General features: G+C 47.4%; 2 protein-coding genes and 1 long non-coding RNA gene across 3 annotated transcripts; all 3 read right to left on the bottom strand.

The window, feature by feature from the left end:
• Window positions 1–6,024: 6,024 nt before the first annotated feature.
• LOC106541035 (capping protein, Arp2/3 and myosin-I linker protein 3) lies at window positions 6,025–38,640 on the bottom strand. Its single transcript, XM_087715023.1, has 14 exons — window positions 38,515–38,640; window positions 36,873–36,986; window positions 36,519–36,694; window positions 32,563–32,582; window positions 32,207–32,334; window positions 30,517–30,580; window positions 29,659–29,864; window positions 29,157–29,231; window positions 28,852–28,964; window positions 25,426–25,595; window positions 12,127–12,284; window positions 10,622–10,811; window positions 7,548–7,658; window positions 6,025–6,050 (listed from the first exon to the last, which is right to left on the bottom strand). Exons 1-14 carry the CDS (start codon window positions 38,638–38,640, stop codon window positions 6,025–6,027), a joined length of 1,677 nt encoding a protein of 558 aa, XP_087571149.1.
• Window positions 38,641–41,900: 3,260 nt separating this feature from the next.
• On the bottom strand, window positions 41,901–45,906 carry LOC148046884 (uncharacterized). The gene is made up of 4 exons (XR_015696284.1): window positions 45,851–45,906; window positions 43,716–43,886; window positions 43,510–43,578; window positions 41,901–41,994 (listed from the first exon to the last, which is right to left on the bottom strand). It is a non-coding gene; the product is annotated as an uncharacterized LOC148046884 (long non-coding RNA).
• A 2,975-nt stretch (window positions 45,907–48,881) lies between these two features.
• Window positions 48,882–56,631, bottom strand: LOC148046883 (capping protein, Arp2/3 and myosin-I linker protein 3-like). The gene is made up of 4 exons (XM_087712199.1): window positions 56,515–56,631; window positions 54,448–54,517; window positions 51,505–51,586; window positions 48,882–48,982 (listed from the first exon to the last, which is right to left on the bottom strand). Exons 2-4 carry the CDS (start codon window positions 54,508–54,510, stop codon window positions 48,882–48,884), a joined length of 246 nt encoding a protein of 81 aa, XP_087568325.1. The 5' UTR covers window positions 54,511–54,517; window positions 56,515–56,631.
• Between the last annotated feature and the right edge of the window lie 5,216 nt (window positions 56,632–61,847).

Here is a 61,847-nt window from a genome sequence, read left to right as displayed (position 1 = left end):
ATTCTATGGTTCTGTAAGATATTACCAGATCTGGCTGGGCAAATTCCGAGGTGGCACAGTGGTTAGAGTGCAGCACTGCAGGCTACTTCAGCTGACTGCTGTTCTGCAGTTTGGCTGTTCAAATCTCACCGGCTCAAAGGTTGACTCAGCCTTCCATCCTTCCGAGGTGGGTGAAATGAGGACCCGGATTGTTGTCGGGGGCGATATGCTGACTCTGTAAACGCTTAGAGAGGGCTGAAAGCCCCATGAAGCGGTATATAAGTCTAACTGCTATTGCTATTGCTAAATTCCAGGCAATTATACTGATTTTATTTTGTCTCCACAACTCATTGGAATCGGTTGAATCCCACCACTGGCCACCACTGACACAAAGCTGTAACTTGTCGTCTTTTAATTTCCACAGTGCCATTCTGCAAACACACACACACACATACACACCTGCAGCAACGAGGTAGAGAAAATGAGAGGGACTTTGGCATCCTAGTGGCTGATCCTTAAACACGAGCCAGCCGTGTGGGGCAGTATCCCCCCAAAAAAAGCTAATACAATCATGGGTTGTATAAAGAGAGGCATAGGATCGAGGCATAGGATTAGTACTGCTTTGCAAAACCTTAGTAAGGCCACACCTGGAATCCTGCATCCGGTTTTGGTCCCCACGTTACAAAAAAGATGTGGAGACTTTGGAAAAAAGTGGAGAGAAGAGCAACTGAGATGATCAAAGGCCTGGAGGCTGAAACATACGAAGGACCCTTGCAGGATTTGAGTTTGGCTAATCTAGAGAAAAGAAGGGATTAAGGGGGACATGATAGCAGCATTTCAATATTTGAGGGGCTGCCCCAAAGAAGAGGGGGGTCAAATTATTCTTCAAAGCACCTGAAGGAGAAGCAACCTGGAATTAAGGAGAAACTTCCTAACAGTGAGGACTATTAACTAGGCCCACCAGAAGTTGTGGATGCTCCAACACTGGAGGTTTTTAATAAGAGATTAAAGGTTAGACTAGAAGACCTCCAAGGTCCTTTCCATCTCTTCTCTTCTCTTCTCTTCTCTTCTCTTCTCCTCCCTTCCCTTCTCTTCCCGTCCATTCCATTCCATTCTATTCTGCATTATATTCCTATTCCTATTCTATTCTATTCTATTCTATTCTATTCTTTTCTATTTTCTCTTCTCCTCTTCTCTTCCCTTCCCTTCCCTTCCCTTCCATTCTCTCTTCTCTTCTCCTTCCTTCCCTTCCCGTCCATTCCATTCCATTCTATTCTGCATTATATTCCTACTCCTATTCTATTCTATTCTATTCTATTCTATTTTCTCTTCTCTTCTGTTCTTCCCTTCCCTTCCCTTCCATTCTCTCTTCTCTTCTTCCTTCCTTCCCTTCCCGTCCATTCCATTCTATTCTATTCTGCATTATATTCCTATTCCTATTCTATTCTATTTTCTCTTCCCTTCCCTTCCATTCCATTTCATCCCATTCTGTCTTCTCTTCCTTCCCCTTCCCCTTTTCTCCCCTCCTCCTCCTCCTCCTCCTTCACCACCACCTCCTCTTCCTCCTCCATCCTCCTCCTGTTCTTCTTCTCCCTTCTCCCCCTTTTCGACATGCAGCCTTGAGACAACTCTGGCATGCAATTTAATATCGCCGGAGTCTTGTGCGGTGATTCATCGCCCCTTTTCTCTCTGTCCCGTCGGTGAACCCCTTCGAGATTAATTTGGGCGAAAGAACAAACAAACAAGCAACCCCCCCCCAAAAAAAACCCACCCACTCGGCGGTGCTCAAAAAGGAAGGAAACTGTTAAAAACCCTGACATACTTGAGAATGGAACGAAATCTCTCTTTTTTTTCTCCTCTTTTTTGGAACGAACATCGCTTACCAGCTATATTAAACCTGTTTTGAAGGAAAGATAAAGGGTAACTCTAGTTATATTTATTCCTGGGTGTTGGGGCTTAATTAACGGTGCAGCAGCCTTTCTAGCTTTTAGAAAAAATAAAAAAATATAAATTCGTTTGCCTTGAAAACTCAGAAAGATATCGAGTTTGCTTTTCAGTTTCTGTAATTGTCAGACCGTCTCCTCTCCAGGTTGGATGGTTGGGAAAAAAATAAAGGTGACTATTTGTGGATAAAGGTGGTCTTCGACACTCAACAGTTCACTCAGTGACCGTCCCAAGTTATGACGACACTGAAAAAAGCGACTTCGCACCGTCTTTCATACTTACGACCGTATTCCAATTGGCACATGTCAAAATTCAGAGGCTTGGCAACTGGCATGTACTTAGGCCGGTTGTGGTGTCCCCTGATCCCAGGTTCGCTTAACAACCGTGTTATTAACTTAACAACCTCAGTGATTCACTTAGCAACGGTGGCCAGAAAGTTCATAAAATTCAGCAAAGCTCACTTCGCAACGATCTCGCTTAGCAACAAAAAAAATTGGGCTGAATGGCGGTCCTAAGTAGAGGACTACCTAGTATCTGTGGGATCTAAGAAGAATATAGAGTTGATAATAAAGTCGGAAGGGACCTTGGAGGTCTTCTAGTCCAGCCCCCTGTTCAGGCAGGAGACCCTATAGCAGGAGGGATGTATATTAGGCTTGACGAGGGGTGTTAGATTTTAAAGTAATATGATTGCACCTATATACTGTCTTCTCTTATTTTTTCTTTAAAACCAAGATAGGTTAAGTATATTGATATGGAAGCATAAATACCATCAACATAGAAGGGAGTTTGCTCAGAAGCTGAAATACACCAATGGGAGGAAGAGTGGGAAACAGAGGAGAGAAGAAAGATGGAAGAGAGGGATAGGAGAGAGGGTAAGGGGGGAAGATGAGGAGGATAAGGAGGAGTGGAATGAAGAGAGAGGAGAAGGAGAAGGAAAGGGGAAGAAAATGGGAGGGAAGGAGGGAGGGAAGGAAAGAAGGGAGAGAGGGAGGGAGGGAAGAAAGAAGGAAAAGGAAAGGGAGGGAGGGAAGGGAGGGAGGGAGGAAAGTAGGAAAAGGAAAGAAAATTAGAGGGAAGGCAGGAAGGAAGGAAGAAAAGAAGGAAGGGAAGGAGGGAGGAAAGAAGGACGGAAAGAAAAAAGAAAAGGGAAGGGAGGAGAGAAAGAAGGAAAAGGGAAGAAAATGAGAGGAAAGGAGGGAGGAAAGGAAGGAAAGAAGGGAGGGAGGAAAGGAAAGAATATTAGAGGGAAGGCAGGAGGGAAGGAAGAAAAGAAGGAAGGGAAGGAGGGAGGGAAAGAAGGGAGGAAAGAAAAAAGAAAAGGGGAGGGAGGGAGGAGAGAAAGAAGGAAAAGGGAAGAAAATGAGAGGAAAGGAGAGGGAAAGGAGGGGGGAAGGAAGCAAGGAAGGAAGGAAGTAAAGTTGCTGGAAAGCAGAGATTTTTAAAGAAAAGAAAACAAGAATGGAAAAAAGGCAGAATCAATTCTTCACTTGAGGTTCTCAGCCAGATCTTTCTGCAGCACCACTGCTGCCATCTGCTGGCTGATTCAGAATATCACAGATCCACCTCTCCCTTGCCTTCCGATCACAGAGTCGGGAGTTTTGTCCAGAGGTTGAGATCCAGACGGTTTGGATCGGTTCGCCCGGATCGGTGGCAGAAATCACGGGTGGGCCTGCCCACCTGCCCCGGCTCTATGCCGTCCTATTTAGACATGTTTTTTGAGGCCAGGCGCATGTGCGGAAGTCCCCTGCGCAAGCAAAGCGCATGCCCGGAAGCCGGGCACATGCGCAGAAAGGGAAGTGAGCGGGGCGCGTGCGGGCAACCTGATGGTAACAAAATCTGAAATCCACTTTTGCCCCATTTTATGACTTTTCTTGCCAGAGTTCCTTCCTTCCTTCCCTCCATTTTCTTCCCTCTCTTTTTCCTCTTTCTCTTCCTTCCTTCCCTCCATTTTCTTCCCTTTCTTTTTCCTCTTTCTCTTCCTTCCTTCCCTCCATTTTCTTCCCTCTCTTTTTCCTCTTTCTCTTCCTTCCTTCCCTCCATTTTCTTCACTTTCTTTTTCCTCTTTCTCTTCCTTCCCTCCATTTTCTTCCCTTTTTCCTTCTTTCCTCCTTCTCTTCCTCACTCCATTTTCTTGCGTTTTTCTTCTTTCCGTTCCTTACTTCCTTCCCTTTCTTTTCCTTCTTTCCCTCCTTTCTTCCTCCCCTCCCTCTCCCCATTTTCTTCCCTTTCTTTTTCCTTTCCCTTCCTTCCTTCTCTCCATTTTCTTCCCTTTCTTTTTCTTCTTTCCCTTCCTTCCTTTCCTCCCTTTTTCCCCCTTTCTTTTTCCTCTTTCTCTTCCTTCATTCCCTCCATTTTCTTCCCTTTCTTTTCCTTCTTTCCCTCCTTTCTTCCTTCCCTCCCTCTCTCCATTTTCTTCCCTTTCTTTTTCTTCTTTCCCTTCCCTCCATTTTCTTCCCTTTTGCCTTCTTTCCCTCCTTCCCTTCCTCACTCCATTTTCTTGCCTTTTTCTTCTTTCCGTTCCTTACTTCCTTCCCTTCCTTTTCTTCCCTTTCTTTTCCTTCTTTCCCTCCTTTCGTCCTCCCCTCCCTCTCCCCATTTTCTTTCCTTTCTTTCCCTTCCTTCCCTCCATTTTCTTCCCTTTTGCCTTCTTTCCCTCCTTCCTTCCCTACCTCTCTATTTTCTCCCATTTTTCTTCTTTCCGTTCCTTCCCTCCTTTTTTCCTTTCTTTTCCTTCTTTCCCTCCTTTCTTCCTCCCCTCACTTGCTCCATTTTCTTCCCTTTCCCTTCCTTCCTTCTTTCATTCCCTCCCCATCTTTTCTTCCTTTGTCCCTTCCATTTCTCTCTCTCCCCCCACTTCCCTCTTTCAACCTTTTCTGGCCACAGCGGTTAAGTGAATCACCACCGTGGTTAAGTCAGGCACACGGTTTTTAAGTGAATCTGGCTTCCCTTAGAAGGTCCCAAAAAAGGGGAATCCCGTGACCCAGGAACACTGAAACCGTCATAAATATGAGTCAGTTGCTGGCTGGATTTTGATCACGTGACTAAAGGGATTTTACAATGGTCATTAAGCGCGAAAAACAGAGTGTTTCAGTGGCATAAAGGTGGAGTTCTCACCTCACAATCGAGGCTGTGAGTTCGATCCTAGGAGGCAGAGACAGATATTTCTCTCTCCAGGCACAATGAGAATATATATCTGCTGAACAAAACTCCACATTGGCAACAGGGAAAGGCATCCGGCCACTAAATACTCTGCTAGCTCCATTCAGTCGCCCAGACTCCACCTCACAAGGGATTATCGGGTCGTTAAAAGACGTTGGTTAAGTGCGAAAAACGGTCATAAGTCACATTTTTCAGAGCTGTTGGAACTTCGAACAGTCCCTTAAAGAAATGGTCGTAAGTTGAGGCCTATCTGTATCGTTCAACAACCCCTGAGATAGGTGGGAATCGCCCCAGAGGGGGGAAGGTAGAATTTTCCTAGGAGAAAACAGCCCGAGACTCAATATATATATTTTTAAACGTCCATATATAATTTATTACGGTTCTCTTTTCTTTTATACAAGCTGAAAATAAACGGCGGAGGGAAGAAGAAGGATGGCGGGCAGGCGGGGATGAGGGGGGGAGGCAGGTTTGAAACCCAGGACCACCAGGATGGGGGAGGGGGGACACAGGATGGGGAGGGGAAGGGAATCGGGGTCCAGAGGAAAGGAAGAGATTCGGGGAAGGGAAGGACTAAGAGAAGGGGGGCTCCTCCCCTTACGGGGACAGGTGGAAAGGAGACTATTTTGTGGCTTTGTTATTTTTCTCACCACCCTGGTTAAAAACAAATCTGGGGGGGGTGGGGGGGGACGAGAATCCCCACCCCACCCCAGGCATGAGAGGGGTGGGCTTTTGACCAAAAGTCAGAGAAGAGGCACAAATGGAAGGAAGGAACGAATGAAAGAATTCCACTAGGAACTTTTTGGAACCTCTTTTTGGGGTAGGGGGAGCAGCTTGGAGGAGACCCTCCCCATGGTTTGCCCCTCCCCCTCGATCTTCCGGCCAGACGGTGGGAAGTTTTCAGAGATTCGACTCGATATCCCCTCCAGGAAGGGGGTCTCTCCGTCACTCTGCCCCAGTTCGGGGACTTCCTGCGGGAAAGAAAAGACGATCAAAGGAGAGAAATATTGGAGCGATGCCCCCCTCCCAACCCTGGGGGGTGGTTCTCCCCGAAGGTCATCCATACATACCTCCATGCCGGTCTGCTGAAAAGAGATGAGAAGGAGGAGGAGGAGGAAGAGCGGGGCGAGATTTCCAGCCGGGCGGGTCGAGTAGAGGGGGAGGAGGAGGTGGGTCAGGCAGAGGGAAGTCACTGGCACCTGGGTGGGAAATTGAGGTGGGGGAGACAGGGGGAGAGAGATGGAGTTAGCCAGGGGGAGGGGAACCGGGGTTCGAAGGGGAGGGTCACGACACCGAAAGCTCGCCTCTTCAATCGCTGTGGGATTCCCCGCGTGAGCCGGTGGCTTCCCTGGTGAGCCTCGTCTTTCCGACTTCCCGAGGAATAAGTTACACAAAGTTTTTACGAAATTTCGCAAAGATTCACAAATATTCGCAGTATACATACAGCAGGCGCACAGGCAGTCCTCGACATACGACCACAACGGAGCTCCAAATTTCTCGTCGCGAAGCGAGACCGTGAAGTGAATTTTGCTCCGGGAGTGAATCAACTGCAGTTCAGTTAGCAACTTGATTATTCAGCGAATCTGGCTTCCCCACCGAATTTTTTTTGTCAGAAAGTCACAAAAGGGGATCAGATGACCGCCGGGGCACACCAACCGTTGTAAATATAGGCCAGTGGCCGAGTGGCTGGATTTTGATCATGGGACCTTGGGGATGCTGCAACCGTCATAAGTGTGAACAGAAGTCATCAGTCCCTTTTTTTCCAGGGCTGTTCAGTGGTGGGTTCCAGCTGGTACGGACCGGTACGGCCGTACCAGTAGTAGCCGGGAGCAGCAGCCAATGTACCGGTACGGTGGCTTGTTTGGATCACCAGTCCATCCATGTTCCATACCTGTGGCCAATTGCTCACGCGCACACAGCATGCGGCGCCTTCACCGAGCAGCTGGGTGTCGCAGGGGTGGTGGCGTGTGTATGCCTGCACAGCGTGTGTGCACAACTGGGACGCCCAGCCCTGTGCGCGGCGTACCAATAGCGACGGGGAGCGGAACCCACCACTGACACTGTTGTAACATCGAACGGTCACTAAATGAATGGTTGTGAGTCGAGGACTACCTGTACAAACAAGAGCATGCGCCGAGGGCTTTTCCCTTCACCAGCAAATCTGTACCGCCTATCCCAGTTCAACCCAGTTTGTTTGTTTCCTGAAAAAACATTTTGTCACATACGAGGGTTCAATTTAACTGCTCTATTGCTGAAAGCCTATGCGCAGGAATCTTCCCAACTAACCACGAAAATTTAAAGAAGTTCGACTTAGTTCATTTGCGGCTACGTAGAGATTCTAGGCTGATTCCTCTTCTGACTCCACCCCCAGTTTTCTGTCACTCCTTCCCTACAGCTTCGCTGCTCCTCGCTCCAACCTCCCCCCACTTCTGGATCCCACGAGCGTGGGAATACCAGCTCTGTCTTACCTCCAGATCCCGCGTTCCGTCCCCGATCGGATTCCAGCTTGTCGCAGGACTGTGCCCGCCGTGTTCTCTTTGGTTTGAGAGGCGCCGTCTTCCGTCCTGGCTCGGGTTCCCCTGGAATGGAAAGAGGAGCATCAGAGAGTCCTGAGCCCCAGAGAGAACTTGTTGGTTAAGGTGACCCTCTCCGGGATGTTACAAAAAGGAAAATAATAATTCTGGGGGCCACTAGAGGGCAGCAGAGCATTCATAATTTTTCCCGGGTTGCTCTTTGCTGTCTCCTGCTGGAAAGGTTTAAGTAAGTGTTTAATAAATAATACAGGTAATCCTCGACTTATAACAGTTTGTTTAGTAACCATTCGAAGTTACAATGGCCCTGAAAAATGTGACTTATTACTATTTTTCGTGATCCGACAAATGCGCGCCGAAAAAACGGCGACATTGAAAGCACGTCCACTAAAGCGCGTCGACAACACCACGCCCACAAAAGCGTGATTAGGGTTTTTAGGTTAGGATTAGGGTTAGGGTTAGGGTTAAGGTTAGGGTTAGGTTTAGGGTTAGGGTTGTTACCGTTGTTACCGTTGTTTTCACATTGTTTTCGATGGTGTGCTTTTGTCAGCGCGCATTTGTCGACACGCTTTAGTGGGCGCGCTTTCCACATTGCCGTTTTGTCACGGCGGTTTTGTCGGCACGCATTTGTCGGGCGCGCATTTGTCGGTGAACCCTATTTTTCACAGTTATGTTCTTTGCAGCATTCCCATGATCATGTGATCAAAATTAAGTTGCTCGGCAACTGACTCCTATTTATGACGGTTGCAGTGTCCTGGAGTCATGTGATCCTCTTATGGGACCTTCTCGCAAGCAAAGTCCATGGGGAAGCCAGATTCACTTAAGAACCAGGTTACTAACTTATCAATTGCAGTGATTCACTTAACGAGCGTAGCAAGACAGGTCGTAAAATGGGGCAAAATCCACTTAACAAATGTTTCACTTCATGTTCTGACCCAGGCTTCCTTAGAAATCAAAAAAGCAAAGTCTTGGTCCCGACAAAACCTCTTTTATTGACACGATTGCGAATTCCTTTCATTCCCAGTCCCCATCGCTGAGCAAAAAGTCTTTCAAAGGAATGTTTATCCACACGCACCTTATCTCGTTTGGAGCGCTGCCAGACAATTCGTTTCCAAACACAGGGCGACGCAAATGTGGCACAGAGTCTCTTATAGTCATAAACAGAACTTCCTACTTTTGACACAACTGAATCAGTGGTGGGTTTCAATTTATTTCATTACTGGTTCGCTCGTTTCGCAGAAGCGTCCGGGCGGGTGGGCAGAGCCTCTCGCCGCCGCCACAACCGGTTCGCCTAATTTGGGGTGAACCGGCAGAAATCCACCTCTGGACTGAATGAACGAATTGTTTCCTGCAAAAGCCCATTTCCCGTTGGTTCCTTTTTTGTTTCTTATGGGAGGGGCCAATCACCTCCAAGGTGTGGCTTTACTCCAGCGGTGGGTTCCAGATCCCGTTGCAACCGGTACGGTGCAATGGGGCCCGGCGTCCACATGAACATGCGCAGTACGTGAGCGCACGTACTCATTGTACGTGACGCTCCGCAACACGTCCGCGATGCTCCAGTTGCTCGGTGGAGCGTCGCGCAGGCGCCGTACACTCCGTGCATGAGTGTGGAAGCCCCAAAGAGCTCAAATACAGGTAAGGATGGCCGGCGGGCGGGCGGGCCCTCTGGAGCACCGTACCGGAACGGTACCCAGTGCTCCCGGCAGACACTGGTACGTACCGGTCGCAACCCACCACTGCTTTACTCTTAAGTCGATCCTGCTTTCTTAGTTGTTCTTGACTTCTGGCAACTCTGCGCATGCGCACACTGGGAACAGGCTCCAGCTGTTCTTCTGCCTCACTGCTGTCTAACTCCCTCTCTGCCTCCGATGCAGAGCCCTCGTCTGAGCTTTCCTCAACCCCCCAGGACTGGCCCATGTTCCTCCCCAACCTCCTCACTGTCCGACGCTGCTGCCAGCTCTGCTGGATGCCAGCGGGCCACAACACTTCACAACAGAAATTTGGGGCTCAATTGTAGTCATAAGTTGAGGACTGCGAGTATTGTATCTCTCCATCTCTTTTTCTCCTATACCGGTAGCCTCGATTTACAACAATTTGTCTAGTGACCGTTACAACAGCATTGAAAAAAAGTCCTTATGACAATTCTTCACACTTTCAATCACTGTAGTGTCCCTGGGTTCATGAGGACAAAATTTGAATGCTTGGCAATTGGCCTGTCTGAAGAGCCGAGGTGGCGCAGTGGTTAAATGCAGCACTGCAGGCTACTGCTAGATCAGCAGTTCAGCGGTTCAAATCTCACCGGCTCAGGGTTGACTCAGCCTTCCATCCTTCCGAGGTGGGTAAAATGAGGACCCGGATTGTTGGGGGTGATATGCTGACTCTCTGTAAACCGCTTAGAGAGGGCTGAAAGCCCTATGAAGCGGTATATAAGTCTACTGCTATTGCTATTTATGACGGATTCCGTATCTCTGGGTCACATGATTGTCTTTTGCGACCTTATGGCAAGAAAAATCAATGGCGGAAGCCCAATTCACTTAACAACCGTGTTACTAACCTAACAAGCACAGTGATTCGCTTAACAACTGTGGCGACAACGGTTGTAAAAGTGTCACACAGCTCACTTAACAACGGTCTCGCTTAGCAGTGGAAATTTCGGGCTCAACTGTGGTCATAAGTCGGGGACTAACTGTACCACAGAGAAAATCCTATTACTAATCCAGGATCTGAGTCATAGCAATAGCAGTTAGACTTATATACCGCTTCATAGGGCTTTCAGCCTTCTCTAAGCGGTTTACAGAGTCAGCATATTGCCCCCACAGTCTGGGTCCTCATTTCACCCACCTCGGAAGGATAGAAGGCTGAGTCAACCTTGAGCCGGTGAGATTAGAACCGCTGAACTGCAGATAACAGTCAGCTGAAGTGGCCTGCAGTACTGCACACCCTAACCACTGCGCCACCTCGGCTCTTCATATCAATCGAGATTTTGTCTTAAGACCTCGGTGTCTCTTCACCTTCGTTTTCCTGCTCCTTGGGTCTACGCCGGGGTTGAGCGACGGGAGGAAAGGTGCAGGAATCTTCTAGAACGGCTCCACTGCCTTCTTCATTGCTGCGACTTCTCTCGGGTTGGCTGGGGGTCTTCCGGCCCCTGGGGAGGGCAACCGGCTTGGGAGGACGTGGCGTGGAAGAGAGATCCCTGAATTGCTGAGAAGTGAAAGTGGAAGATATGGACATATGAAAGGACGGGGAAAAAATAATAGAAATTTCTCAGCCATTTGGCAGAAAAGGCTTCCGGTTACTACTGGACTACAATTCCCAGAAAACCCAGCCAGCTTGGAATGCTGGGAATAGTAGTTTTCAACCTCCAGAGCAAGGTCTCCTAACCTTGGCTACTTGTGAGGACTTCAATTCCCAGAATTCCCCAGCCCGCCATAAACCATTCATTTAGTGATGACAGCACTGAAAAAAGCAACTTATGACCTGTTCCTCACACTTACAACCATCATCCCCGTGGTCACATGTTCAAAATTTGGGTGTTTGGTAAAGGAGCTTGTATTTATGACCGTCGTAGCACCTGGGGATCACGTAATTGCCATTTGTGACCTCCCCAGGTGGCAAAGACAATAAGGGAAGCTGGATTCGCTTAACGACTGGACGAGTCACTTACCGGGATGATTCATTGAACAACCGTGGCGAAAAACTACGGGCAGTCCTTGACCTACGACCACAACTGAGCCCCAAATTTTTGTTGTTAAGCAAAAACATTTGTTGAGTGGGTTTCGACCCATTTTACGACCTTCCTCGCCACAGTTGTTAAGTCAATCACCGCAGTTGATAATTTGGTAACCCAGTTGTTAAGTCAACCTGACTTTCCTTGTTGATTTTGCTTGTCGGAGGTTCGCCCAAAGGGATCACGTGACACACACCCTCGGGACACTGCGACCGTCATAAATACGAGTCAGTTGCCAAGCGTTCTGAATTTTGATCCCAAATTTGGAACTCTGGATTGAATTGAGATGTGAATTTTGAATGGTCGTTAAAGGCACTGTTGTACGGCGAGGATTACGGTACCTGTAGTAAAATTGGGCATGCCTGGCTTAAAAACCGACTTGCTTAGCGACAGATGTTCCAGTCTCAATTGTGGTCCTTCACGCCCCCCCCCGGAACCCCAAGATAATTACCTCCCGACCACTGGTGGGTTCCGGATCCCGTTCCAACCGGTATGGAACGGGTCTGGCAGCGTCCACATGGACGCGCGCAGTGTACATGTGCACAGTGCACGCATGCGTCTTAGCGCCTCCGTGAGTGTCGCGCGACGCTGTAGGCGCCATGCGCATGCACGGAAGCACGGAAACACGGAAGCCTTAAAAGACAGGTAAGGAGTTCAGCCGGGCGGGTGGACCCTCCGGAGCACCGTACCAGAACAGTATCCGGTGCTCCGGCTAGGCTCCAGTACACCCGTACCGGGACGTACCGGCTGCAACCCATTACTGCTCCCGACCCTTGAATTCAAAAATACCTGTTGCTTTACACCGGCTGGTGTCGTCAGACGGTCCTTCTCGGAATTTGGTGTGCCCCCCATCACGCCTCTCTCGTCGGCCCCCATTTGCTTTTCGTCGAGGGTGGGTTCTCGCAGGGGGTCTTTGCCCCCACATTCCCGCGAGGTGCTCTCTTCAGCTGCAGAGTTGGGAGAAGACGAACACAGAATCCATCGACCACCAAGAATTCATTCAACGAATTCGAACTACAGAGAGTCTTCGATTTACGACCATTCATTGAATGAGCATTTGAGGTTACGACGATACTGGAAAAAGCGGATTGTGACCGTGTTCCACACTTACGTCCGTTGCGGCACCCGCAGGGTCAGGCGATTTACGTTCGGAATGCTTGACCACCGACTCGTCTTTACGACGGTGGCAGAGGTCAGGCGTCCTTTGGCAACCTTCCGGCAAGCAAAGTCAACGGAGAAGCCGGATTCACTTAGCAACCGTGTTACTCATTTAATAACGGCAGTGATTCACTTAAGAAACGTGGCGGCGAGAAAAGTGTAAAACAGCACAGATTGGTGTCACCATTTTCCCCCCACTTTGCAACATCATTTTTGGGCTCAGTTGCGGTCGTTAAGTAGAGGACTACCTGTAATTCAAACTGCAGATAGTCCTTGATTTACAACCGTTGGTTTAATGACTGTTCAAAGATACAACGGCATTGAAAAAAGGATTTAGGATCATTTTGGCACTCAAGACATTTGTAGCATTCCCCTGGTCACAAAATCACAATTCAGATGCTTGGCCACTGACTCATATTTACGACGGTTTCAGGCTCCCGGGGTTATGCGATCTCCTTTGGCCAGCCCCAAATCTTCTGTTGTAAAGCAAGACAGGTGTTAAGTGCCTCTTGCCTCATTTTACAACCTTTCTTGCTGCGGTTGTTAAGTGAATCACTGCAGTGGTTAAGTCAGTAACGTGGTTATTAAGTGAATCGGGCTTCCCTGTTGACTTGGCTGGTCAGCAGGGAGCCCGGGACACTACAACCGTCATAATTACGTGTCAGTTGCCAAATGTCCAAATTTTAATCCCACGACCACGGAGATTGCTCCAACGGTCGTAAGTGTGAAACATGGTCATAGGCCGCTTTTTCCAGTACATCCCTTTTTTCAGTGCCACTATAACTTCAGACAGTTACTAAATGACAAATAGCTGCATCGTTTACCAGGTTCAAAAGGTATTTTTTCCTACTATAACTGATAACTCAGCGTAGCCCCGGTACATATTTATCCCAATCCTGTATTAGAGGGAGCCCTGCGAAGCCGTTACTATGACAACTCCACTGTGCTGTACAGTAGAAGCCATTTTAAGGCACAACAGTAAGTTAATCCAAAATCCTATCACTGTCAAAAGTCCTGTGACACTATAGATATAATTCAGCAGCCCAGGCATTCTGGAGTTATGCTGGAACACACACACATGGACACGCACACCCCGAGGGGTGTTAGGGGCGTCTTACCCCCACAATATTTGTTTCCAGAGAGTAAGTCATCTGTGTATCAAGTTAGGTTGAAGTTGCTCAAGGCGTTCCAGAGTTATGCTGGAATATACATACATACATACATGTATAAGAAGAGGAGGAGGAGGAGGAGGAGGAGGAGAGGAAGGAGAGAAGAAGAAGAGGAAGAGAAGAAGAAGAATTACAGGAGGAGAAGGGAGGAGGAGTAGAAAAAGAAGAGGAGGAGGAGGAGAAGAGAAGGAGGAGGAGAAGAAGAGAAGAGGAAGTGAAGAAGAAGAGGAGGAGGAGAAGAAGAGAAGGAGGAGGAGAAGAAGAGAAGAAGAGGAGGAGGAGGAAAGAGGAGGAGGAGGAGAAGAGGAGGAGGAGGAGGAAGAGAAAAAGAAGAGGAGAAGGAGGAAGAGAAGAAGAGGAGGAGGAGGAAGGAGGAGGAGGACAAGAGAAGGAAGACAAGAAGAGGAGGAGGAGGAAAGAGGAGGAGAAGGAGGAGGAGGAGGAAGAGAAAAAGAAGAGGGGGAGGAGAAGAGAAGAAGGAGGAGAAGAAGAGGAGGAGGAGGAAGTGAAGAAGAAGAGAGGGAGGAGGGAGGAATAGAAGAAAAAGAAGAGGAGGAGGAGGACAAGAGAAGGAAGAGAAGAAGAGGAGGAGGAGGAAGAGGAAAGAGGAGGAGAAGGAGGAGGAGGAAGAGAAAAAGAAGAGGAGGAGGAGGAGAAGGGGAGGAGGAGAAGAAGAGGAGGAGGAAGTGAAGAAGAAGAGGAGGAGGAGGAAGGAAGAGAAGAAGAGGAGGAGGAGAAGAAGAGGAGGAGGAAGTGAAGAAGAAGAGGAGGAGGAAGGAGGAAGAGAAGAAAAAGAAGAGGAGGAGGAGGAGAGGAGGAGGAGGAAGAGAAAAAGGAGGAAGGAGGAGAAGAGAAGGAAGAGGAGGAGGAGAAAGAGAAGAAGAAGAGGAGGAGGAGGAGGAGGAGGAGGAGGAGGAAGAAGGAGGAGGAGGAGGAGGAGGAGGAGGAGGAGGAGGAGGAGGAGGAGGAAGAAGAAAGAAGAAGAACTTATCCTAATTCTAGTACAAGGGTTTTCCAACTGGGGCCATTTTAAGGCCAATGGACTTCAACTCCCAGCGTTGCTGCCTGGGGAATTCTGGGAGTCCAATGCTCTTAAAAAGGCTAGCTGGGCCTCCAGATGTTATTTCTGGCCCAGACTTGCTCAAACGTCGGCCCAAAATTGGGCAGTTCTAGGAATGTCCGTCTACCCACCGATATCCCAGCTGGCTTCGGCCCGGCGGATGGTGGCAAAGGTTGGCTTGGAGCTCTGCAGGGGAGGGTGAGGCCTCCATCCTCTTTGCCCTGTGTGGATTTAAGAAAAATAAATAAACATCGATCAATATCACATGCTGCCCTAGAAACCAGGAGATGAGAAATTCTAGTCCTACCTTAGGCATGAAAGCCGGCCGGGTGACTTTGGGCCAATCAACCTGGAGACAGGGAGTTCTAATCCCAATGTAGGCATGAAGTCAAGTGGATAATTTGGGGCCAATTATCAGGAGACTGTGAGTTCTAGTCTAGTCCTGTTTTAGGCATAAAAGCCCACTGCGGGGACTTTGCACCAATCACCAGGTGACAGTGAGATCTAGTTCCATCTTAGGCATGAAGCCAACTGGGTGATTTGGAGCCAATTATCAGGAGAAAGTGAGTTCTAATCTAGACCTGTTTTAGGTATAAAAGTCCGCTGGGTGACTTTAGGCCAATCACCAGGTGACAGTGAGTTCTAGTCCCACCTTAGCCATGAAAATCACCTGGGTGACTTTAGGCCAATCACCGGGCGACAGTGAGTTCGACTCCCACCTTAGCTGTGAAAATCAGCTGGGTGACTTTAAGCCAATCAACCAGGCAACAGTGAGTTCTAGTTCTACCTTAGGCATGAAGCCGACTGGGTGATTTGGAGCCAATTGTCAGGAGAAAGTGAGTTCTAATCTAGTCCTGATTAAGGTACAAAATCCGCTGGCTGATTTTGGGCCAATCACCAGGTGACAGTGAGTTCTAGTCCCACCTTAGCCGTGAAAATCAGCTGGGTGACTTTAGGCCAATCACCAGGTGACAGTGAGTTCGACTCCCACCTTAGCTGTGAAAATCAGCTGGGTGACTTTAAGCCAATCAACCAGGCAACAGTGAGTTCTAGTCCCACCTTAGCCATGAAAATCAGCTGGGTGACTTTAGTCCAATCACCAGGTGACAGTGAGTTCTAGTCCTGCCTTAGGCACAAAAGCCAACTGAGTGGTCCAGTCCCTCTCTCTCTAAGTCAACCCACCTCGCAGAGTTGTTGTTGTGGGGAAAACAGGCGCGGGAAAGAGTATTAGGTACATCCCCCACTTGAATTAGAGTCGAAAAGGCAGGACAAATAAATAGAACATTAATTTTAGGAAAGAACCCCTTCAGGAGAGCACTTCCTTCTTTGACTTTAAACCGATTTTTAACCGATTTTAAGCCGCAGACCCCTTGAAGTCACCCGTACGTTGAAAAGAGCTTCCTTTGGCCACATGATGCCCCCAGATTCAAATTCGTAAGGGGAGGGGGACCCGAGCTGAGAAAGTTGGAGATGATGCTTCCTACCGGTGTCATCCGAAGACCGTCTCCTGTGCTGCTCCCTTAGACTTCCCGTCCTTTGCTCCATTTCAACGCTCTACCCAAGGAAGAAAGCCGAGGAGTTACGTCCCACAGGCCAGAATAACAGAATAACCAAAGGGACCTTGGAGGTCTTCTAGTCCAACCCCCTGCTCATGCAGGAGACCCTAGACCCAGGACGGCGAACCTATGGCGCGCGTGCTGCAGGTGGCACGCAGAGCCCTCTCTGCGGGCACGCGAGCCATCGCCCCAGCCCAGCTCCGTTGTGCGTGCGTTCCTCCCACTGGCCAGCTGATTTTCGAGTCTCTGTGTGCATGCGTAGGGCACATGCGAGAGATGCGTGTGCATGCATGAGTGGAGGTGCGAGTCATGTGTGCATGCACGGGGGGCAGGGGGAGCTCAGGGTGTGTGGTGTCCACCCCTGTGGCCCACCCCCCTAGCGGGCCGCTTTTGGTCTCAGGAGGCTATAGGGAGCCTTACTAGGCCCAAAATGGGGCATGGGACAGGAGGGGTGCAACACCGCTGCCCCCCTGGCCCATTTTTGGTCCCAGGAGGCTTCAGGGAGGCCTACTAGGCCCAAAATGGTCTCCCCCCTCCCTCCCTCCCTCCCTCTCTTCTCTCTCTTTCGGCACAAAAAGCCAAGGCATTATAAAGCGATATTAACACTTCATGTGATCTTGATTCTATCTGTTCTGACTGAGGCTTCCCAAGAGCAGGAAGCAAACTCCTTGTCCCGACAAAAAACCCTTTTATTAATTGACCGTGAATTCTGCTCCTTCCCATCCAGCGAAGTCTTTCGAGGGAGGATTTACGGTCACAGACCTTATCTGGCTTGGAGAGCTGCCAGGCCGAGATCCTCAAAACTCAGCAAGGAGTCTCGGAGAGTCCCGAACCAATTAAGGGAACTAATTGTCTCCTGCAAACTCCACTCCCCTGGCGCTCCTCTTTTATTTCCTCTGGGAGGGGCCATTCATCGTCCACCTGTGGCCTTATTCCCAAGTCGACCCCTGTTCTTTAGTTCTTCCCTTCCTCCGGCAACTCTGCACACACTAGGAACAGGCTCCAGCTGTTCTTCTGCCTCACTGATGTCTGACTCTGAGGGCAGCTGATAACCGGCATATGGCTCTGGCCCCCTCTCTGCCTCCGACACAGAGCCCTCATCAGAGCCTTCCCCAGACTCCAGGACTGGTCCATCTTCCTCCCCAACCTCCTCACTGTCCGAATCGGCTGCCCCAATCTACTGGTTGCTGTCAGGCCACAACACGATCGCTCTGTTAGCGCAGCCTAGCCATTGGCCTTTCTGGCAGCTGCGGCCTCACCATTACGTGATTTTTTTCCGCTTAAACCAATGACCCTGCGTGTTCCCCCTTTCCCACAATCAGCCCTTGTTCCCGTGACGGACAGTTACCTCGAGTTTAGCATCCAAACTCCAACCTTTAGCCCGTTCCATGCCTGGCAGCGCTACTCCTTGAACGCGCGACGGCTGTAGCAACTCGGTCCTCCGCCCGTCCGTCGGTGCCCTCTCTGAATCAGGAGTGGAAATCTTTTTTTCGGAAGGAAAGGAAATTGCCTTAGTGTATAATAAATCAGAATAGAGCTGGAAGGGACCTTGGAGGTCTTCTAGCCCAACCCTCTGCTCTAGCAGGCAACCCTATACTAATTCAGACCGATGGCTGTCCAGTCTTTTTCTTAAAAACCTCCAGGGATGGAGCCCCTACAACTTCTAGTGGCAAGCTGTTCCACGGGTTAATTGTCCTCACTGTTAGGAAGTTGCCCCTTAATTCCAAAGTGGCTTTTTCTCCTTGATTAGTTTCCATCCATTGCTTCTTGTCCTGACTTCTGGTGCTTTGGAAAATAAATTGACCCCCTCCTCTTTGTGGCAGGCCCTCAAATACTGGAAGACTGCTATCATTTCACCCATAATAATTCTTCTTTTATCTAGACTGGCTAAAACCAAATCCCACAACCGTTTTTCACATGTTTTAGTCTCCAGGCCTTTAATGATCTTAATTGCTCTTCTTTGCACTTTTCCCAAAATCCCAAGATCTTTTTTTTAGTGTGGTGGCTGCAACGGGATCCACTAGGACACCAAGGTCTTTCTCTCGCAATTCCTGTTTGGGAGCCAGGTTTCACCAACTCTGGATTTATCATTACCTATCTGTACCTTTGGTATAGAATAGAATAGAATGCAATGGAATGGAAAAGAATTCAGAATAGAATAGAATAGAATGGAATGGAAAAGAATTCAGAGTAGAATAGAATAGAATAGAATGCAATGGAATGGAATAGAATTCAGAATAGAATAGAATGCAATGGAATGGAATAGAATAGAATAGAATGCAATGGAATGGAATATAATTCAGAATAGAATAGAATAGAATGCAATGCAATGGAATGGAATAGAATTCAGAATAGAATAGAATAGAATAGAATGCAATGCAATGGAATAGAATAGAATGCAATGGAATGGAATAGAATAGAATGCAATGGAATGGAATAGAATTCAGAATAGGATAGAATAGAATAGAATGCAATGGAATGGAATGGAAAAGAATTCAGAGTAGAATAGAATAGAATAGAATAGAATGCAATGGAATGGAATAGAATTCAGAATAGAATAGAATACAATGGAATGGAATGGAATAGAATTCAGAATAGAATAGAATGCAATGGAATGGAATAGAATAGAATGCAATGGAATGGAATAGAATTCAGAATAGGATAGAATAGAATAGAATGCAATGGAATGGAATGGAAAAGAATTCAGAGTAGAATAGAATAGAATAGAATAGAATGCAATGGAATGGAATAGAATTCAGAATAGAATAGAATACAATGGAATGGAATGGAATGGAATAGAATTCAGAATAGAATAGAATGCAATGGAATGGAATAGAATAGAATGCAATGGAATGGAATAGAATTCAGAATAGAATAGAATAGAATAGAATAGAATAGAATGCAATGGAATGGAATGGAATAGAATTCAGAATAGAATAGAATAGAATAGAATAGAATGCAATGGAATGGAATAGAATAGAATGCAATGCAATGGAATAGAATAGAATGCAATGGAATGGAATAGAATAGAATGCAATGGAATGGAAAAGAATTCAGAATAGAATAGAATGGAATGGAAAAGAATTCAGAGTAGAATAGAATAGAATAGAATGCAATGGAATGGAATAGAATTCAGAATAGAATAGAATGCAATGGAATGGAATAGAATAGAATAGAATGCAATGGAATGGAATATAATTCAGAATAGAATAGAATAGAATGCAATGCAATGGAATGGAATAGAATTCAGAATAGAATAGAATAGAATAGAATGCAATGCAATGGAATAGAATAGAATGCAATGGAATGGAATAGAATAGAATGCAATGGAATGGAATAGAATTCAGAATAGGATAGAATAGAATAGAATGCAATGGAATGGAATGGAAAAGAATTCAGAGTAGAATAGAATAGAATAGAATAGAATGCAATGGAATGGAATAGAATAGAATGCAATGCAATGGAATAGAATAGAATGCAATGGAATGGAATAGAATAGAATGCAATGGAATGGAAAAGAATTCAGAATAGAATAGAATGGAATGGAAAAGAATTCAGAGTAGAATAGAATAGAATAGAATGCAATGGAATGGAATAGAATTCAGAATAGAATAGAATGCAATGGAATGGAATAGAATAGAATAGAATGCAATGGAATGGAATATAATTCAGAATAGAATAGAATAGAATGCAATGCAATGGAATGGAATAGAATTCAGAATAGAATAGAATAGAATAGAATGCAATGCAATGGAATAGAATAGAATGCAATGGAATGGAATAGAATAGAATGCAATGGAATGGAATAGAATTCAGAATAGGATAGAATAGAATAGAATGCAATGGAATGGAATGGAAAAGAATTCAGAATAGAATAGAATAGAATAGAATAGAATAGAATGCAATGGAATGGAATAGAATAGAATGCAATGCAATGGAATAGAATAGAATGCAATGGAATGGAATAGAATAGAATGCAATGGAATGGAAAAGAATTCAGAATAGAATAGAATGGAATGGAAAAGAATTCAGAGTAGAATAGAATAGAATAGAATGCAATGGAATGGAATAGAATTCAGAATAGAATAGAATGCAATGGAATGGAATAGAATAGAATAGAATGCAATGGAATGGAATATAATTCAGAATAGAATAGAATAGAATGCAATGCAATGGAATGGAATAGAATTCAGAATAGAATAGAATAGAATAGAATGCAATGCAATGGAATAGAATAGAATGCAATGGAATGGAATAGAATAGAATGCAATGGAATGGAATAGAATTCAGAATAGGATAGAATAGAATAGAATGCAATGGAATGGAATGGAAAAGAATTCAGAGTAGAATAGAATAGAATAGAATAGAATGCAATGGAATGGAATAGAATTCAGAATAGAATAGAATACAATGGAATGGAATGGAATAGAATTCAGAATAGAATAGAATGCAATGGAATGGAATAGAATAGAATGCAATGCAATGGAATAGAATAGAATGCAATGGAATGGAATAGAATAGAATGCAATGGAATGGAAAAGAATTCAGAATAGAATAGAATGGAATGGAAAAGAATTCAGAGTAGAATAGAATAGAATAGAATGCAATGGAATGGAATAGAATTCAGAATAGAATAGAATGCAATGGAATGGAATAGAATAGAATAGAATGCAATGGAATGGAATATAATTCAGAATAGAATAGAATAGAATGCAATGCAATGGAATGGAATAGAATTCAGAATAGAATAGAATAGAATAGAATGCAATGCAATGGAATAGAATAGAATGCAATGGAATGGAATAGAATAGAATGCAATGGAATGGAATAGAATTCAGAATAGGATAGAATAGAATAGAATGCAATGGAATGGAATGGAAAAGAATTCAGAGTAGAATAGAATAGAATAGAATAGAATGCAATGGAATGGAATAGAATTCAGAATAGAATAGAATAGAATAGAATACAATGGAATGGAATGGAATAGAATTCAGAATAGAATAGAATGCAATGGAATGGAATAGAATAGAATGCAATGGAATGGAATAGAATTCAGAATAGAATAGAATAGAATAGAATAGAATGCAATGGAATGGAATGGAATAGAATTCAGAATAGAATAGAATAGAATAGAATAGAATGCAATGGAATGGAATAGAATAGAATGCAATGCAATGGAATAGAATAGAATGCAATGGAATGGAATAGAATAGAATGCAATGGAATGGAATAGAATTCAGAATAGGATAGAATAGAATAGAATGCAATGGAATGGAATGGAAAAGAATTCAGAGTAGAATAGAATAGAATAGAATAGAATAGAATGCAATGGAATGGAATAGAATTCAGAATAGAATAGAATAGAATAGAATAGAATACAATGGAATGGAATGGAATAGAATTCAGAATAGAATAGAATGCAATGGAATGGAATAGAATAGAATGCAATGGAATGGAATAGAATTCAGAATAGAATAGAATAGAATAGAATAGAATGCAATGGAATGGAATAGAATTCAGAATAGAATAGAATAGAATAGAATAGAATGCAATGCAATGGAATAGAATAGAATAGAATGCAATGGAATGGAATAGAATAGAATGCAATGGAATGGAATAGAATTCAGAATAGGATAGAATAGAATAGAATGCAATGGAATGGAATGGAAAAGAATTCAGAGTAGAATAGAATAGAATAGAATAGAATGCAATGGAATAGAATTCAGAATAGAATAGAATAGAATAGAATAGAATGGAATGGAATAGAATTCAGAATAGAATAGAATAGAATAGAATGCAATGGAAAGGAATAGAAATCAGAATAGAATGCAATGGAATGAAATAGAATTCAGAATAGAATAGAATAGAATAGAATAGAATAGAATAGAATAGAATAGAATACAAGAGCAGAGTTGGAAGGGACCTTGGAGGTCTTCTAGTCCAAACTTCTGCCTAGGCAGGAAACCCTACACTGTTCCAGACAAATGGCTCTCCAATATCTTCTTAAAGACTTCCAGTGTTGGGGCATTCACAACTTCTGGAGGCAATTTCTGTTCCACCGGTTAATTGTTCTAACTGTCAGGAAATTTCTCCTTACTTCTAAGTTGCTTCTCACCTTGATTAGTTTCCACCCATTGCTTCTTGTTCTGCCTTCGGGTGCCTTGGAGAATAGTTTGACTCCCTCTTCTTTGGGGCAACCCCTGAGATATTGCAAGACTGCTATCATGTCTCCCCTGGTCCTTCTTTTCATTAAACTAGACATCCCCAGTTCCTGCAACCGTTCTTCGTATGTTTTAGCCACCAGTCCCCTAATCCTCTTGGTTGCTCTTCTCTGCACTCTTTCCAGAGTCTCTACATCTTTTCTACATCGTGGCGACCAAAACTGAATGCCGTATTCCAAGTGTGGAATTGGAATTGGAATTGATTTTATTTGTAGGCCGCCCTTTTCCCTGAGGGGACTCAGGGCGGCTCACAGAAACCAGGGAGAGGGGAATACAATACAATACAGTACTAAGACGACAACACATAATAAAATAATACGCAACATGCATACAACATTCGGGCGGGGTAATGGTCCTTATCCCCAGGCCTGACGGGCGAGCCAGTTCTTCAAGGCTGTGCGGAAGGCCTGGACGGTGGTGAGGGTACGGATCTCTACGGGGAGTTCGTTCCAAAGGGTCGGGGCCGCTACTGAGAAGGCCCTCCTCCTTGTGGTTGCCAGCCGACATTGGCTGGCCGATGGGATGCGGAGGAGGCCCAACCTATGAGATCTTATAGGCCGTAGGGAGGTAATTGGCAGAAGGCGGTCTCTCAAGTATCCAGATCCACTGCCATGTAGGGCTTTATGGGTGGTCAATAGCACCTTGAAGCGCATCCGGAGATCGACAGGTAGCCAGCGCAGCTCGCGGAGGATAGGTGTAATGCGGGTGAATCGGGGTGCACCCGCGATCACTCGCGCGGCTGCGTTCTGTACTAGCTGAAGTCGCCGGATGTTCCTCAAGGGCAGCCCCATGTAGAGCACATTGCAGTATTCCAGCCTAGAGATCACGAGGGCCCGAGTGACTGTTGTGAGAGCCTCCCGGTTCAGGTAGGGTCGCAACTGGCGCACCAGGCGTACCTGGGCGAATGCCCCCCTGGTCACAGCTGCTATATGATGGTCGAATGACAGCTGTGGATCCAGGAGGACTCCCAAGTTGCGAACCCTCTCTGAGGGGTGTAGAATTTGACCCCCCAGCCTGAGTGTTGGATTAATGGCCGAATTTTTGGGAGGAAAACACAACAGCCACTCGGTCTTTTCTGGGTTGAGCACAAGCTTGTTAATCCTCATCCAGTCCATGACGGCTTCGAGTCCCCGGTCCATTACGTCAACCGCTTCATTGATTTGGCACGGGGCGGACAGATACAATTGAGTATCGTCCGCATATTGATGGTATCTAATCCCGTGCCTACGGATGATCTCTCCCAGCGGTTTCATGTAAATGTTAAATAGTAGGGGGGATAAGACCGAACCCTGCGGCACCCCATATTTTAGGGGCCTTGGGGACGATCTCTGCCCTCCTACTAACACCGACTGCGACCTGTCCGAGAGGTAGGAGGAGAACCACCGTAACACGGTGCCTCCCACTCCCACCTCCCGCAGTCTTCGCAGAAGGATACCATGGTCGATGGTATCGAAAGCCGCTGAGAGGTCAAGGAGGACCAGGATGGAGGGATGTCCTTCATCTCTGGCTCTCCAGAGATCATCCATCAATGCGACCAAGGCGGTTTCAGTGCTGTAACCGGGTCTGAAGCCTGACTGGAAGGGGTCTAGATAGTCTGCTTCCTCCAAGGACCGTTGGAGCTGGAAGGCCACCACCTTCTCAACAACCTTCCCCAGAAAGGGGAGGTTGGAGACCGGGCGGTAGTTATTAAGGACAGCTGGATCAAGGGATGACTTCTTCAGGAGGGGTCTCACCACCGCCGCCTTCAGTGCGGCGGGGAAGTTCCCCTCCCGAAGGGAGGCGGTTACTACCGCCTGGATCCAGCCTCGTGTCACCTCACTGCAGTTAGAAACCAGCCATGAGGGACACGGATCCAAAGCACAGGTGGAGGAACTCACAGCTCTCATGGCCTTGTCCACATCCCCGGGGGTAACCTCCTGAAACTCAACCCAGAGCTGTTGAACTTGGTCCCTCTGAGTCTCGGCTGGAACTGCAGGTGTGGAGTCCAAGTCCGTCCGAAACCGAGCAATTTTGTCCGCTAAGAATTGGGCATATTCTTCAGCTCTGCCCTGCAAGGGTTCCCCCGCCTCCCTTTTGTTCAACAGGGAGCGGGTTATCCTAAACAGGGCGGCTGGACGGGACTCAGCGGACGCAACCAGGGAGGCTATATGTGATCTTTTAGCTGCCCTAAGTGCCCTAGTGTGGCCTTACCAAGGCCTTATAAAGTGGTATTAACCCTTCCCGTGATCTTGATTCTCTCCCTCTGTTGATGCAGCCTAGAACTGTGTTGGCTTTTTTGGCAGCTGCTGCACACGGCTGGCTCCTATTTAAATGCTTGTCCACTAGGACTCCAAGATCCCTCTCCCAGTTATTGTTTTTGAGCTATCTCTTGCCTCCTCTACTTATCACTATCTTCTTTTAATGACCCCCGTCATCCCTTGTAGGTGGACAACTGAATGGAGCCGAGGTTTACCGGCCAGATGCCCTTCCTGTTGCCAATGAGGACTTGTGTTCAGCAGATAGATTTCTCCTTGTGCCAAGAGAGAGAAAAGTATCTGCCTCTACCTAGGATTGAACTCACAGCCCCCTGATTGTGAGGCGAGAGCTCCCCCTCTAGGCCACCGCACCATTAACCAATTTCATTGTGTTTATTTTGTACAATGACAATAAAGACTATACTATACACTCCTACTCTCTGTACTTATATCTTTGGTGTTTTCCCCCCCTGCCTGGGTGTAACCTACCAAGTCCCGGCTCTTTCCCCCACCCGGAAGTAAATTTCCTCACCTGTTTGGAACGGCCCGGGAGGCCTTTCACCCCGCTTCCGGGCGCTCCCACCACCGCCATCCCTGGAAGGGGCATGGAGCCCCCTGCGATATCCTGGTCCAATTTCCACTCTTTCTCCTGGGCGACGGAATAGATCGGAGCTTTCGGTTCCTCCCCACCCAGCGGTGGCGGGGGAGGATTGGGGGGCAGGTCGTCGGGGTCCCGCTCTCCCTTGATGCTGCGGTATCGCCGAAAATGGAAGAGCCCCTTTTTCCTCTTCCTTTGAAGCAGTGGGAGGGAATCGGACAGTCCCGGCTGTACGGCACAGCTCTCCGAGATCCGAGGATAGCTGCGCAGGAAAGAAACGGCGGAACTAAGATAGCGGGACGTGGTTTGGGAAGACAGAAGGGAAAGAAACGTTAAGATCTATAGGCCGGAGGTTGGTTCCCACCGGTTCGGACCGGTTCAGCCGAAACAGTTGTGGTTTTCCGGCCTGGGTTGCTGGGACCGGTAAATTTTTCTGCGAAGCAGTAGTAAACCGGACAGGAACCCACCACTGGTATTGATGGTCCCTGACCTACGGTGACCATGGAGCCCGACATTTCTATCGCTAAGCAAGACAGGGGTTCAGTGAATTTGTGCCCCTGTCTTACAACCTTTCTCGCCAGGGTCCTTATTATTATTATTATTATACAATTGTATCACAGCGGCCAGTTGTTTCACCGGATTTGGCATTGGTTACTAGTCGGGCCCCACCCAGGGGCCTAGGACGTTGTAACGTATTTTTGTAATATGCGTGTAGATCCAAGCAGTGCGGCTTTTTGCATTTGACTGATGGTGATTTTGTCAATTTTTAACTGTTTTAAATGTAATTCCAGTGCTTTTGGAATAGCACCCAGTGTGCCAATCACCACTGGAATTACCACTGCTGGTTTGTGCCATAGTCGTTGAATTTCAATTTTTAAGTCCTGGTATCTTGCGATTTTTTTCACGTTCCTTCTCGTCGACCCTGCTATCACCTGGTATTGCGATGTCTATGATTGTGACCTTATTTTTCTCAACCAGTGTGATGTCTGGTGTATTATGCGCCAGTATTTTGTCCGTTTGTATACGGAAATCCCACAAGATCTTGACCATCTGATTTTCGGTGACTTTTTCAGGCTGATGTTCCCACCAGTTTGTTGCTGTTTTAATATTATAATTTTTGCACAAATTCCAATGGATCATTTGTGCTACTGAATTGTGCCGCAATTTATAATCAGTCTGCGCGATTTTTTTACAGCAGCTGAGTATGTGATCAACAGTTTCATCAGCGTCTTTGCAAAGTCTGCATTTGGCATCATCGGAGGATTTTTCGATTTTGGCCTTAATGGCATTTGTGCAGATAGCTTGTTCTTGCGCACAAATTCTTATTCTTATTCTTCTTCTTCTTCTTCTTCTTCTTCTTATTATTATTATTATTATTATTATTATTATTATTATTATTGCAGATTTTGTATTGTTTTTTCCTTCCATAACATCTTACAATCATCACTTCAATGTCATATCAATCTTATCTCACTTCTATATTTATATACGTTGATCTACAGTTCTGTACATTTCTCTATTGTTTCTCGGTGGAATTAATTTTATTCCTGTTTTGCAACCATTTGTACCAATTATCCCAAATTTCTTTTCTTTTTTTTGACAGATTTTTTAAAATTATTTTTTCCCTTCTACAACACCTTACAGTCGTTACATCAACATTGTTATGTCATCATACCCGTACGTGTATATAATATTTCACTTCTATAGATACACACTTTATAGACAGTTCTATATATATTTATACATATTGTTTTTTGGCTTAATTAATTTTGTTCCTGTTTTGCAGCCATTTGTACCAATTGTACCAAATTTCATAATATTCCGACTCTTCTTTATCTTTTAATTTCAGGGATAATTTGACCCAAATTTCCTAATATTCATGCTTGTCTTCGTCCTTTAGCGTTAACTTGTCCATTTCTGCACCATCCAACATTTTCTGAATCACTAGCAATAGCAATAGCAGTTAGACTTATATACCGCTTCATAGGGCTTTCAGCCCTCTCTAAGTGGTTTACAGAGTCAGCATATCCGCCCCCAACAACAATCCGGGTCCTCATTTTACCCGCCTCGGAAGGATGGAAGGCTGAGTCAACCCTTGAGCCGGTGAGATTTGAACTGCCGAGCTGCAGAACTGCAGTCAGCTGAAGTAGCCTGCAGTGCTGCATTTAACCACTGCGCCACCTCGGCTCTCATTCCTCTAATTCCTCTGGGGGAATGTTACTTCGTTCCCAACGTCGGGCAAACGCTATTCTAGCTGTAGTCGGAAGATGTCCAGTATTAGTATGTATTTAATTTTCTTTCTATATTTCCCCTTGGTTATTCCCAGCAGAAAGAGTCCTGGTTTGCATTCTATTTTCCCCGCTGTCATTTGTTGTATCCATTTCCAAATTTTCATCCAATGTTTTTGAGTTTCCGGACACCTCCACCACATGGGATAGAAAGTTCCTCGAGTTTTGGGAGGAGAAGGGGAGGGAAGAAGGAGGAGGTAGAGGGGGAGGAAGAGAGGAGGGAAGAAAGGGGAGGAGGAAGTGGAAGGGGGGAAGGAGGATGAAGAGGAGGTGGGAGGGAGGAGGAAGAAGAAGAAGAAAGGAGGAGTAGAACGAGGACGAGGGGAAATGGAAGGGGGAGGAGGAACGGAAGGGAGAAGAAGAAGGAGAAAGGGGGAGGAGAAGGGGAGGGAAGAAGGAGGAGGAAGAGGTGGAGGAAGTGAAAGGGGGTGGGGGAGGAAGAGAGGAGGGGAGGAAGGGGGAGGAGAAAGTGGAAGGGGGGAAGGAGGAGGACGAGGTAGGAGGGATGGAGGAGGAGGAAGAAGAAGAAGAAAGGAGGAGTAGAACAAGGAGGAGGGGAAATGGGAGGAGGAGGAGGAAGAAGAGGAAGTGGGAGGGGGAGAAAGAAAGGAGGAGGAGGGGGAAGAGAAGGGGAGGAGGACAGGAGGAAAAAGAGGAAGTGGAAGGGGGAGGAGAAGGGAGAGGAGGAGAGGAGGGGAGAAGGAGGAGGTGAAGGAAGTAGAAAGGGGAGAAGAAAGTGGAAGGGGGGAGGGGGAGGAAGTGGAAGGGAGGGAGGAGGAAGAAGAAGAAAGGAGGAGGAGGAGGGGATGTGGGAAGGAGGAGGAAGAGGAAGTGTAAGTGGGGAGAAGGAGGAAGAAAGGAGGGGGGTAAGGGTTAATCCTCTCACAGTTACAGCATTTGAGCCAGGTCTCACCTACTCTGTACTTATTATTATTATCTTCTCTTATTGTCCCCATAATCCTTTGCGGGGTGGAGTCTGTGCAACTGAATGGAGCTGTGTTTACTGGCCAGACGCCTATCCTGTCACCAGTGCGGAGTTTTATTCAGCAGATATAATCTCATTGTGCCCGGAGAGAGAAATATCTGCCTCTACCTAGGATCGAAGTTCCCTCTCGCCCTCCCTTCTATTGAGTCAGGTACCACCTGTTCTAATGCCTACGCGCATTCCGGTTTTCCTTGCCTAATTGAGTGACGTCAACCCCGCCCTACGGAGAACCTCCCCCAGCTCACCTGATGGTGTTGCTCAGAACTCTGCGGTTAAAAAACTCCTCGAGACCTTCATCCAGTCTGGGCCCCAACCCATTCTCCTGTTCTCGGGATTCCAGGGAACGAAAAATTCGGTTCTGAAAGAGAAGAAAAGCACCAGGATCTGTTCATTCTTCCCATTCTTCTCAGGGTGTCAACTCGCAAAGCATCCCTGGCCTGCTCTCGAGTTGCCATAGGCAAGGGGGATGGGAATCTGATGAAGCCGCACGGCAGTCACAAACAGAAGCGCATTCCAGGCATATCTTTCCCAAGGCTGTCTCCCCGGTTACCCGCAGCAGCCGGAGAGGCGTGATCTCTATAGCCTGAGAAAGTACTCCATTGGAAAATGTGATTTGTGACACACCCTGGGGGAGCGGGGGAAACAGGGTCATAATCGGGCTGTAAATTACGTGGGGTCAGAGTTGGCTTCACTTGTGCACAAGCCGACATGCTGCTCCTAATAAATAACTGGATTTCTTTTGAAGCTTGGCTCGAGGCTCATGATTTAATTAGGGCATCTGTCAGATCCCTGACACAGGGGTGGTGTCAAACTCGATTTCGTTGAGGGCCAAATTTCTGCTGCACAGCGAAAACCGTTGTGAAGCGAGTTTTTGTCCCCTTTTACAACCTTTCTTGCCACTGTCCACAATTGTCTTTGAAAAACATCCGGATTCCCGAAAAGCCGGAGCGAGGGATGAAACGGCTCGTGAAGAACGAGAAGAGGAACGGATCGGTTTAAAAAAAAAAAGGGTTGGGAAAAAGGAAACTGATCTTTTGGACAAAGCTACGTACGCTGGAGCGGAACCGAGTCGAGCGAGGTGGCCGAGGCCTGCTACACGTCCGGTGTTCGAGCCGACTCCCTTCCGTGGGCAGTTCGAAAAGCCCGTCGAAGGAGGCGCTGTGCGAATAGGAATACGGTGCGTTGCCAACCAGGGAGATCCATCCGAGTGGGGAGTTCATATTAGCGGCTGTGAGGTCGCTCTCCTGCTCCGATCCACCTACAAAAATGGAGAGACGTCGTCATGTCGTTGCCGTCGAGGCACCGTCGGACTGGATTCGATTTTACGACGGTTGTTCCGTGAATCTCACGGAAAGAATATCCAACTGGCGGTTTTGGGTCAATTATTTTTTTTGCCCCAAAAGAAAACTTTTAGGTAGGCGAACAGGTGATTTTGCGCTCAAATTAAACCCAGTTTCAAAGTCGACACGCCTTTTTCATTGCATGCATGCAGGCAGTCCTCGACTTACGACCACAACGGAGCCGGCAAATTTGCGTTTCGCTAAGCGAAACGTGCGTTAACTGAGTTTCTCCCCCGTTTTGAGGCCTTCCTTGCCACCGTTGTTAAGGGAATCACCACATTTGATAAGTGAGTCACATGGTTGTTAAGTGGATCAGTTTTCCCCATTGGCTTCACTTGTCGGAAGGTCGCACAAGGGAATCACGTAACCCTGCGACCTGGGACCGTCATAAATGTGACCCAGTTACGAAAGGTCTGAATTGTGATGACATGACCACGGGGAACGCTGCAAGGGTCACGAGTGCGAAAAATCGTCCAGTCGTAACTTTGATCGCTACATGAATGGTCGTAACTCGAGGACTGCCTCTATGGATTTAAGAAGAGCAGCTAGAAAAATCGTGGTTGCACTCACTAATGAAGGCAGAAGCGGGCCGGATCCTGCGGCAGTTCTTCTGTCTCTTGATAGCCATGGTGTCCTGCAGGAGAGAACATAGAATAGTAGAGTTGGAAGGGACCTCAGAGATCTTCTAGTCCAACCCACCCCGGAGGCCCTTTAGAGGCTGGAAACGGTCCGTTTCCCGATTACCGATAGGCCTGTTGGGCCATTTTTCGTCCGGAAGTCGAAGGAACCTACCGGCCCCCACCTGAAGTCAGGAAACGGGCTGTTTCTGGCCTCCAGAGGGCCTCCGGTGGGGTGGGAGGGGCCGTTTTTGCCCTCCCCAGGCTCTAAGAAAGTCTCCTGAAGGCTGCGAAGGGCGAAAAATGGACCCAGCGGAAGTCGGGAAACGTGCTGTTTCCTGCCTCTGGAGGGCCTGGGGCGGGGAGGCTGTTTTCGCCCTCCCCAGGCTCCAAGAATGCACAACATGGGGTGGGCATTTAATTATGGGTGTGGCAAACTGTTCCACTGGTTAATTGTCCCCACTGTTAGGAAATAGAAGAGAATAGAAGAGAATAAAAAAGAAGAGAATATAGAATAGAATAGAATAGAATAGAATAGAATAGAATGGAATGGAATGGAATAGAATAGAATAGAATGGAATGGAATGGAATAGAATAGAGAATAGAAGAGAATAAAAAAGAAGAGAATATAGAATAGAATAGAATAGAATAGAATAGAATAGAATAGAATAGAATAGAATGGAATGGAATGGGAATGGAATAGAATAGAGAATAGAAGAGATAGAAGAGAATAGAAGAGAATAAAAAAGAAGAGAATATAGAATAGAATAGAATAGAATAGAATAGAATGGAATGGAATGGAATAGAATAGAGAGTAGAATAGAATTGAATAGAAAAGAAAATATAGAATAGAATAGAATAGAATGGAATGGAATGGAATGGAATAGAATGGAATAGAATAGAGAATAGAATTGAATAGAAAAGAAGAGAATATAGAATAGAATAGAATGGAATGGAATGGAATGGAATGGAATAGAATAGAGAATAGAATAGAATAGAAAAGAAGATAATATAGAATGGAATGGAATAGAATAGAATAGAATTGAATAGAATGGAATGGAATAGAGAATAGAATAGAATAGAATAGAATAGAAAAGAAAAGAAGGGAAGAGAATATAGAGTAGAATAGAATAGAATGGAATAGTTTCCATCCATTGCTTCTTGTTCTACCCTCAGGTGCCTTGGAGAATAGTTTGACTCCCTCTTCTTTGTGGCAGCCTCTGAGATATTGGAAGACTGCTATCCTGTCTCCCCTGGTCCTTCTTTTCATTAAACTAGACATCCCCAGTTCCTGCAACCGTTCTTCCTATGTTTTAGTCTCCAGTCCCCTAATCCTCTTTGTTGCTCTTCTCTGCACTCTTTCTAGAGTCTCCACATCTTTTCTACACCGTGGAGACCAAAACTGGATGCCGTATTCCAAGTGTGGCCTTACCAAGGCCTTATAAGGTGGTATTAACCCTTCATCTGATCTTGATTCTATCCCTCTGTTGATGCAGCCTAGGATTACATTGCACACAACAATCTCCAATTTAAGCGATCGTTTGTTTAACAATAAGCCGATGTTGGTCGTGCCGTCACTCTACACAAGGCAGGAATTTGCAAAATCAGGCCCTTCGCCTGCAATACCGCCCGGATCCACTTACGATGTTGGAATCGAGTTCGTGGTCGGTGAAATCTTTCGGGGCCTGGAGTTGGGGTTTCCCCAGATGTTCGGGAAGGATGAGGTTATCCTGGCTCTCCGAAAGCCGGTGGAGATGAGTGATGTGCTGGGCTGAGAGAGACACAGGGGAGAGGGAAGACGGAAGCGGTCAGCTTGCAATTATCCCCGAGAACGGATCTGCAGTACCGGAGCTGAACACAGGGGGATCCAAAATAAAACGAGGGAACCCGAGGGGTGCGGTGGCCTAGAGGGGGAGCTCTCGCCTCACACTGATGAGGCTGTGAGTTCAATCCTAGGTAGAGGCAGATATTTCTCTTTCTGGGCAACATGAGAATCTACCTGCTGAAGAAAACTCCTCACTGGCAACAGGGAAAGGCATCCGGCCAGTAAACACTCTGCTAGTTCCATTCAGTGCCCCGACTCCACCCCGCAAGGGATTACGGGGTTGTTAAAAGATGATGATCCTATGGTTAAAGCTGATGCGGTGGCCTAGAGGTAGATATCTTGCCTCACACTGATGAGGCTGTGAGTTCAATCCTGAGTAGAGGCAGATATTTCTCTTTCTGGGCACAATGAGAATCTACCTGCTGAAGAAAACTCCTCACTGGCAACAGGGAAAGGCATCCAGCCAGTAAATACTCAGCTCCATTCAGTTGCCCTGATTCCACCCCGCAAGAGATTATGAAGAAGAAGATGAGTCCTTGAGATAACTTGTTGGTTAAGGTGACTCTGTTCGGGTTGAAATTTTTTTAAAAAAATCCAGTGGCCACTAGAGGGCAGCAAAGATTTGTATTTCCCCCCCCCCCCCGTAGCTCTTTACTGCCTCCTACTGGAAAGGTTTAAATAAGCGTCTAATCAATACTACAACATAATCCTTGACTTAAAAGAGTTTGGTGGCCGTTTGAAGTGACAACAGAAAAAAAAAAGTGACTTATGACCGCATTTCACACTTATGACCATTGCGGCATCCTTGTGGTCGTGTGATTTACATTCGGATGCCTGACAACTGCTTCATATTTATGACGGTTGCAGTGTCCCGGGGTCGTGTGGTTCTTCCTTTCGCGACCTTCGGACAAGCAAAGTTTGGGGGAGGGACGCCAGATTCACTTAACAACCGGGTTCTTAACAACGGCAGCGCTTTACTTAACAACTGTGGCAAGAATGGTCATAAAACGGGGCAAAACTCACCGAACGAATTTCTTAGGCTTGCTCACAACACACATTTTGGGTCGTTAAGTACAGCAGTCCTTGAGCTACGACCCACAATGGAGCCCAAAATTGATGTTGCTAAGTGAGACATTTGTGAAGGGAGTCTATCCCGTTTTACGACGTTCCTTGCCACTGTTGTTACGTGGATCATTGCGGTTGACTGTCAGAAGGTCGTAAAAAGGGGATCCACGTGACCCCCGGGACACGGCGACCGTCATAAATACGAGCCGATGGCCAAGCATCTTAATTTGGATCACAGGTCCACCGAGATGCGGCAACGGTCATAAGTGTGAAAACTGGTCACCGGTCTCCTTTTTCAGTGTGGTTGTAACTTCGAGCGGTCACCCCGCAAACGGTTGTATGTCGAGGCCTGCTGGCAATACTGGGACTTCTGGATGTCTCCCATCCAATTAGCAGCCACCTCCGACCCTGCTTAGCTTCCAAGTTCAAACAAGGTCACTCTGATCGGCTGAGATACCCGGCTGCAAATCAATGAAATGAAACGGGGGACACGGGAGGGGGGAGGGGAGTGAGTCATTGGGACACCCTAGAGATCATCCTTACCAGGTTCTTGTGAGCGTAATACAACTCCTCCAGGAGTTCCTCCACAATGGTGTTGGTGAGATACCGTCACGACGAGAGCTTCACCTCACTGGTGGAGAATCCAGGTGGAAGAACATCAGAGGATGAACAACAAAAATAACAGAGTCATAGAGTTGGAAGGGACCTTGGAGGTCTTCTAAAAGAGCCAAGGTGGCGCAGTGGTTAAATGCAGCACTGCAGGCTACTGCTAGATCAGCAGGTCAGCGGTTCAAATCCCACCGGCTCAGGGTTGACTCAGCCTTCCATCCTTCCGAGGTGGGTAAAATGAGGACCCAGATTGTTGGGGGCAATATGCTGACTCTCTGTAAACCGCTTAGAGAGGCCTGAAAGGCCTATGAAGCGGTATATAAGTCTACTGCTATTGCTATTGCTATATTCTAGTCCAACCCCCTGCCAGCCAGCTGATTTTCGCCCTTCCAGAGGGCTGAGGGAGGCCATTTTTGCCCTCCCTAGGCTTCAGGAAAGTCTCCGGATGCTGCGGAAGTAGAAAAACAGGCCCAACAGCCCAATCTGATGTTCGGGCCTGTTTTTTGACCTCCCCAGCCTCCGGAGACTTTCCTGAAGCCTAGGGAGAGTGAAGACAGCCTCCCCCAGCCTCCGGGAATAGCAATAGCAATAGCAGTTAGACTTCTATACCGCTTCATAGGGCTTTCAGTCCTCTCTAAGCGGTTTACAGGGGTCAGCATATTGCCCTCACAGTCTGGGTCCTCATTTCACCCACCTCGGAAGGGATGGAAGGCTGAGTCAACCTTTGAGCCAGTGAGATTTGAACCGCTGAACCTGCAGATAACAGTCAGCTGAAGTGGCCTGCAGTACTGCACCCTAACCACTGCGCCAACTCGGCTCTAGGGGAAGCCGGAAACGGATCATTTCCAAACTTCCGGTTGGCCCGTTGGTGCCGTTTTTCACCCTCCCCAGCCTCCTGGGAAGGGTGAAAAACGGCCCCAACGGACCAACCGGAACTTCCAGAATGATCTGCTTCCGGCTTCCGGAGGGCCACCAGTGGGCCGTAGGGAGGCCGTTTTCGCACTCCCCAGCCTTCGGGAAAGATTCCAAAGCCTGAGGAGGGATTGTGCGTGCATGTGCAGGAGGGCGGCGAGGGTTGAATTGGTGCGGGCACGCGCGCATGCGCAATAGCACGCACACCCGCCATCTTGGCACGCCGTAAGAAAACGTTTCCCCATCGCTGCTCTATACCATTACATACAAATGATTGTCCGATCTCGTCTTAAAAGGAGGAGGAGGATGGAGAGAGGAGCAGGAGGAAGAAAGGAGGAGGGGGGAGGGCGAGGGGGGGAAGGAGGGGGGGAAGAGAAGGGGGGGGGAGAGGGAGAAGGAGGAAGAGGAGGAGGAAGTGGATGAGTGGGGAAGAGAAGGGGAGGGGGAAGGAGGAAGAGGAGGAGAAGTGGAAGGGGGGAAGGAGGAGGAATAAAGGAGGGAAGGGGAAGGGCAAGAGAAGGGGGGAGGGGAAGAAGGAGGAAGAGGATGGGGAAGGGGGGAAAAGAAAGGGAGGGAGGAAGAGGAGGAGACAAGGGGGAGAGGAGGGGGAGGAGGAGGAAAAGGAGGGAAAGGGGGAGGAGGAGGAAAGGAGGAGGGGGAAGAGAATGGGGGGAGGAGGGGGATGAATAAAAGAACGGGGAGAAGGAGGAAGAGGAGGAGGGGGAAGGGGGGAGGGAGAAAGGAGGAGGGGAAGAGAAGGGGGAGGAGGAGGAAAAGGATGGGGAAGGGGAGGAGGAAGAAAGGAGGAGAGGAAGAAAAGGGGGAGAGAGGGAGAGAGGAGGGGGAGGGGGAGGAAAAGGAGGGGAAATGGGGGAGGAGGAGGAAGAAAGGAGGAGAGGGAAGAGAAGGGGAAGAGAATGGGGAAGGAGAGGAGGAAGAAAGGAGGAGGGGAAGAGAAATGGGGGAGGAGGGGGATGAATAAAAGAACAGGGAGAAGGAGGAAGAGGAGGGGGAAGGGGAGGAGGGGAGAAAGGAGGAGGGGAAGAGAAGGGGGAGGAGGAAGAGGAGCGGGAAGGAGAGGAGGAAGAAAGGAGGGAAGAGAAGGAGGAGAGGAGGGAGAGGAGGGGGAGGGGGAGGAAAAGGAGGGGAAATGGGGAGGAGGAGGAAGAAAGGAGGGAGAGAAGAGGAAGAGGAGGGAGAAGTAAGTATAACAGAATAACAGAATTGGAAGGTACCTTAGAGTTAGAGTCATCTAGTCCAAACCCCCCCTTGCTGATCTTTTGCAGCCTGAGGCTGCTTGAGGGGGTGTCTGTGCATGCGTGATCATTTTGCTCTGGACGTGCCAGAAACGTGGGAGCGTTTGGGGGAACTTGGAGCAATCAAGGGGCGGTTTGAACGCCCAGCTTCCTCTGTGATCTCCGTATCTCGTGCCCCGGGGTCACGACAGCAACCTTGATCTGGAAACCCACCTCCACCACTGTGACTATCCCTCCCTGAACCCCCACACCCCCTTTTTTTTTTTAAATCTACACCCCAATTCTTACTTGAGCTTGTTTTGGATATCCTGGCCAGCCTGCTCCAGCAAAGCGCCTCGGATAAAGTTTCGGGGCACGGTGAGATGCTCCGAAACAGCGGCCAGCATCTTGTGATGTTCTTCAGCGGCCTGGACGGCGTGCGGACACAACTCCTGGGTGAGGGCCACCATGGATTCCAAGATCATCTGGCCGAGAGAGAAGCCACGAAATCAGGGTTAGCCAAAGAGGGGAACGGAGATCGATCAAGACGGTCATCTCGCAACAACCACAAGACGCCTCAATTCCCCCAAGACCGAGGACGTCCCACCAGGAGGATTTCGCCACCATCCGTAGCGTGAAAGGGGACGGTGGTGTTCCCTTCACCTGCAGTTCCTTGTCGACGGCTTTCGCCACTTCGTTGGCCATGGACTCCAGACGGTGCCGCACGGGCCCATCACTGGCCAAGAGGTGCCCAAGTTCGTATAGACTGGGAAAGAGCTGGAGGAAAGAGAGGATGAAGAGCGTGCCTCAACCTTGGCATCTTTAAGAAGGGTAGACCTCAACGCCAAGAAGTCACCAGCCAGCTTATCTAATTCTATAGTGTAACCAATTTTTTTTTGCCCGTACAATCATTGTTTCATTGACTTGTTCCTCTTCCATTTTGTAGCTTAGTCAATAAATTATAAGAGCCTGTGGCCTAATGGCTAAGATGTCTGCCTAATATGTATATAGCCCAGGTTCAAATCCCAGTAAGGGTATGGCTAGCTGATGAGAGCTAAATAGCTTGAAATAGATCTATACTAGTCTCCCTTTATTTATTTATCAGTACAAATACAACAAATGTAACAAAAAGGCAACAGTAAAAATATTGGGTTTCTGTCTGGATGGTCTCTTGTGACGAGCCGATGGACAGAGAGTGGAAGCAGTGGGCTTCCTCCCATATTTGGGCATACCAGGGGTTGTGACACTAAATACATACCTATTTCCCTGGCTCAGCTGATAAAGGAGGAGAACCTTGTGGCTTAGTGTTTAACACATCTGCATAAGACGTAATACAGCTCAGGTTCGAATCCCAGTAAGGGTATGGCTAACTGATGAGAGCTAAATAGCTTGAAATAGATCTATACTAGTCTCCCTTTATTTATTTATCAGCACAAATACAACAAATGTATGTATGTATGTATGTATGTATGTATGTATCAGGGGTGGGTTTCTCGCCCCGTTCCAACCGGTTTGGTTAGAATGGGGCCGGCGGCGTCCTCATGCACGCGCGCAGTGCACGCATGCGTACTAGCGTCTGTGCGATGCTCCAGCTGCTCCTGGAGGATTGCCCAGGCGCTGTATGCGTCCTGCGCATGCGTGGAAGCGTAGAACTCGTCAAAACCGGGTAAGAAACGCGGGCGGGTGGACCCTTTGGCGTTCCCGGAAGTTACTTACTTCTGGGTTCGCCGACCAACCAGTTCGCGGGGACCACCGCGAACCGCCTGAAACCCACCCCTGATACATACATATATACACACACTGTGTTTTGGGGAGTATAAGATGCACCAAGATTTTGAAGAGGCAAATTTTTTAAAAAAGGTTTTGCACTCTGCAGACCTCTCAAAAATGGCCCATTTTTTGTCGCAATTGGCTATAGGAGGCTTGTAGAGTGCTCCTGGGGGGGTGCCCCCCCAAAACAAACAAAAAACGGCCCATTTTTTGTTCATTTCTGCTCTCCCCAGCCCCCAGAAGCACTCTAGAAGCCTTCTGAAGGCTATGCACGGCCATTGTGGTGAAGAGGGGCGGGGCTTCGGGAGCCCAAAAATTCTGTATTCAGTGTATAAGACCCACCCAGATTTTCACCCTCTTTTTTGAGGGAAAAAGGTTCGTCTTATACTCTGAAAAATACAGTATTCTCTTTAATTTTCTCCTGTAAATGATATACCCTGACAATGCACTGTATTCAAAATGTTTATGAATCAAACAATAATAATTTAAAAAATTAGCGGTTGTAAGACAAGGAAGGACAAATGGTTTGTCTTACCGCTCTTGAATTCTTAGCTTCTTTCATCAACTTCCGGGCATACAGGACTTCCTCCTGGACAGAATCGGCCGAGCACGTCCTCAGGGACCCGTAGCTCCTCCTGAACTCGCACGCAAAGCCGCTCATCATCTAAGGAGGGGACAGGAGAGGAGATTGTTAACTCAGACAACCCTCCCTTAACCTGAAAATCCTCCAATGTGTGTCCCCACAAACCCATCAGAGATCCTGGAGGTATTCAGGTCACCCCCGAATCCCATCTGGTCTTGCGCCATTCGCCTTGGTCACATCTGCAGGTTTTCCCCCCTCCCCCCCCTCCCCAAGATGTTAAGGATGGACGGGAGAAGTGGCTCCAGGGAGATGGGAACGTTTACTTGCTCGGCGCTATGGGTGACGATTCCCTTGGTGGAGGCGGAAAGCTTGATCTTGGGAGATCTTTGAAGAATGGTTGTTCCGCAGGAGACACCACTGGATCTGAGGAAGGACGAGAAGACGGAGATAGCGGTAAAGAGAGAACAGCTGAAATTGCAGAAAAGGTCAAGAAAACAGAGATAGCGGTGAAGACAAAACAGCTAAAATTGCAGAAGGGTCGAGAAAACAGAGATAATGGTGAAGACAGAATAGCTAAATTGCAGAAGGGATGAGAAAACGGAGATAGTGGTGAAGACAGAACGGCTAAATTGAAAAAGGGAGGAGAAGGCGGAGATAGCGATGAAGACAGAACAGCTGAATTAAAGAAGGGTCAAGAAAACGGAGATAGTGGTGAAGACAAAACAGCTAAAATGCAGAAGGAGCTAGAAGACGGAGATAGCGGTGAAGACAAAACAGCTAAATTGCAGAAGGGATGAGAAAACAGAGATAGTGGTGAAGACAGAACGGCTAAATTGCAGAAGTGATGAGAAAACAGAGATAGTGGTGAAGACAGAACAGCTAAATTGCAGAAGGGATGAGAAAAACGGAGATAGTGGTGAAGACAGAACGGCTAAATTGAAAAAGGGAGGAGAAGGCGGAGATAGCGATGAAGACAGAACAGCTGAATTAAAGAAGGGTCAAGAAAACGGAGATAGTGGTGAAGACAAAACAACTAAAATGCAGAAGGAGCGAGAAGACAGAAATAGCGGTGAAGACAAAACAGCTAAAATGCAGAAGGAGCAAGAAGACAGAAATAGCGGTGAAGACAAAACAGCTAAAATGCAGAAGGGACGAGAAGACGGAGATAGCGGTGAAGACAAAATAGCTAAATTGCAGAGGGGAGGAGAAGACGGAGATAGCGGTGAACACAAAACAACTAAAATGCAGAAGGAGCGAGAAGACGGAGATAGCGGTGAAGACAAAACAGCTAAATTGCAGAAGGAGCGAGAAGACAGAGATAGCGGTGAAGACAAAACAGCTAAATTGCAGAAGGAGCGAGAAGACGGAGATAGCGGTGAAGACAAAACAGCTAAAAATGCAGAAGGAGCGAGAAGACGGAGATAGCGGTGAAGACAAAACAGCTAAATTGCAGAAGGAGTGAGAAGACGGAGATAGCGGTGAAGACAAAACAGCTAAATTTCAGAGGGGAGGAGAAGACGGAGATAGCGGGTGAAGACAAAATAGCTAAATTTCAGAGGGAGGAGAAGAGAGAGATAGAGCGGTGAAGACAAAACAGCTAAATTGCAGAGGGGGAGGAGAAGAACGGAGATAGCGGTGAAGACAAAACAGCTAAAATGCAGAAGGAGCGAGAAGACGGAGATAGCGGTGAAGACAAAACAGCTAAAATGCAGAAGGAGCGAGAAGACAGAGATAGCAGTGAAGACAAACAGCTAAAATGCAGAAGGAGCAAGAAGACGGAGATAGCGGTGAAGACAAAACAACTAAAATGCAGAAGGAGCGAGAAGACGGAGATAGCGGTGAATACAAAACAGCTAAAATGCAGAAGGAGCGAGAAGACGGAGATAGCGGTGAAGACAAAACAGCTAAAATTGCAGAGGGGAGGAGAAGACAGAAATAGCGGTGAAGACAAAACAGCTAAAATGCAGAAGGAGCGAGAAGACGGAGATAGCGGTGAAGACAGAACAGCTAAAATGCAGAAGGAGCGGGAAGACGGAGATAGCGGTGAAGACAAAAACAACTAAAACTCAGAAGGAGTGGGAAGACGGAGATAGCAGTGAAGACAGAACAGCTAAAATGCAGAAGGAGCGGGAAGACGGAGATAGCGGTGAAAACAAAACAGCTAAAATGCAGAAGGAGTGAGAAGACGGAGATAGCGGTGAAGACAAAACAGCTAAATTGCAGAGGGGAGGAGAAGACGGAGATAGCGGTGAAGACAGAACAGCTAAATTGCAGCCGGTCTTGGAGTTACTATCATCATGCAGCCTGTGCATTGTGGATGTAAATCTATATATATATAAAAGCCAATTACCACTCGCTCATCACGAAATCTCCAGAACCGTAAAGTCTACAAACTTGAAATTAGGCACATATGTTCCTCTTGGCTTCTAGGTGTTTGCTAAGAAAGGATTTTTCGAAATGACCATCAGATCATTAGTATTTCTTATACAGTATTATATTAACACGCTCTGATGCTAAGGAGTTAAGACATTCTACTCCCCCTCCCCACCCGATAAGAACTCTGTTCCAACTGTTCCAATACATTGTTGTTAATTGAATCACTGCGGTGGATAAATCAGTCACCTGGTTGTTAAGTGAATTTTATGACAATGCTTGCCACCGTTGTTCAGCGAAATCACTGCTAAGAGGGACATGGTCGTTCAGTGAATCCGTCATAAATACAAATCCGTTGCCAAGCCTCCGAATTTGGATCACGGTTTACAACCGCCATGCTTGGCCTAAAATTTCTTTCGCTAAGCGCAACAATGGTTGAGTGAATTTTGCCATGTTTGGCAACCTTTCTTGCTACAGTTGTTAAGAGAATCACTGCAGTTGTCAAGCGGGGAAGGCGGTCGTTAAGTGAATCGGGGCTTCTCCGTTGCTCATCAGATGGTCCCCAAAGGGGAATCACAAGACTCCCAGAAACTGTCAACCGTCGTAAGTGTGAACAGTTGCCAAGCATCCGAATTTGGATCGCATGAACCTGGGGATGAGGCCACAGTCATAACTGTGAAAAATGGCCCTTTCTTCAGGGCTGTTGTAACTTTGAATGGTCACTAAGTGAACTGTTGTATGTCGAGGACTACCTGTAACACACCGTGAAGGAACCTCAGAGGTCTTCTAGTCCAACCCCCGGCTCAGGCAGGAGACCCTATACCGTTCCAGAGAAACGGCTGTCCGATTTCGTCTAAGAAAATCTCCAGTGTTGGAGCCTCCACAACTTCTGGTGGCAAGCTGTTCCACTGGTTAATGAATTAATGAGTTAATTAATAATGCCAGATCGGTAGGAGGGGGCTCACCTTTTGCCAAACCTCGTCCGTCCGGTCGGGGGCATTGCGGTATGCCGTGGTAATATCGCTCATGGGCAAAGCCATAAATTTGAGGGTGTAGTTGCTGAAAACGAAGACAATTTGAAAAATCTGTTTTTAATCATGTCCGAGTGGCTAAGTCAACCTTGAGCCAGTCAGGATCGAACTGCTGGGCAGTTGTCACAATTCGCCCTGCAATATTGTTTCTAACCACTATGCCAGCATGGGCCCTGCCTTCCTTCCTTCCTTCCTTCCTTTTTCATTGTCTTCCTCTCTCCCTCCCTCCCATCTTCCTTTCTCCCTCCATCTTCCTTTTTTCCTCCTCCCATCTCCTTCTCCTCCTCCCCCTTCTCCTCCATCCCTTCCCCGCTCTCCTCCTAATCTTCTCTTCCTCCATCCCTTCCTCTTCTCCTATTTCTCCATCTCCATCTCCTCCTCCTTCTCCATCTCTCCTCATTTCTTCTCCATCCCTTTCTCCCCTCTTCCTCCCTCTCCTTCTGAATCTATTCCTATTTTTCTTTCTCCTTCTTCTCCATCCCCTCCCTTCCTCCTCATCTTCATCCCTTTCTCTTCTCCTATTCCTTTCCCTGTCTTCTCCTCCATCCCTTCCTCCATATCTTCTTTTCCTCCATCCCTTCCTCTTTTCCTATTCCTTCTCCTCCCTTCTCCTCCTCCTTCCCCATCCTCCTCTTCCTCCCTCCTTTCTTCTCCATCCCTTCCTATTCTCTTCCTCCTTCTCCTTCTCCATCTATTTCTATTTTTCTTCTCTTTCTTCTCCATCCTTTCTCCATCTTTTCTCCATCCCTCTTCCTCCTTTCTTCTCCATCCCTTCCTCTTCTCTTCCTACTTCTCCTTCTCCATCTATTCCTATTTTTCTTCTCCTTCTTCTCTATCCCATCTTCTTCTCCATCCCTCTTCTCCATCCCTTCCTCTTCTCTTTCCTCCTTCTCCTTCTCCTTCTCCATCTATTCCTATTTTTCTTCTCCTTCTTCTCTATCCCCATCTTCTTCTCCATCCCTCCTTTCTTCTCCATCCCTTCCTCTTCTCTTCCTCCTTCTCCTTCTCCATCTATTCCTATTTTTCTTCTCCTTCTTCTCTATCCCATCTTTTTCTCCATCCCCCCTCCTCCTCCTTTCTTCTCCATTCCTTCTTCACTTCCTCCTTCTCCATCTATTCCTATTTTTCTTCTCCTTCTTCTCCATCCCTCCTCCTCCTTTCTTCTCCATCCCTTCCTCTTCCTCCTTCTCCTTCTCCATCTATTCCTATTTTCTCCTCCTTCTCCATCCCTTCTCCATCTCCATCTCTCCTCCTCCTCCTCCTCCTTCTCCTCCATTCCCTTCTCCCCCATATCTTGTCTTCCTCCATCCCTTCCTCTTCTCCTTTTCCTTCTCCTCCATCTCCACCCCTCCTCCTTCCCCTCCTCTCTGTCTTCCTCTCTACCCAGCTGAGCTGCGGTTCCTTCCCAACCAACGCTTTAAGAAGGACTTCGGCACCCTCAAACCAAAAATTTGCTTCTTGTCTCCAGTGGCTCAAAAACCGCCCTCCAGAGAGTAGGTTCATCCTTCTCTTTCTCCTGGTGGACACTCTCCTGCTCACTCACTTCTCCAAAGCCCGGGCGATGTCCTGGAAGCCTTGGGCAGTGGTCCCATTCTTGTCCCAGGAAATGCTTCTAGAAAGGAGGAAATATAATCTGGTTTAGAGTGAGCTTTCTCCCCTTGGAGGGCGTCCGTTGGGTCCCTCTCTCACAGCCAGCCTCCATCTTCGGAGCTTCTGCCGTCGAAGGTGGAGTCCTCCAGGCCACCTTACCTCAACGTGCTGTTGATCTGCAGAGCCTTGGACAACATCTTGGCCCGAGGTCCTCCATGTTGTTCCCGCTGAGGTCGACTTTGGTCAGGCAAGTGTTGCTCCCAGAGCGTTGATCAGGATGCTACAGCGGGTTTTCAGCCGGGAATCGGCCACCGAGAAGGACTGTAAGGACTTTTGGGGAGAGGGGAGAGAGAGAGAGGAGTGGGAGGGGGCTGAACAGCCATTTGAATGCTCTAAAAAACAACCAGCTTCTACCCCTCTTCCTGTTCTGACTGAGGCTTCAGGAAGCAAACTCCTGGTCCCAACGAAAACCCCTTTTTATTAATTGACCGTGAATTCTGCTCCTTCACATCCAGCAAAGTCTTTCGAGGGAGGATTTACGGTCACAGACCTTATCTGGCTTGGAGAGCTGCCAGGCTGAGATCTGCAAAACTTGGAAAGGAATCTCGAACCAATGAAGTGGACTGATTGTTCTCCTGCAAACTCCATTCCCCTGGCGCTCCCTCTTTTATTTCTTCTGGGAGGGGCCATTCCCTGTCCACCTGTGGCCTTCCTCCCAAGTCGACCCCAGTTCTTTAGCTGTTCCTTTCCGTGGCACGACAAAACCGCGGTCCACTAAAGCGCGCCCGATTAAAGCGCGTACCTGACATCATCAGCAGCGCGACAAATACGACCGCGGAGAAAAAAGCGCTTTTAAAGCAAGCCGATTCACGTAAAGGTAAGGGTTAGGTTTAGGGTTAGGGTTAGGGTTAGGTTAAGGGTTAGGTTTAGGGTTAGGTTTAGGGTTAGGGTTAGGTTAAGGGTTAGGTTTAGGGTTAGGTTTAGGGTTAGGGTTAGGTTTAGGGTTAGGTTAAGGGTTAGGGTTAGGGTTAGTGTTAGGTTAAGGGTTAGGTTTAGGGTTAGGTTTAGGGTTAGGGTTAGGGTTAGGGTTAGGTTAAGGGTTAGGTTTAGGGTTAGTGTTAGGTTTAGGGTTAGGTTTAGGGTTAGGTTTAGGGTTAGGTTAAGGGTTAGGTTAAGGGTTAGGTTTAGGTTAGGTTTCGGGGGGTTAGGGTTAGGTTTACGCGTTAATTTTAGCTTTACTGCTCACAGCGTGCTTTTTTCGTCGCGCTGTGATGACGTCAGGTACGCGGTTTTGTCGAGCGCGCTTTAGTCGACCGCGGGTTTTGTGGTGGAACCGTTCCTTTCATCTGGCAGTTCTGCCCATGAGCACACTGGGAACAGGCTCCAACTGTTCTTCTGCCTCACTACGTCTGACTCTGAAGGCAGCTGATAACTATCGGACGGCCCTGGCCCCCTCTCTGCCTCCGACACAGAGCCCTCGTCCGAGCCTTCTTCAGACTCCAGGACTGGCCCCATGTTCCACCCCAACCTCCTCACTCTCCGAATCTGCTGGAAGCTCCGCTGGCGGGCCGCAACACGATCCCTTAAAAAACCCAGCTTCTATCCCTCTTCTCGTCACCCCAGAACCACCTTCAACTTAACACATTTTGCTAGGAACAACTCATAAGCGCTATGGTGTGGTGGCCTAGAGGTGGAGATCTCGCCTCACACCGATGAGGCTGTGAGTTCGATCCTAGGTAGAGACAGATATTTTCGTGGCACGACATAACCGCGAACGTCAAAAGCGCGCCGACAAAACCGCGGCGCTAAAACCGCGATGTCAAAAGCGCGCCGACAACAGCGCGCCGACAACAGCGCGCCGACAGAAGCGCGATTTAAGTTAAGGTAAGGTTTAGGGTTAGGTTTAGGGTTAGGTTTAGGGTTAGGGTTAGGGTTAGGTTTAGGGTTATTTTTAGGGTTATGTTACAGCGCGCTTCTGTCGGCGCGCTGTTGTTGGCGCGCTTCAGCGCTCATTCGTCTCCGCGGTTTTGATGGCGCAGTTTTAGTCACACGCGCTTTTGTCGCTACGTGCATTTGTGGTGGAACCGATATTTTTCTCTCTGGGCACAATGAGAATCTATCTGCTGAAGAAAACTCCGCATTGGCAACAGGAAAGGCATCTGGCCAGTAAATACTCAGCTCCATTCCGTTGCAAGAGATTGTGGAGTCATTAAGCGGCGAACAACTCATAAGCCCTGTAAATAATACTAATCATAATTCTAGCGAATTATGCTTTGCACCAGCCAAGAACTTACACACTCTTCTTCTTGGATAAATTGCACTAACTTCTGGAGAATTTCTTCCAGGGTCCTGAGGTAAAAAAGATTAAAAATGGCTCCTGTCAACTTTACATCGTCCTCAATATCCCCGTCCTCTTCCTCCTCCTCCTTACATTCGGAATTGGGAAGGAATAGCACTCATTACAAGTCTGTCCTCAACTTAAGACCAGTATTAGTATAAGTTTATTTATAGGCCGCCCTTTTCCCTGAGGGGACTCAGGGCGGCTTTACAACTTATGTAGGAGGGGATACATACAATGACGTATAGAACAATACATAATTAAAAAAATAGAGCAACATTCATCATTCGGGCGGGGACGGATTATAATCTTTAACCCCAGGGCCTGACGGGACAGCCAGATCTTGAGGGCTGTGCAGAAGGTCTGGACGGTGGTGAGGGTACGAATCTCCACGGGGAGATCGTTCCAAAGGGTCGGAGCTACTACTGAAAAGGCTCTCCTCTGCGTAGTTGCCAGTCGACACTGACTGGCAGATGGAACTCGGAGGAGGCCCAATCTGTGAGATCTGATAGGTCGCGAGGAGGTGATTGGCAGGAGGCGGTCTCTCAAGTACCCAGATCCACTACCATGAAGGGCTTTATGGGTGGTAAGTAGCACCTTGAAGCGCACCCGGAGATCAACAGGTAGCCAGCGCAGCTCGCGGAGGATAGGTGTTATGTGGGCGAACCGAGACCACAATGGAACCTGATGTTTCTGTGGCTAAGTGAGACGAGTTGTGAAGCGGGTTTTGCCCCATGTTACCACCTGTCTTGCCACAGTTCTTAAGTGAATCACTGCAGTTGTTACATAGCAACATGGGCGTTGAGTGAATCAGGCTTCCCCATTGACTTGGCTTGTCAGAAGGTTGGAAAAGGGGATCATGTTAGCCCAGGACACTGCAATCGTCATAAATATGATTTCTTTCTTTCTTTCTTTCTTTCTTTCTTTCTTTCTTTCTTTCTTTTCTTTCTTTCTTCCTTCCTTCCTTCCTTCCTTCCTTCCTTCCTTCCTCTTTCTTTCTTTTTCTTTCTTTCTTCCTTCCTCTTTCTTTCTTTCTTTCTTCCTCTCTCTCTCTCTCTCTCTCTCTCTTTCTTTCTTTCTTTCTTTCTTTCTCTTTCTTCCTTCCCCCCCCCTACTCGAACTTCTTGTGCTTGCTGTGTTTTTACATTGTTGTATCACTGTCCTGTTTGTCTTACTTTTTGTATTTGTTCCCCTTCCCTTGGTTTTTGTTCAGCCGCCCTGAGTCCCTTCGGGGAATAGGGCGGCCTACAAATCGAATAAATACAATACCAATACCAATACCAATACCAATACCTTCCTTCCTTCCTCTTTCTTTCTTTCTTTTTCTTTCTTTCTTTCTTTCTTTCTTTCTTTCTTTCTTTCTTTTTATTTCTTTCCTTCCTTCATTCCTTCTTCCTTCCTTCCTCTTTCTTTCTTTCTTTCTTTCCCTCCTTCCTTCCTTCCTTTTTCTTTCTTTCTTTCTTTCGTTCTCAGCACACATACCCCCCATTTTTGGCCTAGCAGGCTTCAGGGAGCAAAAATGGACCCACCCCGTACCCCCAAGTTTCCAGAGAACCCTGTAGTAAAAAAAGAAGTTTAAAAAGTAAAAAAAAAGAAGTTCCGAAGATCAGCTGTGCACTGTGCGATTGTCGAAACTTTAAAAAAAAAACTTTTAAATGTATTTTTTACTATCGGTTCTGCGAACCCGTAGCATTTTTTTTTACTACCTATGCGGGTGAACTGGTAGCATTTCACCCCTGGAATAAAGGGAGACTAGTATAGATCTATTTCAGGCTATTTGGCTCTCCTCAGCTAGCCATCCCCTTCTCCGATTTGTTCTTCTAGCCCAGGTTCGAATCCCAGAAGGGGATGGCTAACAGAGCTAAACAAAGGTAAAGGTTCCTCTCGCACATCTGCGCTAGTCGATTCCTACTCTAGGGGACGGTGCTCATCTCCATTTCAAAGTCGAAGAGCCAGCGCTGTCTGAAGACGTCTCCGTGGTCATGTGGCCGGCATGGCTCAATGCCGAAGGCCCACAGCCAGGCCATCCATTCCCCGATAACTGCCTCGCCTGGCTGCCGCAGCACCAGCACATCACTCCATTGAGGCTGGAGGTGAGCCGGAGAAGTAGGCCAGTGGTCATGCAGGCTCTTGCTGCACATGAGTACTGGTACTGCCACCATGTACATGCGTGGATAGTCTGGGTGGGGGTGAGGGGGGGGGAAGCCGGTGCGGAGCACATGAGTAGCTTCACAACCACCCCGCCTCGCTCACACCGCAAGCAACCAGACGGAATGGCCAGCTGGCCAGGCTCTTAAGTAGGGCTTATTTTGGGAGTAGGGTTTATGTTACACACAAAAAACACCCCATGCTAGGGCTTATTTTTGGGATATGTCTTATTTTCAGGGAAACAAGGTACCGTATTTTTCGGACTATAAGATGCACTGGTGTATAAGACGCACCAAGACTTCGAAGAGGTAAGTAAGTAGGTTTTTCTCCTCCCTGGCCCCCAGGAGCACTACGCAGGCTTCAGAAGGGCTAGGGGAAGGCAAGAACCCGCCCCCGTTTTTGCGAAAAAACGGGCAGAAAACAGACTATTTTTTGCAAAAGCGGGGGCAGTTCTGCCTTCCCCCAGTCTTGCTGAAACCTGCAGAGTGCTGTTGGCGGCTTGGGGAAAGCAAATGTGGGATGCAGGGCTGGGCTTCGGGGTGGCTCTTTTCGGTGTATAAGATGCGCCAACATTTCCACACACTTTTAGCGGCGGGGGGAGGGGGGAAAGGTGCGTCTTGTACTCCGAAAAATACGGTAGTCTTCCTTTATTTCTTTGTCGGTAAAAACATAAATTCAACCCCGTCGTAAAGTTGCCGAGATTGAAAATGGAGAAACAAACTGCTTCCATGGTCGGCTTATTACAATTGAGATCGTGGCCCAGCCCCAAAAACTCTTCTAACTTCACTGGGTGCAGAAATATGGCGCCTGTTTCTCCCCCCCCTCACCCCCCAAAAAACTCACCGGGACTTGACGTTGAAATTCTTCCCGAGCCAGAGATGTTTCAAAGACTTGTTCTTACTCAACGCCGGAAGCAAAGTGATCAAATCTGCGTCGAAGCCTGTGGGGATGAGAAAGCAGGAAGCGATCTTGTTTATTTCCTTGTAGAGGTAATCCTCGGCTTACAAACAGCTCACTTAGCGACCGTCCGAAGTTACGACAGTATGGAAAAAAATGTCAGACGGCCATTTTTCTCGCCGTTGTAACATTCAGCTGACCCAAATTCAGCGGCTTGGCAACTGACTCATATTTATGACGATCGCAAAGTCCTGGGCTCCCCGGATCTGCCTTTGCGATTGATGGGGGAAACTAGATTCACTTAACAATCGTGTTACTGATTTAAGGATGGCAGTGATTCACTTAACAACCATGGAAAGAAAGGCGGTATCTAACTTAACAACTGCGCTGCGACTAACTTAATAACTGCCGTGATTCGCTTAACAACCAGGGCAAGAAAAGTCGTAAACGTGGGGCAAACTCATTTAACAAATGTTTCACTTAGCAACATAAATGTTGAGCTCAGCTGTGGTGGTAACTCAAGGACTACCTGTTGTTTACGTCGATTTCCAAGTAGTCTCGACTTACGACCACGATGGAGCCCCACGTTTCTGTTGTTTTACGACCTTTCTGGCCACCGTTGTTAAGCGAATCGCTGCAATGGTTAATTTAGCCACCTCGTTGTGAAGCGAATCTGGCTTCACCTCACAACAGTGGCAAGATTGTAAAACAGCTCAAAACTCACTTCACCACTGCCTCGCTTAGCCTCGGTTACGGTCGTAAGTTGAGGACTGCCTGCAATTTCCCTGCATACGGCAAAGGGTTGGACCAGACAAGGCCGCAATTCTCCAACTCCCCCCCCTTTCGTTCCTCAGAATTTCCTTCCAAAGAGGATTTTTGAGACTCAACGTCATCCGAAATATCGAGATCTTTTTTTTTTTTTTTAGAATAGAATAAAGCTGGAAGGGACCTTGGAGGTCTTCTAGTCCAGCCCCCTGCTCAAGCAAGAGAACCAATACCATTTCAGATAAGCAACTGTCTACCTATGCCACAGAGGGGGCATGTGGCGCCCTCTGCTGGGTGTTTGCGCCTCCCGCCAGGCAGTTGATTTGGGGGTCTCCGTCGTGAATGCAGGGGACGCGCACGCATGCACGGGGGTGTGGCGGAGGAGTGCGTGGGGTGTGGCTCCCTGCGGCCCGTTTTTGGTCCCAGGAGGCTTCAGAGAGGCCTGCTAGGCCCAAAACGGGGGCATGGGCTCACGTGGATGTGTAGGGGGAGCACAAGGGGCGGTTGCACGCGAGTGGGGGTGGGGTGGGGGAGGGCAGGGGGGGTTCTGTGTGCATGCACAAGGGGGGGCGCATTGCATTATGGATGTGGGTACACAGACGAAAAAGGGAAAAAGGGTCTAGATTCTTCTTAAAAACCTGCAGGGATGAAGCTATAACATCTGGTGGCAAGCTGTTCCACTAATTAATCATCAGGAGATTTCTCCTTAGTTTCTAAGTTGCTTCTCCCCTTGATTAGTTTCCACCCATTGCTTCTTGTTCTGCCCTCAGGTGCCTTGGAGAATAGTTTGACTCCCTCTTCTTTGGGGCAACCCCTGAGATATTGGAAGACTGCTATCATGTCTCCCCTAGTCCTTCTTCTCATTCAACTAGACATCCCCAGTTCCTGCAACCGTTCTTCATTATGTTTTAGCCTCCAGTCCCCTAATCCTCTTGGTTGCTCTTCTCTGCACTTTCCCCCCAAAATCTCGACATCTTTTGGGTAATGTGGTGACCAAAACTGGACGCAGGATTCCAGGTGTGGCCTTACTAAGGCTTTACAAAGCGGTACTACAGTAGTACATCACACGATCATTGATTCAGCCGTGTGCAGCAGCTGCCAAAAAAGCCAACACAGTTCTAGGCTGCATCAACAGAGGGATAGAATCAGGATCACATGAAGGGTTAATACCACTTTATAAGGCCTTGGTAAGGCCACACTTGGAATACGGCATCCAGTTTTGGTCTCCACGATGTAGAAAAGATGTGGAGACTCTAGAAAGAGTGCAGAGAAGAGCAATAAAGATGATTAGGGGACTGGAGGCTAAAAATAGGAAGAACGGTTGCAGGAACTGGGTATGTCTAGTTTAATAAAAAGAAGGACTAGGGGAAATATGATAGCAATCTTCCAATATCTCAGAGGTTGCCACAAAGAAGAGGGAGTCAAACTATTCTCCAAAGCACCTGAGGGTAGAACAAGAAGCAATGGCTGGAAACTAATCAAGGAGAGAAGCAACTTAGAACTGAGGAGAAATTTCCTGACAGTTAGAACAATTAATCAGGGGAACAGAAGTTGCCTCCAGAAGTTGTGAATGCCCCAACACTTGTAGTCTTTAAGAAGATGTTGGATAGCCATTTGTCTGAAACGGTATAGGGTTTCCTGCCTAGGCAGGGGGTTGGACTAGAAGACCTCCAAGGTCCCTTCCAACTCTACTATTGTATTTGTATTCTATACGTCTGTTTATGCACCCCGATATTAAGGACGCAATTCTCCGATTCTACCGTTTCGTTCCTCAGACCTCGCGGGATGTTGGAGACTCACCGTTATCCGAAATATCGAGTCCGCTCAAGGCGTTTATCCCGGGCATCTGTTCTTGAAGGACTTGAGCTCCTGGAGAACGGAGCTAACATTAAAAAAGAGGAGAAAAGAAATCGGTGTTTATTTATTTACCCTATGGCGGTGGTCCCCAACCTGTGAGCCACGGCTTCTACTGGCCAGTTGCTTATCGGAGCTGGCGCAGGCGCCGCACGCTGTGCGCGCATGCACAATTGTCCGGTTGCTTTAAAAACCGGTATAGAACGTGGGCAGGCGGGCGGGCGGGTGGATCAAACAAGCCACCGTACCAATACGCTGTCAGCTGCTCCCGGCTTCTACTGGTTCGGTCGTACCGTGCCCTGCCGGCTGGAACCCCACCACTGCCGTGCACTCACACATGCGCGCTTAACCCTCCCACAACATCATCCCCTCTTTCAAAAAAGATGATGAGTGAACAAATCGTCCTTTAACTATGAAATTCGCCTGTTATAAACCAGAGAGGCAGAAATAAAACTAGATCGGGGAAATATTAAAACACAAATTGCTTATACGGGAGAATGAATGAAAATCTCAGATTAACTGGGTTTTTCTTTTTTTTCCCCCCTTTGGTAGTTGATGGTAAGATGAATTGATGTAAGTACTTAATAATACAACATGATATTGACTATGTAATAGTATACATGCGATTATATGTTATGAAAATGGAAAATAAAAAACTTTCTATGGATATGGAAGCATAAACACCATCAACATAGATTGGAGTTTGCTCAGAAGCGGAAATACACCAATGAGAGGAAGAGTGGGAAACAGAAGAGAGAAGAAAGATGGGAAGAGAGGGATAGGAGAGAGGGTAAGGGGGGAGGATGAGGAGGATAAGGAGGAGTGGAATGTAGAGAGAGGAGAAGGAGAAAGGAAGGGGAAGTAGAGTAGGAAAGGATGATGGAGGGAAGAAAGGAGGTAGGAGAGAGGTAGAAGAAAGAGGTGTATGGAGAGCAGAAGAGCTAATAATGGGTTTCTATTTTTCTGGGCATTGTTGACAAGAGGAACTGATGTAATTACTACTTAATACAATAGGATATTGGCTATGTAATAGTATACATGTGATTGTATGTTATGAAAATGGAAAATAAAAAAGTATATTGGGAAAAGAAAATCTCAGATTAGAAGTTTACAGGTGTTCAGTGTTTTTTCTTTCAATGTATATTTTAACAATAAGACTATATAATTTGATTAATGTGATAGAAATAATAAAAAAAGTGAATTGGATGAACATGAAAGATATCTAGTTAACTATGTTCCCACTCTTATTGTTAATTGAATTAAAATGGATAAGAATTTGAGCCCTAAAGAGGAGATGTATAATATAATGAGGATGGTATAAACTTGATAAATGGGATAGAGATTATTAACCATGTTAGCTTACACTGGATCAATAAACTTGTTCATATGTAAATAGAGAAATGTTTAGACAGAACAAGAAAGATAGAGATGGAGGCAGAAATAAAGATGAGGAGTGAGGCATTTTTGGAATGTATATGTTTGTACAATATAATAAGGATTACTTGTGTTTGAGAAATTGACAGAGATTATTAATATTGTTATTGGGGAATCCAGATTCACTTAACAACTGGTTTCCTCACTGAACAACTACAGCGATTCACTGATCAAAAGTGGCGGAAAAAGTCTAATATAACTAAAGGCCTCATTTTCATTCTACAATATATATTCAGTTAGCATTAGCATTATTTTCCCCCAGAAAGTACACTTATATTTATTGTTAACCTTGCATTTCATACCTTCAAACAGAGGTCTTATTCCATTTTTCAACAAAACATCGCTGCCTATATATACCAGTTTTCATTTGTTCCCCTATTAGAATGCTTATCAGCAGCGAAATATCATTATAATAAGTTCTTAACCTTGTACATTATATCACCAGACCTTATATTAATTCTTCATTGTGTCATTGTTAGATTATTTCACAGCATAATTATATCATCATTTACTTTCTTCAATTAAAGCATAAGTATATTATTTTTCGTTTCCAAAGTTTTGTTTTTTCCCCCCTAGCCACCGATAAAACAAATCCCATATCTTATAAAATTGTTCATCCTCTTGCTCTCTAATTTCAAATGTCAATTTACTCATTTCAGCACAGTTCCATTATTTTTCGGATAACCTCTTCCTGTTTTGGTATTGTTTCATTTTTCCAGTTTTTTGCAAATACAATTCTGGCTGCTGTTAACACATTTACAATCAGATATTTTAAGTCTTTGTTGTAGGTTTCTGGTATGATCCCCAATAAAAAGACCTCTGGTTTAAAGTCTATTTGTTTGTGTGTCATTTTCTCCAACGGTACACAACAAATGTCTCACTTAGCAACACAAATTCTGGTCCCCTGCTTGGGCCGGGGGTTGGACTAGATGACCTACAAGGTCCCTTTCAACTCTTCAGTTCTGTTCTGCGAGAGAGGCCGGTCGAAGGGGAGAGGTGCCAAAAGCTTTATGCACTTCATGGATGCCTATCTTAATTTTATATCCTAACTAGCCGATAACCTGGGATTACCCGGATATTTATTTATAGGGGAAAATGTCCGGGCCAAACGTAATTTCTAATGTTAGATTTACCTCCTTACCCTCTTGTGGAGTACTGTGAAGCCGTTACCATGGCAACTCCACTGCGCTGTACACTAGAAGCCATTTTAAGACAGTACAGTAGAAGCCATTTGAAGGCACAACAGGCTGTATCTTAACAGAACGCACACCCCGAGGGGCGTTAGGGGTGTCTTACCCTCCACAGTATTTGTTTCCAGAGAGGAAGTCATCTGTGTATCAAGTTTGGTTGAAATTGCCCCAGGCGTTCCAGAGTTATGCTGGGACACACACACACACGGACACTCACACGGCCGTTTTTATATAGATAGATTCCACCCCCATATCCCGATTTTACCTCACATCCACTCAAATCCAGGTGCAGGTCACTGAGGTGGGTGTTGGCAGACAAACCTTGCATGAGAGACCTGTGTGAGGGGTATAAACACAAATGGTTGCTTTTTAACATGTTGGCCTGTCTATTGCCCCCCCCCCCCCGTCTTTTGAGCCTTTGAATAGGGAAGTTTAATTGAACAAGGTGGCCTATCAAACCACCAAATATTTATAGATGAAATGACGTCAAAAATGTACAACATCAGGAATGGGGTGAAATTGTCATCCCGTTAGTGCCTCGGTTGTCCCAACAAACACTCACAATACCTGGGCAAAAAACATGGGTATTTGAGAGACAGATTGGTCTAGTGGTTACGGTACCACAAAAGTAAGCACGAGTTGCGAGTTCTAGTCCTGCCTTAGGCATGTAATGTGACTGGGTGACTTTGGGCCCAAACACCCGGAGACGGTGAGTTCTAGTCCTGCCTTAGGTATGAAATATGTCTGGGTGACTTTGGACCAATTACCAGGAGACAGTGAGTTCGAGTCCCGCCTTAGATATGAAATGTGAGTGGGTGACTTTAGATCAATCACCAGGAGACAGTGAGTTCTAGTTCCACCTTAGGTATGAAATATGTCTGGGTAACTTTGGACCAATTATCAGGAGACAGTGAGTTCTAGTTCCACCTTAGATATGAAATGTGACTGGGTGACTTTAGATCAATCACCAGGAGATAGTGAGTTCTAGTTCCACCTTAGGTATGAAATATGCCTGGATGACTTTAGACCAATCACCAGGAGACAGTGAGTTCTAGTTCCACCTTAGGTATGAAATATGTCTGGGTAACTTTGGACCAATTATCAGGAGACAGTGAGTTCTAGTTCCACCTTAGATATGAAATGTGACTGGGTGACTTTAGATCAATCACCAGGAGATAGTGAGTTCTAGTTCCACCTTAGGTATGAAATATGCCTGGATGACTTTAGACCAATCACCAGGAGACAGTGAGTTCTAGTCCTGCCTTAAGTACGAAATATGCCAGGGTGACTCTGGGCCAATCACCAGGAGATGGTGAGTTCTAGTTCCACCTTAGGTATGAAATATGTCTGGGTGACTTTGGACCAATTACTAGGAGACAGTGAGTTCTAGTTCCACCTTAGGTATGAAATATGCCTGGGTAACTTTGGATCAATTACTAGGAGACAGTGAGTTCCTAGTTCCACCTTAGGTATGAAATATGTCTGGGTGACTTTGGACCAATTACTAGGAGACAGTGAGTTCTAGTTCCACCTTAGGTATGAAATATGCCTGGGTAACTTTGGATCAATTACTAGGAGACAGTGAGTTCTAGTTCCACCTTAGGTATGAAATATGTCTGGGTGACTTTGGATCAATCACCAGGAGACAGTGAGTTCTAGTTCCACCTTAGGTATGAAATATGCCTGGGTGACTTTAAATCAATCACCAGGAGACAGTGAGTTCTAGTTCCACCTTAGGTATGAAATATGTCTGGGTAACTTTGGATCAATTACCAGGAGACAGTGAGTTCTAGTCCTGCCTTAGGTAAGAAATATGTCTGGGTGACTTTGGACCAATCACCCAGGAGACAGTGAGTTCTAGTTCCACTTTAGGCATGAGATGTGAGTGGGTGAGTTTGGGCTAATCACCAGGAGACAGTGAGTTCTAGTTCCACCTAAGGTATGAAATATGCCTGGGTGACTTTAGACCAATCACCAGGAGACAGTGAGTTCTAGTCCTGCCTTAAGTACGAAATATGCCTGGGTGACTTTGGGCCAATCACCAGGAGACAGTGAGTTCTAGTCCTGCCTTAAGTACGAAATATGCCTGGGTGACTTTGGACCAATCACCAGGAGATGTTGAGTTCTAGTCCCGCCTTAGGCATAAAATGTGACTGGCTGACTTTGAACAGTCCCTCCTCCTCTCTCTCTCTCTCCCCACCACCTCGCAGGGTTGTTCCCTCTGTCTCGCGACTCGACACCTCAGTGATATTGCCCATGAGACAATCAACCCTCCCTTCTGAGTTTTGTTCGGGGAGCCTCCCAACGTGGGGCCCGAGACCGTGAGACTCACCGCAAGGCTTCTACGGGGACCCTGATGCCGGAGAGATTCACAAAGCTGAGTGAGTAGGCACTGCAGAAAACTGCTTCAGAGAGGGCGGGAATTCTTTTCCCTTCCTGAGGAGGGAAAAGAGAAATCCTCGTATTCCTTAGCCAGAAAAAGACCCCTCCACTCCCTTTGCAGGTGTTTAAAAAAAACGACGTCATCCTTACCGGTGGGGAAAGGTGTTTCGCGAAAGATTGAGGTAGCAGAGACGAGGGCAGCAGCCGTGCAGCAACGCACTAAAAAGCTACAAAACACACACAAACACACACACACAACCAGGTGTGAACCGTGGTCCTGCTTACTAAATCCCAAGACACCATCCAAAGTTGGCAAACCGCAACGCCGTAGGTCAGGGGTGTCAAACTCGATTTCATTGAGGGCCGCAACAGGATTGTCTTCAGCGGTGGGTTCTGGCAGCCACGACTGCTGGTTCGCTCGTGGGTGCGCTGTGGGCGGTTCACCAACAAAAGGGCGACCGACAAAAGCGCGCCAGACTAAACCGCAGTGACAAAACCGCAAGTTCTAAACCGCGCCGACGAATGAGCGCTGAATCGCACCGACAACAGCGCGGTGACAGAAGCGCGCTGTAAACCTAAACCTAACACTAACCCTAACACTAACCCTAACGCTAACCCTAACCCTAACGCTAACGCTAACCCTAACCCTAAACCTAACCCTAACCCTCAACCTAACCCTAAACCTAACCCTAAACCTAACCCTAAACCTAACCCTCACCCTCACCCTAACCCTCACCCTAACCCTAAACTTAACCCTAACCCTAACCCTAACCCTAACTCTAACCCTCAACCTAACCCTAACCCTAACCCTAACCCTAACCCTAAACCTAATCCTAACCCTAACCCTAACCCTAAACCTAACCCTAACCCTAACCCTAACCCTAAACCTAACCCTAAACCTAACCCTTACCTTAACTTAAATCGCCCTTCTGTCGACGCGCTGTTGTCGGCGCGCTGTTGTCGGTGCGTTGATGATGTTGCGGTTTTAGCGATGCGGTTTTGTCGGGTCACGGCTGTGGGCAGTACAATAAACATTTTCTGCACGTGCGCAGAAGCAAAAAAAACAAGATGGTAGCACCTCCGGCACCACCCAGAGAACCAGTTCGGGGGCGTGGCAGGCCTGGGTCGCTGCCGGTTCCAGTGACCCAGGCCGCCAAACCACTACTGCTTCGGCTGAATTGGGCCATACCGGTGGGAAGGCACCACTGGTTGTGTTTGACCTTGACGGGGTGAGGGGGGCATGGTCAGCTTGACGTCACTCGTGACGGGAGCACCTGTGGTGGCACGAGCGCTCTGCCAGGGAAAACAGGCTCCCGAGCGCCACGGCCTCCTGCAACCCTCCGCCAGTGAAAATGGAGCTTGGGGAGCGTGTGTGGTCCCCCATCCTAGACCCTGTTTTCGGCTGTGACGGCCTCCTGCAACCCTCTGGGAGCTCCATTTTCGCTGGCCCGACGCTTTGCCAGCGAAAACAGTTTGCAGCTGCAACGTCCTCCTGCATTCCTTTTGTTGTGGCCCACCAGCACAGCTGGCAGCAGATTCGGACAGTGCGGAGGTTGGGGAGGAACATGAGCCAGTCCTGGAGTCTGGGGAAGGCTCGGACAAGTGCTCTGCATCAGAGGCAGAGATGGCGCCAGGGCTGTCTGACAGTTATCAGCTGCCTTCGGAGTCAGGCATCAGTGAGGCGGAAGAACAGCTGGAGCCTGTTCCCAGTGTGCGCATGCACAGAGCTGACAGACGAAAAGAACAGCTAAAGAACAGGGGTCGACTTGGGAGTAAAGCCACAGGTGGACAGTGAATGGCCCCTCCCAGAGGAAATAAAAGAGGAGCAACAGGGGAGTGGAGTTTGCAGGAGACAATTATTTCATTTGTGCATCCTTGCCAAGTGTTGCGGCGTCTGAAAGATATGGGCCTGGCCGCTCTCCAAGTCTGATAAAGGTCGGTAATTGTGAACTATCTTGAAAGACTGTGGGAGAGGAAAGACTTTGCTGGAGAGGAATTCACTGTCAATTAAATAAAAGAGGTTTATTGGACGACGACTCGGCTTCGTGCTGCTGGGGAAGTCTACGTCCGGACAATCTCGAGGATCAGCCCATAGATTTCCACTGCTCTCCTCTCCTCTGCCTTCTGTGCATTAGACACTGGACCCGGCTGTTCCTCCTCTTCCTCATCAGCCACCTCTAGACCTGGGTGCTATTGACTCTCCATCAAGGGCTGATGGATGACCCAGGCTCAGGGAGCCAAGGTGGCGCAGTGGTTAAATGCAGCACTGCAGGCTACTTCAGCTGACTGCAGTTCAGCAGTTCGGCTGTTCAAATCCCACCAGGCTCAAGGTTGACTCAGCCTTCCATCCTTCCGAGGTGGGTAAAATGAGGACCCGGATTGTTGTTGGGGGCGGTATGCTGACTCTGTAAACCGCTTAGAGAGGGCTGAAAGCCCTATGAAGCGGTATATAAGTCTAACTTGCTATTGCTATTGCTATTGCTAGATCAGAACACCTCTGCCAGCGAAAACAGAGCTCAGGAGGGCCGCTCCAGTTTCACCGGCAAAGGCACCGTAGGCCAGTCCTTTGCTGCTTCCAGGGTGTCTCCATGGACCAGATCAAAACACACCGGATTCAGCCCCCAGGATTTGAGTTTGACACCCCTGCCATAGGTACTCCGTAAGCTGCGGTCCCCAACTTTTCTGGCTTGGCAGATTGGTCTGTGCGAGTGGCAGATTTTCATCAACTTCATTTGACCAGGAACACAACTGCCTGCGTGTGTGGCGGGCTGCGGCTGGTGCAGCCCGATTATGAATGGGCCGCAGCCCGGTAAAAGCCCACAGCCCGGTGATTGGGGCCCCCTGCTTTAGCCAACCCGTCCCCAAATCCATCCTCTGAACTCCTTACCGCGTCTACCGCACAATCCGTGGAGGATACGTCCAGGTGAATCAGTGCATTAGGCTGGGCCAGGAAGGAGTAGAAACTCTGTTGGGAAACCAAGAAAAGAAGGCATAATAAACAAACCGGGATATAAAGGCAGACCTACAAATATGTTGTATTTGTGCTGATAAATAAATAAAGGGAGACTAGTATAGATCTATTTCAAGCTATTTAGCTCTCATCAGCTAGCCATACCCTTACTGGGATTCGAACCTGTGTTGTATTACATCTTAGGCAGATGTGTTCTAATCCGAGTAAGGGTATGGCTAGCTGATGAGAGCTAAATAGCTTGAAATAGATCTATACTAGTCTCCCTTTATTTATTTATCAGCACAAATACAACACAAATGTAACAAAGGCAACAGTAAAAAATATTGGGTTTCTGTCTGGATGGTCTCTTGTGACGAGCCGATAGACAGAGAATGGAAGCAGTGAACTTCCTCCCATATTTGGGCATACCAAGGGTTGTGACACTAATTACAGACATACAAAGAGTTCATTTACTGACCTTTCAACATTACAAAATGGCAAAAAAAAAAGTGAAGAAACGATTTTCACACCGTCACGGTCTGGCAATCCAAATTCGGATGCTGGGCGCCCGAACATCCAACCACAATCCAGCCCAGCATTTCCTGTTGCTAAGTGAGACATGTGTTTTGCCCCGTTTTGCAGCCTTTTCTTGACACCGTTGTTAAGTGAAAACCTGCAGTTGTTAAGTTAAGTCACCCGGGGGGTGGGGTGGGGGGGGATTCAGCCGCTTTGGATCGGTTCGGGCGAACCGAATGTTAATTTTACATCTGGTTTGCCGAACAGTAGTTGAAAGGATTGGCTGGCCTCGCCCTCCCTTCCCCTGCACGTTTTGGATGCCAGGTCTGTGCAGGGCCCACATGAAGGCTCCGGAAGGACGAAAAATGGCCGTCTTGGAGGTTTCTGGTCTCCGGAGTGTCTCCGGAACCCGCGGGAAGCCGTTTTAGCCCTCCCAAAGGCTTGAGGAACGCCTCTGGAACATGGGGAGGGCAAAACACCCCCCATACACACACACACACAGCCTCTGATGCAGGAGTAAGCCAACCCCAGTATGGCCACGCCCAACCAGCAACCGGAGAGAGAACCAGTTGCTAAATTTTTTCAATCCCACCCTTGCACCCAGCTGTTAAGTGAATCTGGCTTCCCCACTGACTTGGCTTCTTCCGAAGGTCGCCAAAGGGGATCGCGGTGACCACCGGGGACGCTGCGACCGTCGTTAAAGTACGACTCGCTTGCCAAGGCTCTGAATTTGGCTCGCGTGACGGCGAGAACGCCGGAAACAGGGGTCGTCGGTGTGAAAAGCAGTCATGGCCCTTTCCCCCAGTGCCGTTGTAGCTTTGGACGGCCACTAAACGAGGGGTTGTAAGTCGAGGACTATTGGCCCTTTGTACCCAAGGGTTTTTTTTTTTTGTTTTTTTTTTTTTAATCATCTAATTTTGAATTTCCCCATTTTGGAACTCTCCCCATTCTGAAGAAACGGGGAGATGATGAGCCGAGATGAAGAGACGAGGTGGTGCAGTGGTTAGGGCGCAGTACTGCAGGCCACTTCAGCTGACTGTTATCTGCAGTTCAGCGGTTCTAATCTCACCGGCTCAAGGTTGACTCAGCCTTCCATCCTTCCGAGGTGGGTGAAATGAGGACCCAGACCGTGGGGGCGATATGCTGACTCTGTAAACCGCTTAGAGAGGGCTGAAAGCCCTATGAAGCGGTATATAAGTCTAACTGCTACTGCTATTGCTATTGCTATGATAATGCTGGGTGCCACTCCCTTCAATATTGGAATTCTCATCCCAAAAGGGATTTTTCTGGACAATACAATACAATACGATGGCAGAGTTGGAAGGGACCTTGGAGGTCTTCTAGTCCAATCCCCTGCCTAGGCAGGAAACCCTAAACTAGCGGTTCTCAGCGCGCGAATGCGTATTTACTGCCCGTGACGCTCCGGGACACCTCCACGACGCTCCAACTGCTCGGCAGAGCATCACGCAGGCGCCCTAACACCATGTGCGTAAGCACCAAAAACTTCAAATACCGGTAAGGAGCACGGGGGGGCAGGCCCTCCGGAGCACCGTACTAGAACGGTACTTGGTGCTCCTGGTAGGCACCGGTACGCCCATAACAGGGCGTACCGGTTGTAACCCACTACTGCCGCATGCCCACACACATAATTTAATGGCCCCCGTGCCATGCTTCCTGCGCATGCACATATGACCTCCTTCCTGCTGCCCTGCGCATGCGCACACGGCTTTCTTGGAGACTGGGGAGGACGGAAATGGCCTCTCCCGTCTCCCAGAGGCCCTCGGGAGACGGGAAACGGCCCGTTTTCTGACTTTCAG

This window comes from Thamnophis sirtalis, unplaced genomic scaffold (assembly GCF_051295495.1).
Source record: "Thamnophis sirtalis isolate CommonGarterSnake01/CBP01778 unplaced genomic scaffold, rThaSir2_p1.2 scaffold_4, whole genome shotgun sequence".
NCBI lineage: Eukaryota > Metazoa > Chordata > Lepidosauria > Squamata > Natricidae > Thamnophis > Thamnophis sirtalis.
The sequence above is the reverse complement of the archived record's forward strand: the minus strand, read 5'-3'. Positions and strand labels throughout refer to the sequence as shown.

Coding starts and splice junctions, on each gene's coding strand:
- LOC148046883 (XM_087712199.1), bottom strand. CDS start 54,510: ATGCAAGGTTTGTCTGCCAACACCCACCTCAGTGACCTGCACCTGGAT. Junction 51,587..54,447: donor TGGATTTGAGTGGATGTGAG/GTAAAATCGGGA, acceptor TTTTAATGTTAG/CTCCGTTCTCCAGGAGCTCA. Junction 48,983..51,504: donor ACTCGATATTTCGGATAACG/GTGAGTCTCCAA, acceptor TCATCCCCACAG/GCTTCGACGCAGATTTGATC.
- LOC106541035 (XM_087715023.1), bottom strand. CDS start 38,640: ATGAGCGGCTTTGCGTGCGAGTTCAGGAGGAGCTACGGGTCCCTGAGG. Junction 28,965..29,156: donor CGCCTCTCCGGCTGCTGCGG/GTAACCGGGGAG, acceptor CTTCTCTTTCAG/AACCGAATTTTTCGTTCCCT. Junction 10,812..12,126: donor CAGCCGGTGTAAAGCAACAG/GTATTTTTGAAT, acceptor TTCACTTCTCAG/CAATTCAGGGATCTCTCTTC.